General features: G+C 34.7%; 2 protein-coding genes, 1 non-coding gene and 1 pseudogene across 5 annotated transcripts; 1 reads left to right on the plus strand and 3 right to left on the minus strand.

Annotated features, from left to right (window-relative positions):
• Positions 1 to 490: 490 nt before the first annotated feature.
• LOC114165066 (TMV resistance protein N-like) lies at positions 491 to 7,318 on the minus strand. 2 transcript variants are annotated; one of them, XM_028049721.1, is made up of 6 exons: positions 6,742 to 7,318; positions 5,564 to 6,647; positions 5,201 to 5,383; positions 4,344 to 5,072; positions 3,819 to 4,157; positions 491 to 678 (listed from the first exon to the last, which is right to left on the minus strand). In XM_028049721.1, exons 1-6 carry the CDS (start codon positions 6,951 to 6,953, stop codon positions 568 to 570), a joined length of 2,658 nt encoding a protein of 885 aa, XP_027905522.1. In that variant the 5' UTR covers positions 6,954 to 7,318; the 3' UTR covers positions 491 to 567. The 2 variants fall into 2 exon arrangements, with proteins under 2 accessions (XP_027905522.1, XP_027905521.1); XM_028049720.1 differs by lacking the exon at positions 491 to 678 and having other exon boundaries at positions 3,526 to 4,157; positions 6,742 to 7,316.
• A 7,849-nt stretch (positions 7,319 to 15,167) lies between these two features.
• LOC114167440 (TMV resistance protein N-like) lies at positions 15,168 to 20,723 on the minus strand. Of its 2 annotated transcripts, none has more exons than XM_028052529.1 (7): positions 20,147 to 20,723; positions 18,975 to 20,055; positions 18,642 to 18,890; positions 17,793 to 18,518; positions 16,877 to 17,305; positions 15,915 to 16,180; positions 15,168 to 15,805 (listed from the first exon to the last, which is right to left on the minus strand). In XM_028052529.1, the coding sequence occupies exons 1-5, from the start codon at positions 20,629 to 20,631 to the stop codon at positions 16,883 to 16,885; spliced, it is 2,964 nt and encodes a 987-aa protein (XP_027908330.1). In that variant the 5' UTR covers positions 20,632 to 20,723; the 3' UTR covers positions 15,168 to 15,805; positions 15,915 to 16,180; positions 16,877 to 16,882. The 2 variants fall into 2 exon arrangements, with proteins under 2 accessions (XP_027908330.1, XP_027908331.1); XM_028052530.1 differs by having other exon boundaries at positions 15,185 to 15,822.
• Positions 20,724 to 27,537: 6,814 nt separating this feature from the next.
• LOC114166731 lies at positions 27,538 to 32,459 on the minus strand (annotated as a pseudogene).
• A 15,617-nt stretch (positions 32,460 to 48,076) lies between these two features.
• Positions 48,077 to 48,149, plus strand: TRNAK-UUU. Its single transcript has one exon. It is a non-coding gene; the product is annotated as a tRNA-Lys (tRNA).
• The last annotated feature ends 11,954 nt before the right edge of the window (positions 48,150 to 60,103 follow it).

Raw genomic sequence — 60,103 nt, forward strand, 5'->3', positions numbered from 1 at the left:
TAAGATAATGATATTATGGGTCTTTATTTTTATATAGTGTTTACCTTTGTTTTTTCTAGTGAAATTTTAACTCACACTTCGACCATTATTACCAACATATCTGAAAACTGTAATAAAACTTATAAATATAAATGAAAAAAATGGTATATTTAAAATATACGTAAAACAAATAGCATCAGCGCAAATAACGAGAAATAAAATTAAAGTGTGTTTCGTTTAGGCTATGGTGCTTATTATGTTGAAACAAAAACAGAGACTTCCTGGCAGATAATAAACCAAAATAGGTAACAGAACATCGAACTGCAGCGATCTGAATTTCATAATGCACTATTTTTGTCGAGGATTTCGTAATGAATAAAAGAACTGACAGAAGCAACAATGAGAAACCAAATAAAGCCAAAGAAGCACAAGCGAGGAGTAAAATAAACATGAATTTCTTAACTCTGAGCTATACTCAAAGAAACACAAGGAAAGTATGAGCAAAAATTAATTGCACTCAAGGACTAATTCCATAATTCAAGGGATCTACTGTTCTCAAAGAAGATAAATGACTCACCAGAAGTCACATTATACAATATTCTTTAGAAATCTAATGAGGGAGTTTTTCTTTGGCAAAGACTTCGTTTCTAAGTCATTTGATTCACCACATATCAGATACACAACTGTGTTCTTGACTACCAATTCTTGGGAAAAAGTCACTATAGTGACCAATTTAGATACTGATGTTTATATATATTGTGTTGAGTAGTAGTTTATAGTTAAAAATTCAATGTTTATTTTATATTGTTTCTCACTCTTTGCATTATATCTTGTTGGTTGTCCTTGATTTATATATAGGGATAACAACATGTTGGAAGCACCTGCACTAAAAAAGTACACTCATTATCAACCTCATTACTAATTAGGTACCTGTTTAAAAAATACTCTCGAGTTTTAAAAAATTCGCGGGTACTCATAGATACCCGCAAATATTTATAATTTTTTTTATAATTTTTAAAATAAAATATAAATTAAATTAAATAAAAATTAAATTTTAATTTTAATTAAACTTAAACTAATAAAATATAATTTTAATTAAATTTAACTTAATAAAATATAAATTAAATTTTAATTTTAATTTTTTTTCATAATATCGTACCTGACTCATTTATGAACGGATATTAAAACACCCGTCATCCTCTATTCTTGAATAAAAATATTTACAGGTACCGACTATCAATTGCAAATTTTATCTGTTGATATCTATAGACATGAATATTTTTGTCATCCCTAATTGTATACTGTATTTCCTTTCTTTCTTGTTTTTTATGAGAATGTTATCCCTTTACTGTATCAAGAAATAAACGCAGTTAATTTTCGGTTCTTAAACTGTGTTATGATTTGTTTCCTATTAGTTTCTGATTTTAGTTTAACATGATATGTTATATTATTAGGATAGCAGCGTAGCCTCGTCCTTTTACTGAATTGAACAACACACGTAAAAATCATCTTACATTACCCTACACTTTTTGCGTAGTGATAATAAAATTATTATTATTGTAAAATCCATGTACAGGAACAACTTTTAGATATATACTAAACAAAATCATTTACTAAAGTCCACCTAAAAGTTAGACTTTGTAATTTAAATTTTAAAGTAAAACTATGCCTAATTTTGTCACTTTTATAATTATTGTCATGATTGTAATGACTATATTCTGGAATTCAATTTGAGTGTTGGTTAGCCTCTTTATATACATTTGAAGCTTTTAATGCTTTCTCAGTGTTTGTTTTACGCTGCTAGATTTTTGTGGGGTTACGCTGGTATAAAAGTTCAGGGAAGCGTTTAATATTTATGTAAGGATACTGCATGAACTCACTTCTTTCCTAAACAATAAACGGTGAATATCAGTGTAGACAAAACATTAGAATTGTTAAAATAATCTTAGTAATAGTGCTACATTTGCTGTAATCAGAAATGATCGAAAATAGATCCTGTAGTCTCTACCTTTGCTACACTATCTGCATATCTTTCCGTGAATGATAACATTAGCGGATATTGGAAAAAAATTCTTTTAAGGGAATTGTACGTTGTTATGTAGATAGAGAAATTACTAAAACAAATTAAATATTCCAAATAGAAATTAGTTTCTACATTGATTAAGGTCATAACTAATATTTAAACTAGGCCAATATTATATAATGAAATTATTTTACACCTTTTTTATGATGGTTCTGCTCTGACCAACTTAGGAAAAGAATTTTCTATGTTGATTATCTAACAAACATCTTTATTAAGTCATAATAATCTATATCAAATTCTATAAAAAGTTAAATATGTTTTTGGTCCCTTAACTTTTCGTGAATTTTGAAGTTAGTCAATTTCGAAATTTTAGACTAATTTAGTTTTTCATTTTTCGAAATACGTAGATTTAGTCTTTTTAATCAAATTTTGTTAGGTTTATTTGATATTTCGTACACATTTCAGGATTGTATTTGAGTTGTTTATACTGTTTGACACATTTTTGCTCTAATTAAGTCAAATACTATCATGAAACATGCTTGAAGTGTCAAATGAATTTAACAAAATTTGATTAAAATGACTAAATTCACGTATTTTGAAAGATGAAAGACTAAATTGGTCCAAAATTTCGAAATAGACTAATTTCAAAATTTACTAAAAGTTAAGGGACCAAAAACATATTTAACCCTTCTATAAAAGATACTTAAAGTCTAAACTAATCCTTAGCTAAAAATATTGTGCACATTTGTAATTTCAATATCTGTTAGTTGTACTTGTCTGAATGTCTTTTTTTTTTTTTTGGATTTTCTTAAAAGATTATATCTGGACGTACATATCAAATGAATATTAATTTTTAAACAAATTAATAAAATTAAAATAATTTGTAAGATCATGACTATATTTGACAAAATTTAGTTGAAAACAGAAAAAATTGAGTGCCTACTACATAACTTGATGGTTTGTTGTTATAGTTACGTGATCAATTACTCCAAACCATCAACATTGAGTTATATATTTTTCATATATGGGATATGGTTATAGTTATTGAGAGATTGTGGTTATGTATACATATAAGGCATTTGATATCACTTTTAACCCAAATCTTAAAGTAATGGTGTTATGAATCTTTATTCTTATATAGTGTTTAACTTTATCTTTTTTTATACCATGTGAGACTTTAACTCACACTTGAACTATTATTCCCAACATAACTGAAAACTGTAATAAAACTTATAAATATAAATGAAAAAAATGGTATATTTAAAATATACGTAAAACAAATAGCATCAGCGCAAATAACGAGAAATAAAATTAAAGTGTGTTTCGTTTAGTCTTAAATAAAGGGACGAGGCTATGGTGCTTATTATGTTGAAACAAAAACAGAGACTTCCTGGCAGACAATAAACCAAAACAGGTAACAGAACATCGAACTGCAGCAATCTGTATTTCATAATGCACTATTTTGGTCGAGGATTTCGTAATGAATAAAAGAACTGACAGAAGCAACAATGAGAAACCAAATAAAGCCAAAGAAGCACAAGCGAGGAGTAAAATAAACATGAATTTCTTAACTCTGAGCTATACTCACAGAAACACAAGGAAAGTATGAGCAAAAATTAATTGCACTCAAGGACACAAGGATTAATTCCATAATTCAAGGGATCTACTGTTCTCAAAGAAGATAAATGACTCACCAGAAGTCACATTATACAATATTCTTTATAAATCTAATGAGGGAGTTTTTCTTTGGCACAGGCTTCGTTTCTAAGTCATTTGATTCACCACATATCAGATACACAACTGTGTTCTTGACTACCAATTCTTGGGAAAAAGTCAAAAAAATTTCCACCTTGTCTCCTGATTCTAAATTTGATATTATACCTTGCCAATCTATATCATTAAAGGAAATTACCGTTCCATGGTTGTGTATCTGCAATGTGCATTTTGTGTGATTAACAATTAAGACACTTCTAAGGCATTCAGTTGCCACAATTTCAAAGGTTGATAAGTAAACGAAACACAAGGCCATTCCATTTATGACACGATCTTGAGGCACAGTGAAAGAAACAGAATGTCCCTCACCCATATGAGCCAACCAATAAGGACCATTGCCCACCGGGAGAGAAACATCACATGACTCACTGCGTGCTAATACCTGTATCGTGAGATAAATAAGGGTATGTTTAGTTAAACAAAAAACTAATACATGATTAACACAAATGTGGTATAATAGTTTTGTCTGTGATCTATTAGATACTTCATTAGGATTATTTCGTGCTCTCTTAATTAATAGCTAAAATGATGCTGAAGGTAACGAACAAAGGAAAAGCTAGAGGAGAACCTGAGAAATGCTATCACTGAAAGCATCGAAGAACTCTTTGCATCTTCCTACACCAATCAAAGAAGACCTAAAGTGCGGCTTTGAAGTGTCTGATTCTGTAATATTTACACGATATTCGACCACAATAATTTCTACTTGCTTAGATAGTTGAAACTCGGTGTCACATTGTACCAAAACGCTTCGAAGATTTGCAAGGCTACTAAGCAATGGTGCAATATCATCCCAACTATTAACCTCCATATCCATGCAAAACGAACGAATATAAGATAGGGGATGCATTGATGGCGATATCCAAGACCGAATGATAAAAAGAAAAAGATTATGTGATAATCCCTCACATCCTCGTAGGGATATATATGCAGTAGTTTTTGAGCTTACAAGTGAAAAAGGCACTTGTTTCACAACTGTATTTTCAGCAATTAGAGTTATCAAGCATTGCATTTGCACTATATCTTTCTCCAATAGGTCAATCTTCGAACAACCAGAAACAATGAGAGTTTTTAAAGATTTCAACATATATATCTCTCTGGGGAGATTTCTTAGACCTGTACAGTCCTTCAAATTTAGCAGTGTAAGATTGTAGAGACATCCAATAGATCGGTGCACTTCGCGCAAACTTGGGCAATCTTTGAGAATGAGTTGTTCCAGACTTGGTAGTCTTGAAAAGTCAGGGGTTTTTGTCAAGTACTTGGAATGACTAAGATTAAGGACTTTTAGCGATACCAAAACCTTCAAGAAGATAATTTTATGATCATATATTAGAAAAGAAAATAATGAAATAAAATAGTTATAAGTGGAAACAAATACTATATATATTTCGAGTTAAGTTTTTAAAGAAAATGTCGCGTAATATAAACCTGGGATTCTTTCCAAACGAGTCGAAGAAGACTGTATTTTAAATCAACCACTATTGCATCATGCAGATAAAAGTCGTTTGGTAGGTATTCTGAAGAAAACCCTTGCAAACTGATACATCTCAGTTTCTTAAAGAGGTACTCAGAGTGTCCAGCGAGTTTCAGCATTCTTGATGTGTCTCTTACCTGTAAAGGATAAGGTTTGAAGAAATCTCTTAACGTCTGGAAAACAAAAATATATATATATATATATATATATATATATATATATATATATATAAGAATGTTCTTACAGTATTCTTGTATTGCACATGAGAAAGCAAAACCAAAAGAAGTTTCAAAACCATAGATTAAGAATGTTCTTACAGTATTCTTTGACGGCGCATGTTTCATATCCTCATCAAGCCACAGCCGACTATTTTCAGGTTCGTTTCTTGAAATTTCACGAATAATTTCTCTTCCCATATCTCGTAGCAAAGGATGCATTCCAAATTTATTATTCTTTTTTACTTTTATGAGACTACGTTCTATGAGAACTCTTATTGCAGTATCAGCGTCTATTCCACAACCATTTAGGATTTTCGTAAAATAAGCTCTGCCTTTACCAACAAAGAAACAACAAATATCAAGGAATAAATCTTTTTCCATTTGATTAGGTAAACCGTCAAAGCATATTTTCAATATCTGTAGAACTTCATGCTGGGGAATTTTCACTAATTTGAACAATACTCTTTGCCATTCTTCTTTCGTCCTTTCACATAAATAAGTACCAATGACTTCAAGAGCTAGAGGTAGTCCTCCACAACGAGTAACTATTGTTTTAGCAAGGTCATGGAATTCTTCTTTCGGTTTTGCTTCTCTAAATGCGTGCCAACTTAGAAGCTCGAGGGACTCGTTTTCGTTCATTGGATTTATCCGAAAAACAGCATCAACTTGACGTGCCCTTAGTAGGTGTTCATGTCTTGTTGTAACGATTATTACAGTTCCTTTGCCTGACCATGCACGAGATTCCCATAGGTCTAATAATGGACCATGCTCATTCAGATCGTCAAGTACAATGAGCACCCTTTTCTGAAAAAGCCTCTCCCGAATCATACTTCTTCCCATCTCATCGCTATGTATCTCTACCTTTGTTTTTAGGACATCTGAAAGAAGTTTTTCTTGTAAGTGAACATACCCTCTTGTTCGACTAACTTGTGCATTATCTTCAATAAAACTTTTCTCCGTGAATGTATCATGAATTTCATTGTAGATGGCTTTCGCCACGGTGGTTTTACCAGATCCATCCATTCCATATATACCTATCATACAAACTTCCGTGGATTTATTTTCGATAGTGCGAATCACATCTTCCACGTAGGATTGTAATCCAACTGGAAATTTAGTAGCAGACAGGGCTGGTAAATAAAGAATCCTCTTAACAATTGTGTCCACGAGTTCAGCATCACTCCTTCAAGTTCAATAGCAATTATAGAAAAAAGTCATGTATCTCACCTAAATTAGATCACAAACTTAAAATATGGTTGAGTGAGTGGGTGATTTACCTGTAATTCCTCTCATCCCATCCAAAGAAATTTGCAGCTTTGGTGAGTGCGTGGCTCCAACTGGACATGCCATGCTCCAGTTGTTGTCCTGAAAATGTTTGTTGTGCAGTTGCTTTGAAGGCTTTCCAAATCACCCTTCTGAAGGACGTACATTCAGATGGCTCAATCTCGTAATATACGGCAGAACATGTCGACAATAAGTTTCGTGCCATTTAATGATTTGTTGAAGTTGGTGAAGACACCAAGCAGACTGAGAATAGGTTTCGTGAAAACAATTATTGCTACCCGACACAAATTGAGAATATGTTCTTCGATGTTCATCCCCTTTACTGCATTTTCCTCGTGAAGGAAAGTGGTGAAACCAAAAGTGAGAGGGTATAATCGAGATGTGAAACAAATTTATTACGGATTTCTTCTCCATTAAAGTTGATGAGAACATCATACATCCGTGGGAGTTTGGAAGTCGAAGAGATGACTTCCGTGGAAGGAATTAGGGACGCCATGAAGTGATGGGAAGAGAAAGCAATAATGCAACACTGGGATAAAGATATCTCTGTACAGACACAACACCATTCCAAGTATCTAAAATAATTGACTCGAAATGTTTTACTCGTTTTTTCTTTCTGTAATTTGCTGTGCATTCAAAATACATTAGGTTAATTTCTTAAAAATATTTAAAATATTAAAATAAATGTTCATTCGTGTATTTTCAAACAACACAGCAAAAGACCGGTATAAGAAAACACAACAGACGATCCATATCCAAATAATTATAGAACATTGATACATTAACACCACACAACAAAATTACTACGTCCATTTGACACTGTCAAATAATAATATTTTATTTATAATTACAGAAACTATATCGCGACATGTGTATATAATTTTTTAAATATACGTGATATTATATTAGTAAGTGATAATATTATAATGTTATTAAGTTAATATATAACTAAATATATAAACTAAAATTATATTTATTAAAAATAAAATGAAATATATCCGAACAGATGAAAGAATAACCCATTAATAAATAAAGAATAAGAGAAAAAGCAGAGATAACGATTTTATAAAAAAACTTACAAAAATAACGGTCAATTTTTAAAAATTTAATAAATTATTATATTTAAATGATAAAATTGGTACTTTGAAATATGGACACAAAAAGGAGAATTCATTTTATATATTGTTATAGATATTATTTTTTAATTTAAAATTATAATATATATATATATATATATATATATATATATATACATTATTATATTATTAAGAAAGAGTGTGAAATAATTTTTTTTAACAGCGGTGTTAAATTAACTTTTTCCATAATATTATATGAGCATTATTAATACATTAAAACCACAAAAGGACAAATTACCTCCATTTGTCAAAGTCTATATTATATAAAGGTTTAATTATATCTTTGGTCTCCAGGAGTCAAAATCTCAAAATAGTACCCAAAATTTTAAAAGTCTCAAATTGATCTCTTTTTTGTTAAAACCCCTTTTCAAGTCAATGTTGATGCGAGGAGTGTCACGTGTCAGTTTCTCGATTTTTTGAATTTTTTATTATTATTTTTTTTAAAAATAAAAAAATTGCCATGTGTCAAGCTGTCATCGTGCCACGTGGCAGTGACAGAGTGACGTGACAATGACGGTGACACGTGTCAGTATTATGCTAGATGTCATTTCCTTAGTCTCAATTTAGTCTCTTTATTTTAATTTGTCTCAATTTAGTCCCAATTTTTATAAAAATTATCAATTTTGTCCCTCTCCAAATTGAAATCAAATTTAATTTCTATATAAATGGACACAAATATTTCCATCAAAATTGATATTTCAAGTAAATATTTTTAACCAAATTAAGTTGATTTAATTAATATTTTACATTAAACTTTATTTAAAATGGTTTAAAAGTTGTTAATAGAAAATAATGTTAATAGAAAAAATATTCATAAATTAACTAGTTCATGTAACAATAAAACACGTAAATTTAAAATTTGAAAACAATTTTAATTAAAGTTGAACGTGACACATAATTTTAAATAAACTTAGCTATGTTAAAAATATATAATAAAAATATCAATTTGAATAAAAATATCAAATTTAATAAAAATATTTGTATAACATTTATATAAAATTAATTTTTGTTTCAATTTGAAGAGGGACAAAATTGCAATTTTTTACAAAAATTAAGACTAAATTGAGACAAATTAAAATAAAGGGACCAAATTGAGACTAAGGAAATGACACCTAGCATAATATTGACACGTGTCACTGTCACTGTCACTCTGTCACTGCCACGTGCCATGATGACAGCTTCACAAGTGGTAATTTTTTGATTTTTTTAAAAAAATTCAAAAATAAATTAAAAATAAAAAAAAATTCAAAAAATTAAAAATTAAAAATTAAAAAAATTGAGGAACTGACACGTGACACTCCCTCTAACGGCGTCAACCTTGACTTAACGGAAAGGGCAAACGTGAGATGTTTTAACAAAAAAGGGATCAATTTGAGACTTTAAAAAATTTGGGTACCATTTTGAGATTTTGACTCCAAAATAGAGACCAAAGGCATAATTAAACCATATATAAATTTACGGAAAAACATTTGGCACCAGAAGCGTATTATTTTTCCATAATTATATAATATTGTGATATTTTATTATTGGAAGCGCATAATCAACATCACAACCTTTTTTACTTTAGCCATTTAAGAACTTAGACCAACACCCACTTTGAAACCACAGAAAAAAAAAACTAAAATATGTAGGAAAAGTTTTATAATTATAATTTGTTTTTTAAATTTACATAGGATAACGATAGAATGAAGTAACATATGCTATGATTTTACCCTAACCAAGTACATACATAATCATTAAATCAATTTGTGTTTCTTGGTAATTTATACTTGTTTATGATTTTATCATATTGCTCTAGTCTCAAGTATACATGTAAAACAATAAAACAATTTAAATTAATAAAAGAAAGTATTATGCTTCATTTCCTTTTAGTTTACACTTGTTCCTACATTTCTCTTTTGGCATAGATTCTCAGAAGTTAGAAAATTTGTCAACCAAAAAACAGTAGTCACCTTGGAGAAAAACATCACAAGACTCATTGGTAGTAAATCCCTTTACCATGCTATTCAAATGGACATATCATTGATAGTAAATCCCTCTACCATGCTATTCAAATGGACATATCAGTATGTTATTCCAAGTTCAAGAAACGAAAACTTTATGTATTACATAGAGAACAAATTCATAAATAGGCACTTTTACATATCTGGTGCAATATTGAATGTGGAGGATGATATAAAACTTAGTTGAAATATAGAATCAGATAGTATGCATTGTTAGGAAGTTAAGTCAAATACGTATCAGTCTTGTTAGTTAATAAAAAGACAACTGTCAGTTTTTCTGTTGTATTTTGTTTCTCTGTGTAGTGTGCTGCTATATAAAGCATTGTAGTCCATGTGTATGAGATACAATTCATCCTTGAATATACATTCATCTTTTGAAACCTACTGTATATTCTCTCTGTTGCGTAAGAGTTAACAGTGGTATCAGGAGCAAGGTTCCGATAGAACCTGTAAAGAGTTACAAAGGGGCTAGTACGTGTTGTAAAGCTGTCTTGGGTAGTATTCCAGATAGAGGAGTGATTCTTTGGTGAAGAGAGTGGTTTCTTGCTCGATCAAGAAAACCCATAGAAGAACCTCATGTAAAGGGGTATTATCAGGTGGATCTACTGAAGAATGGCTGGAATGGGGAGTCTTATACAGGGAGGGTTACCAGTGTTTGACGGCAACATGTTTAATCAATGGAAGATCAAAATGCTTGCAATTTTTGGGTTTCAAGATGTTGCAGAAATCATCCAAGAAGGTGTAGGTGAGCTAAGTAGCAAGGCATCTAAGGAAGAAAAGAAGCACTTCAAGCAACAACAAAAGCTTGATAGCAAGGCACAGTTCTTGCTGTATCAATGTGTAAGCTCTAATATCTTTAACAAGATCTACAAGGCAACTACTGCCAAAGAAGTGTGGGAGATCTTGGAAAAGACTTATGGGGATGGAGACAAACACAAGAAAGTTAAGTTGCAGGCCCTACGAAGGAGGTTTGAATTTATGATGATGGAAGATAATGAAATAGTTGCACACTATCTTGATAAAATTCAAGGGTTGGTAAATGCTATGAAGAGATGTAATGTGAAGGTCTCTTATCAGCATGTGGTGCATAAGGTCTTACGGTCTCTACCATCGAGGTTCGATCACCTAGTGATAACAACCGAGGAGACCAAAGATCTTGAAACTTTGGAGATGGAAGAACTTCAACACTCACTAGAGGCGCATGAGTATAGGTTGAGTAAAAGAAAATGTATTCAAGAACAAGCTCTGCAAGTGAGGTCCACACCGAAAGGTAAGCCCAAAGGAGTGAAGAAAGGAGGTAAGAATTGGAAGGAGCAGAATCAAGAATCTGATTATGCAGAACCCGTAAAAAGGAAGAAACAGAATGCAGATGGAGACAAACCCTGGAAATTTTACAAGAAAAAGGTACGATGTTACAATTGTCAGAAAATGGGGCATTTTTCTCGTGAACGCAAGAATGGAGAAGGGTCGAAAACCAAGTCCACCAACCACGCGAATCTTGCCCAAGAAGATTCAGATTCAGAAGCAGTTGTGTTGATGGCAAAGATTGATAATGAGGTAGCAGAAGACACATTATGGTATCTTGACTCAGGGTGTTCAACACACATGACGGGAAAAAAGGACTAGTTTGTTAAGATGAGTGAATCAACCCATGGTCAGATCCGATTTGCAGACAACAACACCCTGTTAGCAGAAGGCATGGGAAGAGTGGTGTTAAGTGCTGATAATGGAAGAAGAGTCATGGTAGAAGATGTGTTGTATGTACCAGGCTTGAAGACTAATCTGTTAAGCCTAGGCCAGCTACTGCAGAAGGGGTATCATATTACCATGCAAAATAATCGGTTAAGCATGTTTGATAAAAAAGAACACCTTGTTCTACAGGAAGAACTATCCCAGAACAGAACTTTTCATGTTGGGATGAATGCACTAAAGCATCATTGCTTCGCTGCTTCAACAAGTAATATAGAATGGACTTGGCATTACAGGTATGGGCATTTGAACTTCAAAGATTTGTGTCTGTTGAAGAATAAGAACATGGTGGAAGGACTACCAGAGTTTGAGACTCCTGGAGATGTGTGTAAGGAGTGTGTTGAGTGTAAGCAAACCAAAAGAAGTTTCTGCAAGTTTGTCCCTCAAAGAGTTGTAGAAAAATTGAATCTGGTTCATTCAGACATATACGGTCCTATCCAAGTGGAAACGTATGGAGGTAACAGATATATCATTACGTTCATTGATGATCTATCTCGCAAGATGTGGGTGTACTTGCTAAAAAGAATGAATGAGGCACTCCTGATGTTTAAAAAATTCAAAAATCTGGTGGAAAGGCAGAGTGGAAGGGCTCTCAAGGTCTTAAGAACAGACGGAGGAGGAGAGTATACCTCAAAAGAATTTCAGGATTTTTGTGATGAAGCTGGGATTGAGCATGAGATCACACCTCCATACACACCCCAACATAATGGTGTTGCCGAGAGAAGGAATAGGACTATCATGAACATGGTTAGGTGCATGTTAAAGAGTAAGAACCTGCCAAAGGAATTGTGGGGAGAGGCAGCTTTAACAACATCTTATGTGTTGAATCGTTCTCCTACAAAGAGGCTGAGAGGAATTACACCAGAGGAAGCTTGGAGTGGGACAAGACCGAATGTTTCCCACTTGAGGATTTTTGGGTCTCTTTGCTTCAAGCACATACCTGACCAACACAGGAGTAAGTTGGATGATAAGGGGAGGCTACAAGCTATGGGATCCTGAAAATAACCAAGTTCATATCAGTAGGGATGTGATAGTTGATGAAACCTCTACTTGGATTTGGAAGCAAAATCACAATAGTAAAATTTCTCAGCCCACAATCGTGATAGAGGAAGAGAATACTAACGTGGTTCACGCTGATCAAGATGCATGTGTAAGGAGGTCATCAAGAATCATCCAAAAACCTGCACATTTGGATGATTACGAGGTGTTGCACGATGTTGATATAACAACAGATGTCAATTTAGTGCATTTTGCTCTAATTGCAGCTTTTGAACCTATGAACTTTGATGAGGCTGCAACAGATAACAATTGATGGAAAGCTATGAAGGAAGAGATAACATCAATTGAAAGGAATCAGACTTGGGATCTGGTTGAACTTCCATCTGGGAAGAAACCTATTGATCTAAAATGGGTCTACAAGGTGAAAATGAATCCAAAAGGGGAGATAATGAGATACAAAGCCTGATTGGTTGTGAAAGGTTTCTTGTAGAAACCAAGAATGGATTATGGAGAAGTCTTCTCCCCAGTAGCAAGAATAGAGACTGTCAAAATCATAGTAGCGTTGGCTGTTTTCTTCTCATGGCCAATGCACCAATTGGATGTTAAGGCACCGTTTTTGAACGGCTTTCTGGAAGAAGATGTATATGTAAGACAACCAATAGGTTTTGTTGTGAAAGGACAGGAGGAGAAAGTCTATAAGCTGAACAAAGCCTTATATGGTTTGAAACAAGCTTCTAGAGCTTGGAATCAGAGAATAGACCAGTTCCTCAGGCTCATTGGGTTCAGCAGGTGTAGTTCAGAACATGGAGTGTACATGACAAGTCGGCCTGGTGATTCTCTCTCCAACAAATTGATCGTGTTGTTATATGTTGACGACTTGTTGGTAACGGGAGGCAATGAGGAGGATATTACTCACTTCAAACAGCAAATGTTAGATGAATTTGAAATGAGTGATATAGGTGAGCTCAACTATTTTCTTGGTATTGAGTTCACTAAGATAAAGCATGGTATTATAATGCACCAAACAAAGTACACACAAGACCTGCTGAAACGATTTCGGATGGAGAATAGCAATCCTGCAATCACCCCTGCAGAAGCTGGACTGAAGCTAGAATCCGCACCAGATGAAGAATCTGTTAATGCTACAGATTACAGGAGAATGGTTGGGAGTTTGAGATATTTGTGCAATTCCATACCAGATTTGAGCTTTAGTGTTGGGTTAATAAGTAGACACATGCAAGATCCAAAGGAGTCACACATGTGTGCTGCCAAGAGGATTCTTAGGTACCTACAAGGGACGATGGGCAGTGGGATTTTGTTCCCACATGGAAAAGCTGATTCAGAATTACAGTTAGTGAGATATTCTGATTCAGATTGGTGTGGTGATAGGAGTGATAGGAAGAGCACTGCAGGGTACATCTTCTTTCTTGGGGGAGCTCCAATCTCATGGAACTCAACTAAGGAACCCGTAGTGGCTTTGTCTTCCTGTGAGGCTGAGTATGTTGCAGCTTCTGAAGCTTGCTGTCAAGCAGTGTGGCTGGAAACGTTGTTGAAAGAATTTAAGGTGTAACTCTCAAGCAATAACAAATCTGCGATTGATCTAGCAAAGCACCTTGCATCGCACGGGAGGAGCAAGCATATCGAAACATGATTCCATTTCATACGTGATCAAGTATGCAATGGAAAACTCAAGGTTGAACATTGTACATCTGAGTTGCAGCTAACAGACCTATTCACAAAAGCCTTTAGAACAGAGAGGCTTCGTTGGCTAAAGGACGCAATTGGCATTGTGAATATTAAAGCCAGTTTGACTTAAGGAGGAGTGTTAGGAAGTTAAGTCAAATATGTATCAGCCTTGTTAGTTAATAAAAAGACAACTGTCAGTTTTTCTGTTGTATTTTGTTTCTCTGTGTAGTGTGCTGCTATATAAAGCATTGTAGTCCATGTGTATGAGATACAATTCATCCTTGAATATACATTTATCTTTTGAAACCTACTGTATATTCTCTCTGCTGCATAAGAGTTAACATGCATCATATAAAGCAGAAGGAAAAAACAAACACGAAGTAATCTCCAATACTAATTGTATTTTTCCTTTCACTCAATCCATTTTATTGAGACATCGCTTAAGGAATAGTCAACTAATTATCCAACATTTATAGGTAAGGATAGAAACCTCTTCATTGGGTAGTGTTACAAAAACAAAGCCAGTGAAAGAAAGTACGAAAAACAGAAAAAGATAAGAGAGCTTTAGTTTTTTAGGTGCACGAGTAAGAAGGGAAGAAGACTCATCTGTTTATTGAGGTTGTGGGTAATATATATATATATATATATATATATATATATATATATATATATATATATATATATATATTACAAATGGATGTAAATCAGCACAAAATAAGGACCAATAGTCCATTCTACCAAAACACTGACCCTACAACCAACTCTTTTGTAAAATAAGGATTATCACTATTTTCAACCTAACAAAACAGAACAAACAGACAATATAAAAGTATCTAGCAAAAAAACTTAATTACTAATAATACCCCTATTTTAATTTTTTTTCTTAGATATTCCAATATTTCATCTTAACATTTCAAACTTGTTTTTGGAAAGTGCATTGGTCTCTATGTTTACAATCTGATTCTCCAAACTGTAATGCTCCAAGTTGATTTCCTTAGATTTATCTGCTTCTATAATGGCATGGTACTTTTCACCTTGATGTGCTTGGTTCTATCATGTTGATAGATAGAAAAACATTCCGTGATAATCCTTTATGTCCACACAGAAATACATATCCAATACTCCTTTATCTTACTATTGAAAATGGAACTTGTTTCACAGCAATATTTTCTGAATTTAAAGTTTTCAAGGATAACATCTGCACTATGTCTTCATCCAACTTGTCTATCTTCAAATAACCAGAAAGGGTTAGAGTTTTCACAGACTTCAACTTACAGGTTCTCCTTGGCAGATTGATAACACTTGTATAGTCCTTCAAATTTGTCTGCAGAAGTTGCAGAGATCTCCAACGGACTAGTGTAGCTTGAACAAACGTGCACAATCTTTAGAATGAGCTTTTCAAGATTCGGTACTTTAGAAAAGTCTGGGGTGGTGGTCAAGTTTTTGGAATGACTAAGATTGGGGATTTTTAGTCACTTCAGAACCTACAGAAGACAAATATCTTTTCATACAGAAGTTAGAGAAGAAAATGAAAAATGAACTGTGGTGTCAAATGGCAACACATAATAATTATTGGCAATGTAATATATATACCTGAGTTTCCTTCCAGACTACTTTATGGTTACTGTGTTTTAAGTTTAACGCAACTACACTTCCTTGATAAAGTTTACAGGTACATATTTCAAAGGAAATCCTTGCCATCAGATCCATCCCAGTTGCTTAGAAAGATGCCCAAAAGATCCAGCGAATTAAGTTTCAAGAGTTTCAATCTCTTCATTTCCTTAAAATCATTTGCTTCAAAGCAATCTCTACCAAGTTCCATGCAATTTCAATGTCAATCCCTCAATGGCTTTTGTCCCCTGCGATGAAAAAAGCAGAAAAATATAAACCACTTTTATTTGTTCACATGGAAATGATACTTAAAGTACAATGTTCTTAACTTGTAAGATCATGACTATATTTGGAAAGAACAAGTTGAAAACTGAAAATCGAAAAATTAGGTGTAACAAAAAGCCCAAACTGAAAACTATAATGAAACTTATTAATGTAAACTGAAATAAAAAATGACATTTAAATTATACATAAAACAAATAGAATCAGTGTACAACCAGAAGTGAGATTAAAATTTGTTTCATTTAGACTTAAATAGAGGGATGAGGCTACAGTGCTTATTATGTTGAAACAAAAACAGAGACTACCTAGCAGATAGCAAAGCAAAACCAATAACAAAATATCGAATAACAGTTGTCTTTATTTCATAATGAATGTCTTTGTTTACGAGGATTTCTTAAAGAAATATTATTTGCTAAAAGGGAAAAGAATTGACAAAAAGTAGCTACCAGAAAAGAAATACAATAAACAGATCAAGTAAAGCCAATGAAGCACCACTGAGGAATGAGAAACAGGGTAAAATAAACATGAATCTTTAACTATAAGCTATACTCTATAGAAAAAACAAGAAAAAGATCGAAAAAAAAAAATAGCAATAAAGAATACAAAGATTAATTCCATAATTAAAATGATTCAGCTGTTCACAAAGAAGTTAAATGACTTACCACAAGTCACATTACAATTTTCTTTATGAATCCAATGAGGGAATTTTTATTTGGCTCACCATACATCAGATACACAACAGTGTTCTTAACCAGCAATCCGTGACCAAAACTCACAAAAATCTCCACCTTGTCTCCTGATCCAAAATTTGACATTATGTCATGCCAATCTTCATCACTAAAGGAAATTACTGTGCCATGGTTGTGTATCACTAATGTACACTTGGTGTAATTAACAATTAAGACAGTAGTAAGTTCAGGTTCAATGATTTTGGAGGTTGATAAATAAAAAACACACAAAACCATTTCCTTCACGACACGATCCCGAGGCACTGTGAAAGAAACAGATTGTCCATCACCCATTTGGGCCAACCAATTAGGATCATTGACACTTGGGAGAGAAACATCACATGACTCACTCTTTGCCAATGCCTGTACCGTGAGAAAAAAAAAGCTTAGACATTATTTTATCATTAAAATTACAAAACGAACAATTACAATCAAACAACAATGTAACACATAATTAAGACATACCAATGGTAATTAATTTAAACAAATATGCTAAATAGTTTTGTTGAGTATATGTGACCATCATGTCCTTAGGGATTTAGAATGCATTTTTGCTTGTCTCTTTCAGTTTGTATTTCTACGATCATTGGGAATAAAACAATCATGAAGCCTATAAAGCAAGAAAGTAGAAATCAATTTCCTAGTACTTAATACAAGAATAATCACCTGGTTAGTTGATTATTAAAATCGGATACTTTTAGATGAAGTTGGGGGTTATAGAAGCGAAGGCTGCTAAAAGTTTAGTATTATAGTTTCTACTAGATATTTCATCAGGATTATTTTGTGTTCTCTCAAATAATAGCAAAAATGACAGTGAAAGTAATAAACAAAGGGAAAGCTAGAGAAGAACCTTAGATATGCTATCGCTGACAGTATTGAAGAATTCTTGATATCTTCCAACACCAATCAAAGAAGACCTGATATTATGCTTTGGAATTCTTGATTCTGTAATATTCATACCATATTCAACCAGTATAGGTTTTAGTTGCTTAGATATTTCAAACTCGGGGTCACACTGCACAAAAACACTTCGAAGATTTGCAAGGCTGCTAAGAAATGGTGCAACATAATCCCAACTATTATCCTCCATATCCATGAACGAATGAATATAAGATTGGGGATTCATTGTTGTTGACAATCGAGACCGAATGATAGAAGGAAAAAGATTACGTGACCGTCCCTCTAATTGAGGTAAGGATATATATCCAATGCTTTTTGAGCTTGTAATTGAAAAAGGCACTTGTTTCACCGCTGTATTTTCAGCAATTAGAGTTATCAAGGATTTCATTTGCACTATATCTTTTTCCAATAGGAAAATTTTAGAACAACCAGAGAGAATGAGAGAGTTTAAAGATTTCGACTTATATATCTCTCTCGGGAGATTGCTTAGACTTGTACAACCCTTCAAATTTAGCAGTCTAAGACTGCAAAGAAAACCAATAGATCGGTGTACATGACACAAATTTGGGCAATCTTTGAGAATGAGCTGTTCAAGACCTGGTAACCCCCAAAAGGCAGGGGTTTTTGATAAGTACATGGAGTAACTAAGATTAAGGACTTTTAGCGACGCCAAAACCTTCACAAAGATAGTTTTTTAAAAAAATATTAGAAAAGAAAATGATAAAATAGTTATAACTGGAAACATATACTATTTTTATTTTAAGCTGACTTTTAAAAGAAAATGGCACGTAATAAAAACCTGGGGTTCTTTCCAGACGAATCGAAGAAGACTGTGTTTTAACTCAATCACAATTGTATCATGCAAATAAAAGTCATTAGGTAGGTATTCTGAAGAAAATCCTTGCAAACTGATCCATTTCAGGTTCCCAGAATTTCCAGCGAGTTGCAGCAGGTCTCTTACCTTTAAAGGATAAGAAGGATGACGTTCAAACAAATCTCTTCCGGTAGGCAATCTCTGGATGACTTTTGCCCCCTGTGATGAGAAGAGCTAAGAAAAACAAAATATATTGCACATGAGAAAGCAACCACTTCCAAAAGAAGTTTCAAAACCATAGACTAGGAATGTTCTTACTGTATTCTCTGACAGTGCATAATTCATATCCTCATCAAACCACAGCCGTTTGTTCGTCACAAATTGCTTTCTTGAAATTTCACGAATTCCCATATCTCGTACCAAAGGATGCATTCCAAATTTGTTGTTCTTTCTAACTTTTACGAGGTTGCGCTTTATGAGAACTCTTATCCCACGATCAGGGTCTACTCCACAGGCATTTAGGATCTTGGAGACATAGGCTCTGCTAGTACCAACAAAGAAACAACAAATATCAAGGAATAAATCCTTTTCCCTTTGATTATGTAAACCATCGAAGCTTATTTTCAATATATCTAGAAATTCATTCTGGGGAATATTGTCTAATCTTAACAATACTCTGTTCCATTCTTCTTTCGTCCTTTCATATAAATAACTTCCGATGACTTCAAGAGCTAGAGGTAGTCCTCCACAATAATCAACTACTCGTTTTGCAAGGAAATGGTATTCCATTTTTGGTTTTGCTTCTCTAAATGCATGCCAACTAAGAAGCTCAAGGGACTCATTTGGGTTCATTACATTTATCCGAACAATAGAATAAACTTGTTGCATTTTCAGTAGGTCTTCATCTCTTAAAGTAATGATTATTACAGTTCCTTCAGCTAACCAAGAACTACTTCCCCGTCCCCATAGCTCTAATGGACCATAATCATTCACATCGTCAAGTACAATGAGCAGCCTTTTCCGGTAAAGTCTTTCCCGAATCATACTTCTTCCCATCTCATCGCTATGTATCTCCACCTTTGTTTTTAGGACATCCGAAAGAAGTTGTTCTTGTAAATGAAGAAGCCCTCTTGTTTGTCTAACTTGTGCAATATCTTCAATGAAACTTTTTTCCATGAATGTACCCTGAATTTGATTATAGATGGCTTTGGCAAGGGTTGTTTTACCCGATCCTCCCATTCCACATATCCCTATCCTACAAACTTCCGAGGATTTATTTTTTATAATTTGAATCGCATCTTCCACGTGGGATTGTAATCCAACTGGAAATTTAGTGGCAGACAAGACTGGTAACGTAAGAATGCTCTTAACAATTGTATCCACTAGGTCAGCATCACTCCTTCGAAGTCAATAGCAATTATAGAAGAAGTCATGTATTAACAGAATTAAATCACAAGCGTAAAATATGGTTGATTGAGCGAGTGATTTACCTGTAATTGCTCTCATCCCATCCAAATAAATTTGCAGCTTTGGTGAGTGCGTGGCTCCACCTGGACATGCCATGCTCCAGTTGTTGTGCTGAAAATGTTTGTTGTGCAGTTTCTTTGAAGGCTTTTCCAAAGTCACCCTTCTGAAGGCGTACATCAGATGGCTGGATTTCGTAATATACGGGGAGAACATATCGTGAATAAGTTTCGTGCCATTTGATGATATGTTGAAGTTGATCCAGACACCAATCAGACTTAGAATAGGTTTTGGTGAACACAACAATTGCTACACGACAGAGATTGAGAATAGGCTGTTGGATGTCCATGTCGTTGACTGCATTCTGGTGGTGAAGGAAAGTGGTGAGTCCAGCAGCAGAGAGGACAGAATTGAGATGAGAAACAAATTTCCTGTGGATGTCTTCTCCATTGAAGTTAATCAGCACGTCATACATCTGTGGAAGTTTGGAAGTTGAAGAGGCGAATTCCATGGAAGAAACTGGTGACGTTATGAAGTGTTTGAAGAGAAAGCAATAATGCAACACAGTGAGAGATGATATCTTTACAGACACAAAACCATTCAAAGTAGCCAAAGATTAATATTTGTTTATAGCCGTGGAAGCGCGTTAAGACCATTACAGAACACTTTTTACTTTGGCCATTTAAGAAATTAGACCTACACCCACTTCGTCCACCCAAAGAAAACATTTCACTGATTAACTATGAAAACTTTTCTAGTGATGATCAGTTTTTTGAAAATTACATATTAACTTTACTTTTTATTTTAAAATCAATATATGAGGCCTTTTAAATTTTAAAGAATAACAAATACATATTCTTTTCACATTAACGCATATCTAATGAGGCATTTCTGTAAAGACACAAAAACCAGTCAAAGTACCTAAAGATTAATATTTTTTTTATAGCCGTGGAAGCGCGTTAAGACCATCGCTGAACCCTTTTTACTTCAGCGACCTACACACTTTGAACCACCGGAAAAAATAAAATAAAAACTACTCTGATATTTCACGTTTCTAATTATATTCTGCTTTTTGTTTTAAATTTAGTGTTAACTTTATTTTCTAATAACGTAAACATAAGCGCTCATACTGCGTGTATGAATTTTTAAAAAAGAATTATATTATACTATTTTAATAATGGATGATACTGAAATATTATTAAATTAATATATAAAATAAATTTATATTTATTAAAATAAAATAAAAAAACAGAGAAAAAAAAATATAACTTTTGCAGAATAAAAAAAAAGAAAATAATTATTTAGATAATTTTATAGAAAATATATAAAAATAAGTATTATTTTTAGAAAATAATAAATAATTATATTATAAAAGATAAAATAAAAATAATTAATTATAGAGACAGAAAAAAATCATTCTTTATATGTAATTATAGATTTTCAAAACATTATATTATCTCTCTTTTTATGTTAGGCACGTATCTCTTCAATTTTTAAAAGACTAACAACTACATCTCTTTTTCACATTACTGTATATAATATAAAGACATGTCAGCATCATATAAATTTGTTTGAACTAAGCATGTCAATCAGCACGCTTAACCCCGTCGGTGTATGTGCAGTAGTCGAAAATTATCCAAACCAATCATCGATTCATGTTCTCCTAAACTCAGAGAGAATATAATGTTTAAAGCGAGTAAGAGATTAATTAGTGATCGGGCTTTTACTAATCTTATTATATTTGGATGAAATAATTTAATAGAGTAATTTATTTATTTAAAGAATTTGAGATTTTTTTTAATAAAATTATTTGTTTTGATGAAAAAATTAGAAGAAAAATTAAAATTGAAGAGTTTTAAAAAGGTATTTCCAGTAACTAAAAGATAGTAGAATTTAAAATTCATTCAAAAAAGAAAAAGATTTGAAATTCATTCAAAAAAAGAAAATTGAAATTTTTTCCTTCTTTTGACTCTATTGTCACTTCATTCATAAAGGTTGAATCGAGACAACTCGAAACAAATGTTGAATTGAGTTGGTTTGAAACGAATCTCGAATTGAGTTAACATAGATTGAATTACATTGTTGAGACATATCATACTAACTAGATAACCTAAATAAACTATCCATGAAAGGTCATAAAGCATCAATCTTAACATATGATTGTGAAAATATAATCTCGAAACTAATTATTGAAACTAAACAAACATTAAAACTAGTTCATTTGCAAATCATTTATAGATTTTAAGCTTGGAAGACATATATACTTATCCTTCTCCTAAATATGTAGAAATATATTTAACAAAATATATATATATATATATATATATATATATATATATATATATATATATATATATATATAAAAGGACGAATCTTGGTAATGACCAGGTAGCCATGGCTCTCCCAATTTTATTTTTTTTTAATTTTATATATTTATATATTTTTAAAATTATATTCATATATTATTATACTATTTAAATTAAATTTATATTATGAAAAATTATAATAAAAGATAAAAAAAATAACTTGATAATAACTTTGTTAATGAAAGAAATTAAGGTTATGTGTAAACCATCAAGAAAGTGTAAGAGAAAAAAAAAGACAAAAATAAATTGAGAAAAAGCTATTAAAAAATGCATTTTGACATTACTTTTAGAGAGAGATCGAATAAAACATTCTCACGTTATCTTTTCCAAATTAAAATTTTTTTTAAATTAGTATGAATTTCGATTACCATTTTAAGAATTCTTTTATGAAATCGATATAAATCCTAATCATATTTTTCTTCAAAGTAATATAATCCTAAATTTTGAAATTTAGGAATTTTTGTGTTTATTTTATTGTTATAATAATAAATGATAGTCATTTTCTTATTCTAATATCACGTGTGATTGTTTTGAAGAGAGAGAATGAGGAGTTCTTTTTTTAATTAAAAAAGAATAATTTATATATAAAAAATCTAATATTATATATATATATATATATATATATATATATAATAGATCAAATAAAAAATATTAAGTGATCAATCATGTTTTTATTTATTTTAAATATTTTTTAGTTATTTCGGTCTAGGTCCAAAAGTTTATAAATACGTATTTGATCTTATAGAATATACTCACTCATATCTTTTATTCATTTTTATACTCGTATATTTCAACATATAATTCACTAGGTCTTACTTATTTGATTATCAAATTAAGATAGCTTTAAACTTAGACAAGTTTAGTGGTATTATTCATTTATTTTCTAGTTTTGGTTTTTAATTATTATCTTTTATTGTAAGATACATATCAATATAAATATATTAAGGTTAAAATTTTTTTTGTCTAAATTTTCGTTCAGTTTTGTTATTTCAATCTTAATATTGTTATTTTATTCAAATAGGTTTAAATTTTCGTTCAATTTGGTAATTTTTTGCTAATGTCATCTAAATAATTAACAATAATAAATAATGACGGCAACATGTCACTTCGTAGTTTTTTAATTCTTTTTAATTATTTTTAATTTTATGTTTTTAAAATTAAAAAAAATGTCCAAGTGTCAATCTAGCCATGTGTAACATGTTGGAGTCAATTTTTTATATTCAATTTGTTCTTTATATTTGTTATTTTTGTCCAATTTAGTTTCAATTTTATTTAAAATTGAACAATTTTATTTCTCCTGAAATTGGTACCAAATTTAAATTTAATATAAAACTAATACTTATATTTTTATTAAATTTCATATATTTATAAATTATTTTTGATTGAAATTACTATCATTTTAAAAATAGAACGAAGATTTGAACATGACAACTAATATCATATATTAAAATTTTAAAATTAGTCCTATCTTTACGAATTGATAGAGAAGGGGAACGTTTGAAACGAGCCAGTAATGACTTTATATTATAAAAATGATATATTCTAAGCATACAAATAAATTTTCTCTTGATCTTCGTCAAGAACTCAATGGTCAATCATCGAAGGTATAAAGTCGACGTTACAGCAATACCACTTTTTTCGTACTTTTTCCACCACGAAAGAACCGCAATCCCTTTTTCTTAAGACCACTTACCGAAGATTATCGAGATGAACTTTAATATGATTGAAGTACATAATACAAATAAATACTATTATCACTTTATTTTTGTCTACCATGTTGATAAAAATAAATGAATAAAAGATAAGGATTTCAGTTATTATGGTCATGGAGTTTTAATAGTAATTTTGTCTTTACAAATATCTATATTTTGTTTTCTGTCGCTATATAATGTGATATTTTTTATTTAATCCTTATATATATAATTTTGAAGTTTAGTTTCTAATAACGTTTTCATGTCGTCATCATCAGTAATACTTGTACAATGGAGTTTTCCTATTCATTTGTCATCATCACTTTATATAGACTTAAATAAAATTTTAAATATACAGACAAATAAAAAACACAAAATAAAAATGGTTAATATTATTGAAACAAAACATATATAACCTTAACCTAAGGCTATATCCACGATTATATCCAAAACTGGAGGGGTCTTTCTTCCTACACCTCCAAGCATTTCTTCTGCACCTCCAAAAAATCTTTAAATTCCCAAAATATCTTTGACCATTTAAAGAAACTCACGGACATCACACTCCCAAAAATACTTCCGGATGACGACTTCCGGAAGTCAAAATATATGACTTTCGGAAGTCAAAATCATCACCGGAAGTTGACTTCCGGAAGTCAAAAATCAACACCGAAAGTCGACTTCCGAAAATAAAAATCATCACCGGAAGTCGACTTCCGAAAATCAAAAATCATCACCGGAAGTCGACTTCCAAAAGTCAAAAATCATCACCGGAAGTCGACTTCCGGAAGTCAAAACACATTACGGAAGTCGACTTCCGTATATAAAAAAAATTATATATTTTAATTATTTTATTTCTTAAAACACGTATTAAAATTTATAAAACATATAAATTTAAAAAAAATTATTTTAAAAAATAAAAAAAATAAGTAATAAAATACTAAATAAAAAAATGAAAAGTAAAATTAAAAAACAATTTAAATTCAAATAATAAAACTTTAAATTTAAAAAAATAAAATAAAATAAATATATATATATATATATATATATATATATATATATATATATATATATATATATATATATATATATAAACCGGAAGTCGGACTTCTGTACATATATCTATACGGAAGTCAAATAAGTTTTATTATTTTAATTTAAACTATTTTTTAATTTTATTTATTTTATTGATATTATTATATTTATTTTATTTATATATTTAATGTATATTATTTTATATCTTATTTGAATTTTTAATTTTGCTTAAAATTTAAATATTTAATTTTAATCAAATTTTTAAAATTTTTTCAATTCTATATTTTTTAATATTTTTAAATTTAAATTTATTTTTATATAATTTATTAAAAATTTAATAAAAATATAAAGAATTAAAAAATTATATTTGAAATAACATATATAAATAACATATAAATAATCAAATTAAAAATAAATTACATATCACTAGAATTTGATTTTAAGAATATTCATATTTTTTTATTTTAAATTTGATTATTTATATATGTTATTTTAAATATCATTTTTTAATTTTTTTGTATTTTTTTACATTTTTAATAAATTATACAAAAATAAATTTAAATTTAAAAATATAAAAAAATATATAATTAAAAAATAAAATTTGAAATATTTATATTTTAAACAAATTAAAAAATTTAAATAAAATATAAAATAATATACATGAAAAATAAAATAAATAATTATAATAATATCAATAAATAAGTAAAAGTAAAAGTAAAAATAAAATTAAAAATAATTTAAATTAAAATAATAAAACTTTTTTAATATATATATATATTATATATATATATATATATATTTAAATTATTTAAAGTTTTATTATTTGAATTTAAATTATTTTTTATTTTTTTTCAATTTTTTTTTTAGTATTTTTTTATTATTATTTTTAATTTTTTAAGTAATTTTTTTAAAATTTAAATGTTTATAATTTTGTATACGTATTTTACAAAATAAAATAAAATAAAATATATAATTTTTTTTATATACTGAAGTGACTTCCGTAATGTTTTTTTGATTTTCGAAAGTCGACTTCCGGTGATGATTTTTGACTTCTGGAAATCGACTTCCGGTGATGATTTTTGATTTTCGGAAGTCGACTTCCGGTGATGATTTTTGATTTCCGGAAGTCGACTTCCGGTGATGATTTTTGACTTTCGGAAGTCAACTTTCGGTGATATATTTTGACTTCTGGAAGTCATATATTTTGACTTCCGGAAGTTTACATAATTTTTGGGATGTGATGTTTGCGAAGTTTGTTAAATGGTCAAAGGGTTTTATAGGAATTTTAAGAAAGTTTGGAGGTGTAGAAGAAATTTTGGAGGTACAGGAAGAAAGACCCAAACTGGAGTTCAAATAAAGAAAAGTCCCATTCTTGGCCCAAACCAACAACCAAACAAGAACACCGTAACATATAGGATTCCCAGCAGGACACTTCATTAAATTTAAATTCCTTGATTTTCTAGTTTTTTCTTTCTTTTCTTTTTGGTGAACTTGTATCATTAAAACAAAGATAATCTCATAACTAATGTAAAAATGGAACAAATATGTCCTTCGGAAAAATTTTATCCTTTTATGATACATTTTTCATCACAGATCCATGTGTTAATTTTTATAAATTGAATATGAAAGTTGTTGTACGTTGTGCGTGTTCCACATTGTCTTTAAGCTCTTTTAAAGAGTCTAAATATCGATACATTCTTTTCATTTTCAAACCGGATACCAATAGTTGTAGGTCACACACGTGTATTAAAGAGTCCATTTTGTTAGAATTTTTAGAGTTCTTGAAATATGAAAGATATGAAATATACGAGAGATATATGTAATATGTTATACAAAAGAATATATTTTTGTATTTTATTGATATATTTTATATATTGAGCAAAATATCAAGTATAAATATTAGAATATTTCAATCTTAACCTAAAATAATAACTAATTTTTAAAATAAACATATATCTAAAACTAAAATATTTTCTAAAAACTAATTTAAATAAAAAATATTAAATAATATTCTCTACACATTTGTGTGACTATTCCTGTGATTTAGGATTTGTATGGGTGCATACATAGTTATATACATAATCCTAATCAAGACCCTATAGATTAAGTTATTTTTTGTTAGTAGATTCAGTTTGACAATTTATAAAATGAAGGTAACATTTACTTCAACCCCATTCTTTCTACAAAAAGTGTAGAAGGAGAAAAGTGGACATCAATTCATGAAGTCGTGTGGGTGAGCATGACCACCGGCTTGTTGAGTGTTAAAATCAATTTACAGGAAAACAATTTTCATAAATAACTACTACAAAGAAATACAACAAAAAGATCAAGGACAACCAAAGAGGCATAACGGTTACAGTGAGAAACAGAGGAAAATAAACATGAATTTTCCAACCATAAGGTACTCAAAATAAAAACAAGAAAAGATAGAAGGAAATTGAATGCAATCAAGGACACCACGATTTAATTCCACAACACAAGGATTCTGAATTGTTCACATAAAAGGGATATGAATATAACTTACCATTCACACATTGCAAATTTCTTGAAGAATCTAATGCAGCCATTTCCGTTTGGCTTAGGATCAGACTTCATTGGCAAGACACTTGATTCAGAATTCATGGGCTCAATTTTGATGTCATTTACTTCAGAATGGATCGGCTTAATTTCGATACCATTTGATTCACCATGCAACGGCTCAATTTCGATATCATTTGATTCAAATGCTTCGGCTCAATTTCTACATCATTCGGTTCAGAATTCGTGGGCTTAATTTGTATGTCATGTGATTCGCCATACATCAGATAGACAGCTGTTTTCTTGACCACCAAGTCATCACCAAAAGTCACAAAAATCTCCACCTTGTCTCCACCTCCCAATGTGATATTATCTCCTTCCAATCTTCATCATTAAAGGAAATCACAGTGTCTTGCTTGTGTATCTGCAGGGTGCGCTTTGTGTAATTAGCAATTAAGACACTAGTGAAACATTCGGTCGGCTTCATTTCGGGGTTTGAGAAATAAACAATACACAAAGCCATTCCCTTCATGCCACGGTCTTCAGGCACAGTGAAATACACCGAATGTCCATCACCTGTATGGCCGACCAATAAGGATAATAGTCACCTGGAAGTACAACTTCACATGCCTCATTGGTTGCCAATCCCTATAACATGAGAAAACAAACTTAGTCATTTATGCAATGGACTCCTCACCTTATCATTCCAAAATTACAAAATGAGCATTTTTAATAAAATAAAAGTGAATTGTATAACTTTTGGGGTAGGCAAACTGATATGATTTAATTTCTCATTTTTCTTTGTAATTTATATTTTTTTTTTAATTAAGAACCTAATAGTCACATGCCAAGATTAAAAACTACAAGAAGGTGAATCATTCATGTTTTCATAAGTAAAATAATGATGTATACCGTAAGATTTATTGCTACATAGTGGACTTAATTAGTATTCGACATATTAAAGATTACTCAGTGGACATTAAAGACTTATTTAGTGGGAATTAGTATGAAATTTAGAAGTTCTTATTATGATGGTCCAGAGTGACACATAATTTAACCTATAGAATGTTTCTTTTGTAGGAAATTTATGGAGTTGAGTTATAAGAATCTAATTTGATCTCATTTCCCAACTTCCGTTTTCTCATCACAAACTCAGGTCTAAGTTTTTGAAATATTGAAAGGTATTCATCTATGACACTAGCATCTTTTAACAAATATTTTTCTATACATAGAAACCTGGAGATTTAATCCCCGACCACTTATTGGATAAATTGAAACACAACAACGATAACTAATTCAAACAAATTTGGTTAATAGTTTGTTCTGTATTTATATTAACAGCACATCAGTATGAATTTATAATGCATTCTGTTTATCTCTGAGAGATCTTTCAACTTTCTTTCATGTTCTATTCTAACAAACACGAAACAAGTTAGGTAGAAGAAAGTGGCAATTAAATTGCTGGCTTAACATGATCTTTTAAACGAAAACGTGGTTTTTGAATTTTCTTTTAGACGCATCATAAGGATTATTTCATGTTCTCTTTACTAGTAACTGAAATGAACAGTGAAGGTATAGTAGAGAAAGGTAAAAACTAGAGAAGGAACTAACCTCAGATATCTGATCACTGAGATTATCAAAGAATGCTTTGTAACTTCCAACTCCAATCAAAGAAGACCTCAACTGATGCCTTGAAATTCCTAATTCCTGTAAAATTTACAACATCTTCGACCAAAATTGTTTTTACATGTTTAGATAGTTGAAACTCTGTCTCACATTGAACCAAAACACTTCGAAGATCTGAAAGGCCTCTAAGCATTGGTGCAAGTTCACCCAAAGTATTATTCTGTGTATTCATGGAAACCAGAGAACATGATGTGCCAGAAAACGGACGAATAAAAAGAGGGATTCATTGTTGGTGACATCCAAGACTGGATGATAGAAGGAAAAACATTTCGTGCCAGTCCTACAAATCCGCATAAGGATATATATCCAATGCTTTTTGAGCTTACTATTGAAAAGGGGACTTTTTTCACAGCAGTATTATCAGCCATTAGAGTTGTCAAGGATTCCATCTGTGCTATATCTTCTTCTAATTGTCAATCTTTGAACAACCAGATAGGATGAATGTTTTCACAGATTTCAACGTATATATCTCTTTGGGGAGATTGCTTAGGCTTGTACAATCCTTCAAATTTATCAATATAATATTACATAGACCTCCAATGGAGTTGTGTATCTCTAATAAACTTGGACAATCTTTGAGAATGAGCTGCTCAAGACTCGGTAGTCTCGAAAAGTCAGGGGTTTCCGCCAAGTACATGGAGTGACTGAGATTAAGGACTTTTAGCCACTTCAAATCCTACAACAAGATTGGTTTTTCTTATGAACAAATATTAGAGAATAAAATAAAAAATGAATAGTAGTAAATAGAAACAATTACTATTCTATTTTAATCAATCTATAAATTTACAAGAAAAGGGCATGTTATAAATACCGGGGTTTGTTTCCAGAGGAATCGAAGATGACTGTGTTTTAAATCAATCGCAATTACATCATCCATACAAAAGTTGTTTGGCAGAAAATATGAAGGAAAGCCTTGCCAAGATATCCATCTCAGTTGCTTAGAAAGGTACCCATAATTTCCTGCAACTTGTACATGATGGAGTTGCAACAGTCTCAAACTCTCCATTTTCTGGAAAGAATCGGCTTCGAAGCAATCTCTGCTGGTTAAATGCATTTTCAGAACCAATCCCTCAATAGTTTCTGTCCCCTGTGATGAAAAGAGCAGAGGGAAATAAATCGAGAAGTGTTTTTTGTTGGCTCAGCTGAGGTTAACTGCACTTATATTAAACATGGAAAAGAAAAATCTTTTGAAAGAAAATGAAAACCGTGCATAGGAAATGTACTTACAGTATTCTTTGTCAATACTTCAACTACATCCTTTTGAAACCACAGTCGACTGCGCTTCCCAGGTTCCTTTCGTGAGTTCTCACGAATTATTTCCCTTCCCATTTCTTGTAGCAAAGGATGCATTCCAAGTTTGTTGTTCTTTTCTACTTTTATGAGGCTACGTTCTATGAGAACCGGTATTCCAACATCAGCACATAGTCACAACCATTTAGTATCTCTGTGACATAACCTCTGTCTTTACCTATAAAGAAACAACATACATCAAGAAATATATCCTTCTCCATCTCATTGCTTAAACTATCAAAGCTTATTCTTAATTTCCGCTGAACCTCATCATTGGGAATTTTTTCTAGTATCGACAATACACCTAACCACACTCTCTTTGACGACTTGTCAAATAAGTGAGAACCAAGCACTTCAAGAGCCAGGGGTAGTCCTCCACAATAAGCAACAACGTTTCTTGAAAGTTCACTGAAGTCTTCTTTTGGTTTTGAATCTCCAAAACAATGAAAACTGAAAAGCTGAAGGGACTCATCTTCGTCCATTTTATCCATCCATAAACATAATCAACCTCAAGTCGAGTAAGGAGGCCAACATCTCTAGTTGTAACGATTATTACACTTCCTTGACCAATCCACTTACGATTTCCACACACAGCTTTTAATTGGTTGTACTCATTCACATCATCAAGTACAATGAGTGCGGTTTTTCCAGCAAGTCTGCTCTCTATCATAGTCGTCCCCATCCCAACGCTATGTATCTCCACCTTCGTTTTCAGGACATTTGAAAGAAGCTGTTCTTGCAAAGGAACATACCCTCTACCATGATTTCACAGGTTTCTCTGATATTCTCAATGAAACTTTTATCCATGAATCTACGATGAATCTGATTGTAGACAGCTTTTGCAACGGTAGTTTTCCCCGATCCCCCCATACCCCAAATCCCTATCATACACACTTGGGTGGAACGAGTTTCAATGAGTCCAATCACTTCTTGCGCACGGGATTCTAGTCCAACAGGATATTCTGTAATAGACAACACTTCGTAGTCCAGTAACTTCTGAACACGGTCAACGATTTGTCTCACTAGTTCAGCTTCATTCCTTCAAGTTCAACAATAATTATAAAACAGTCACTAACATATCTTTCATTCAGTCTCAAACCAAAGAAATTACGAAGGAGTCATTGGTTTACCTGAAATTTCTGACATCCCAACCAGAGATACCAGCAGCTTGTTGAGTGCACGCTTCCACCGTGATAAGGCACGCTCCAGTTGTTCTCCTGAATAGGTTCTCCGAGCAGCTTCTTCCAACGATTTTCCAAAATCACCCTTATGATGACGTACATCGGATGGATCAATCTCGTAAAACACAGGGAGAACACTCTGACCCTGAGTTTGGTTGCATTTGATGATTTGTTCAAGCTCGTCAAGGCACCAAGTTGACTCAGTGTAGGTTTGGGAGAAAACAACAATCGCTATCTGAGATCCTTCTACAGCTCGCATGAGTTCTTGAAGCTGCATTCCTTTGACAAGATTCTCCTCGTCAAAGAAGGTGTTGACTCCAGCGTTTGAGAGCGCATAGTGGAGATGAGAAACGAACTTCCTGCGGGTGTCTTCTCCCCTGAAGTTGATGAACACGTCGTGAATCCGTTGGTGTTTCGATTTCGAGAACGACGGCGAAGATTTAAAGTCCATCAGAACAATTCAGGTCAACCGTTGGGGAAGGGAAACCAATAATGCAGAAATGCAGAGAGAAGACCCAGCACACCACTTTCTGCTTTTTAGTCTTCTGAATGAATTCTAAAATAGAATTTGGACAATTCGCATATGATATGTTTAGAATAGTAGAAAGAACTCCGACATGAAAATACGAACGAATACATCAGAAATAAAATTAAATATTTGATTACTTGGTAGAACAGAAATACAAAAATATAAAAGAAGTTGCGTGATTTAATAGAAAATAAATAATTTAAATTGCATTTTATCTCTTACATCATTTTATTTAATATAAAATAAAGGGTAAAATTGTCATCTTCATCCTTTCTATTAAACTAAGAGGTTTAATTTCCTTTATGTATACTCACGCGTAATCTCTAACCAACTCAAGTGAAGTTTAAAAAATTGTTGACGTTTTTCTTTATTAAAAAAAGTTGATACTTCCAATGATTTATTGTACTGGTTTTGTTTTTTCTTTTGGACTGGTAATATCAATGCAATGACTTCACGTGTAATAAGGTATAAACGACTTATTCAATCTTATACCAATCAATATCAAAACAATTTAAATTTAAGATATAAATTACATCTTAAAAAGTAAATAAGTGATAAAAATATTTTTAATAAACTAAAAGCACGATGAAACCAGTGTAGGGACTAACTGATCAAGAAATGTTTAAAATGATAACCATTTTTTTTATTGAATGTAAAATATATTAAAATAAAAAAGGTTATTTATGATGGAAAAAGGATTGTAGGACCAAGACCTCTCATGTTTAAAGCTCTGCCACTGACAGTAGGTATGGCTGATTCATATATTTTTAAGTCGTCAAAATTTGTGATAAATATTTTTATTTTGAAGAGGATTGGATTTAACAATTGTTTAGTGTATGTGTGTGTTAATCGTAAAAATACGCTAATATAAGAACAATAAAAAGTAGAAATGAAGAGGATATACACTTGAAGATCAAGATATTAATATTTACTTTTATATATATATATATATATATATATATATATATATATATAATTATTTGATTATTGATTTAAGAATATATGAACTTCATTTTATTAAATAATTTTGAAGAATTGAGTTATATTTAAAATTTATTATCTTAAAATAATATTAAAATTATTCAGAATTCATCTTAATTAAGTCTGTTAAATCTTTTTATTATGATATATATTATAAATATTACTTTACAAATTTGAATATTATTATTAATATTTTATTATTTATTAATATTTATTCATCTAACTGTTAAAAGTCTTTTGGAAGTGAATTTTCTGTCCGTATTTGACGTAACAACTAAAGCTTATCAAGGAATATATTAGTTGTGTGAGGAAACTGTATTCTTTGGTAATTAGTTCCAGTAAATTTCTTCCTGCATTTCCAAAACTAATTTTATGGATTATTTAATTTAAAGCTAATTCTTTTGCCTTCTTTGCGCGTCCCTTTTCCTTCCAACCACCGTGCCGCACGTTCACATTCTTCCTTTTATCGATCGTGTTGCACGTTATCGTTGTTCAGTTTTTTAACAAGTCAGATTTGTTAGTGCAAGCACCGGTTCAAGGATAAATGAAGTGTGTCACTCGCTTTAAGTCTTTAAAAAATAGGGTCTTAACAAAAGAATTTGTTACTGATTAATATTTAAGAAAAAAATCTCAACTTTTTAATAATAATATACTTCTATTAAATTAATTATAAAATTTTGTTTAAGAAAAAAAAAAGCCTCGAAAATAATATTTATTATTAATATAGTTGTATTAAATTAATTATAAATTTATGTGTGAAAATAAATTTTAATTAAATTATTATTAATGTTTGTTAATTTTTATTGGTATTAAAAATGATATTTAATGAGTTAAAATATTTTTTAATAAATTATGATTTTGTTTAGGAGAAAAATTATGATCAATTATCTTTATTTCTTATAATCAATCTTGATTCTATTTTATTCTTTGATCTCTTTGTGACTTCTGATGTCTCTCTTTGCTTTCTTATATTCTAGAGTTCCTTTTTAGGATTAGAGTTTTGGCAGATTATATTTCTTGAATCTCGTGTTGTCAGTACGTACCAATCTTTTCATCCTCATTTATGGTAGTATGTTTTTCTTTCTAGTTGTGATACTATTGTTTTTATTCTATTTGTTGGATTTGTATTAGAATTAGAAATACGTTTCTTTTGTCCAATCTTGTTTTTCGGTACTTTTAGATTTACATGTTTCTCGAGAGTTTTTTTTTTTTTTTTGCATATATCTTAACGAGTAACTGAAATTTTCTACAAAACTATTAATTAGATTAATGTTTAGTCTTTTTTTGGTGGATAATAAATTAATTTGAGCATAATTCAAAGTTGAGTTTTGTGTAGAAAGATAATTTAAGTTTAGGGATAAAAAATTACTATCGAGTTGAAAAGAATAATAATTTTTTTAATTATTTTTATTAATGATTAATTTTAAAATAAACTCTGCAGGTTTATGAAAAAGTTAAGACTTGAAAAGGAGAAAGAGACTTGAGACTTCAAGACACTATAAGTCAATGTTGAGTTTACTTTCCTGACAATCTGAAACATGTATTATTGTTTTAGCTCATTTGTTTCATATACTTATATTTAGTAATATTTTATATATTATAATTTTTATTTTATATACAAATATGTAGATATGTCAACTAGAAAGTTTGAATCAGAAGTTTTAATTGCATGATAAAAAGGAGCTATGAATAAATTTATAACAATAGAAAAGAAAAATGAATTAGAAAATGTCAAATGAGATGCCATAGAACAAAACATATGTAAAAGAGAAACTACTGCTTGTTTATTCATGAAAAATAACAACCCTTTTATAAGTAGGGATGGCAACGGGGCGGGGCGGGGACGGGTTTCGCTATCCCATACCCATCCCCGCATAAAAATTTATCCACATCCCCATACCCAAACCCAACGGGTATCAAACTTTTGTCTCATCCCCATCCCCACCGGGTGACGGGTATAATCTCGTACCCATACCCGTACCCATGTTCTAACTACTTCAATATTAATTTTTATAAAAGAAAAAAAATTACGGTAAAGAAAACATAATATTATCAAATATTCAATATTAGGAGGATGATTGTTTCTTCCATATCAAATACTTTAAAATAAATTATAATTGTCTACATTTTATATTAGAATATCAAATAAAATTTTATGAGAAACAAAACATTTATTAAATTTGTAAACTATAACATTGATGAACTTAGTTGATAAAATTAAAAAATATTTAAAAAAATATAAAAGGAAAATAAATATTCAAATTAAAATATATTTTAAATGTTTGTTTACTTCAATTATTTAAATTCTAATGAATCTCTTTTTTACACACTAATAAAAGTTATAATACGTCACTTGATCAAAATGATACAAAGAACAAATAATAAATATAATAATAAAATTTTGACATAGATTTTGTATCTTTTGAACTTCAATAGATGTTGGATAGTGACAAAAAAATATTCATAGCAATTACATTAAATTTTTATATTGTAGTAAATAAAAGTTATTTATACAATTAAAATGAAAAAATTACAGTATAATTAATAATGAGTTATAAAATAATAAATAATTAGATAGAATATATCAAATATTATTCTACATGATGAAAATAAACAATAAATAAAAATATTAAAAAATTAACAACTGTGTGTTTTAGAAATAATTTGAGAGACTATTGAAAGAAATCGCACAAAGAAAATCAAATGTATAATTAAGGTATGATAAATTATGTTTGAAGTGGTTAAAATTAAATAGAAATATCATTAGTGACCAAAAAATTTGTCATCAAATTACAAATAAATTAGTAATTAAATTGGTCACTAAATCAAGTACCAATTCATTCACTGATTAGTAATTTAATCACTGATTTAGACAATAAATCAACTACTATCACCAATAACAAAAAATAGTAACTGATATGGGTTAATGACTAAATCAGTCACTATTTCATGTTTTTCTTGTAGTGAAATATCATATACTATTCTTATATATCATTATATATATATATATACATACATACATACATATACATACATATATATATATATATATATATTTATATATACATATTTCTATATATATACATATATATATCTATATATATATATGTATGTATATGTATATGTATATATGTATATATATATATATATATATATATATATACATATATACATATATATATATACATATATATGTGTATATATATATATATATGTATATATACATATATATATATATACACATATATATGTATATACACATATATATGTATATATATATATGTTTATATATAATCGGTCATTAATTTAATCACTGATTTAGACAATAAATCAACTATTACTACCAATGACGAAAAATAGTGACTGATATGGGTTAATGACTAAATCAGTCACTATTTCATGTTTTTCTTGTAGTGAAATATCATATACTATTCCTAAATATCATTATATATATATATATATATATATATATATGTATATATGTATATGTGTATATATATGTGTATGTATATGTATATATATATATATATATATATATATATATATATGTATATATGTATATGTGTATATATATGTGTATGTATATGTATGTATATATATATATATATATATATATATATATATATATATATATAATTTTAATCATTTCAAACATAATTTTAAGTGAAAAAATTACAGTATGATTAATAATGGATTATAAAATAATAAAAAATTAGATAGAATATATCGAAATATTATTCTACATGATGAAAATAATAAACAATAAATAAAAATATTAAAAACTAACAAATGTGTGTTTTAGAAATAATTTGAGGACTATTGAAAGAAATCGCACAAAGGAAATCAAATGTATAATTAAAGTATGATAAGATGAAAAATATCAACATATATACTCAATGGTTGAAAAATAACGAAAATTATTTTAATGAAACAAAAGAGTTATTCAAATTAAACAAATAATAATAATAATAATAATAATAAGTAAAGAATTTTTTTTATATTACCTTAAATTGTGAGTATAATGTGAAAAGAAAATATATAATAAATAAAAATATTAAAAAATAATAGAAATATTCAAATGTGAGCAGAATTTTTTTTAATTAACATACATCATTCTAACATAATTACATAAAAGTTATGATAAGAAAAAAAATATATTGGAGATGCGAATAAGTTTCATGACAAACCAAATAATTAAAAGAAATAAAATATATATATATATATATATATATATATATATATATATATATATAGGGTTACTTAATTAATTGTGAATATTTTTATAATTTAAACGAGAATGGAGATATGGCGGGGATGGGTATTATGGCGGGGATATGTCCATCCCCATACCCATCCCCATACCCAACTGAAAAAGTCGGGGATTCCCCATACCCATACCCATACCCAGTCAATGCGGGGATTCCCCGTCAAAACGGGGACGGGTTCGGGCAATACCCACGGGACGGGTTTATTTGCCATCTCTATTTATAAGTTTTATACATAACAAATATTCTCCTAAACTATAGGCCACTAAATCATAACATACCCATGTTCTACATATGATAACTAACTCCTAAAATTAAGGATAAATGAATTTAAATAATTTAAAAGAAACTAACGTGCAGAAATGTGCATAACCATAAAACAAAATATCCTAACAGAAAATACATGTGGGTTCTATTTGAAGGAAATATAATAACAAAATAGATATAGGTGAAACCAACAATAGAAAAAAGAAGTAGTTATTGATAATGATAATTCTGATTCTTAAACCCATGATAATAATGAGGAGATTGAGAGATTAGATGATGATCCTACTATTGATAAAAATATATATGATCCAAGCCAATGGAAGAATATTGATACAAATTTGAGAAATTTATGTGTAAAAAAGGTTCTATTAAAATCAATGATATAGATTTTCCTAAGGATATACATTCTAGGCACTTTTCTTCATCAAATGATATTCAAAGGCCTAATTTTTTGCATTAAAAAAACTCAAAATAAATTTTAAATAAAATGTCTCATTTTTTAAGTTTGCTTTTGATCCTCCTAAACTCTAAAGTCGCTTCTGGTTACTAAGATGGAGCTAAATCTAGCTCATGATCTAGTTATCCATGTTTACTATGTAAAAGTAGTGGGTTGAGATTTTGTTTTTTTTACTGGGCTATAAGATTGTATTATCTTCTTGTATTCAGTAACAAATCTTAAGTACTGAATTTCAAAAAAATATCTTACTTGTTGTGTTTAGGGTTCTCAATTTGCTAAAAGCTCCTTCACAGGGACCAAAAATTGAGTGAGACTAACATCTAGTGAGAGTGAGAGACAATCTGTGCGGGGTCTGAAATGGGGTGAGAGTGAGAGAAAACATGTGTGAACTACAAATGTGAGTGTTTGAAAACCGTGAAACAATAGTAGAATTCAAGTATAGTATGTGCAGCCAACAATTCCTATATTTTATGGACACTATGATCACTAGACAAAGTTGATGGAGAAATTTCTTCTATCAAAGGAGTATTGAAATTTGGTAGAGAATGGAATTGAAGATGTCTCTCATAAAGTCAATGCAACAAAAGCAGAAATCAAGTTAATGGAGGAACAAAAGTTAAGCATCTATGAATATTATGAACTATTGCTATCAAGCAATTGATATAGAAATTTTAGTTACTATTCTTAATGATGAAACATCCAAAAACATATGGAACTCAAAGAAGAAAAAATTTCAGGGCTCAATAGGTGTTAAATGGACACAACTACAAGCTTTGCGCAAGGACTTTGAATCGCTGCAAATGAAGGAGGGAGAATTAGTGAACTCACATTTTGCTTGGACTTTGAAGATTGCTAAAAGCATGAAAGCATGCACTGAAAACGTGTGGGAGAACGTCATAATTGCAAAAATTATGCTATCTATGACAACAAAGTTTAATTACATTGTGTACTTCATTGAAGAATCTAACAACATGGAAGTGATGACAATAGATTAACTTCACAAACAACGAATGCTGCTTGTTGTAGAAGAAGAGCAGGCTATGCACATTGTGACAAATGAAAAAAATGGGAAAGGTAGTGGAAGAGGAAGAGGTAAAGGATCTTTATGAAATAGAGGAAAGGGAAGATAACCATTTAACAAAGCGGAGGTTGAATGCTTTAAGTGTTACAAACTTGGGCACTTTCAATACAAGTGTCCTATGTGGGAGAATAAGGCAAACTATGCTAAAGTAGAAGATGAAGTGGAACAAAAGGGTGAACTCTTGTTAATGGCCCTCGTAGATGTTAAGGAAGGGAAGAAGGATAAGTGGTTTCTAGAGTTTGGATGTAATAACCACATGAGTGGTAATAAAGAATGGTTCTCACAACTAGTTGAGAATTTTTGCCACAAAGTAAAGCTCAAGAATGATGTACGTATTGTTATGATGGAGAAAGGCAACATTTAGATGGTTGTGAATGGTATCAAACATATAATCTCTCAGGTGTATTACGTTCCTGAACTCAAGAATGACCTATTGAGTATAGGACAACTTCAATAAAAGGGCTTGACTATAACAATTTAGAACAACAAATGCAATGTTGTTCATCCTGAAAGACGGTTGATTATGGAAGTGAATATGAACCGCAACAAGATGTTTGTATTGACAGCCACTATGGCAGCAACAAAACACATTTTTCAAGTGGAAAAGAAACGTGATTCTCAACTATGACATAATCGACTATGACATTTAAGTTATGACGGCTTGAAAACACTAGTTTCTAAACAAATGGTGAATAGGTTGCCCTCTATCACAACTCCCCAAGATCTATGCACACACTGCCTAACTAAAAATAACACAGAAATGCAATGTCAAAGGAAAACCTATTGGTCGGGCCGTGTCAACCATACCCGAAGGGCTAGAAAAGACTAGCACATAAGTAGAGGTGTCAATTTGGCCCCTGACTCACTCTTCATTAAGTCCCATTTTAAGGTCCCCTAAATGAGGGGGCAAAAAAAAACCCTAGCCCCCAAAGCCACCTCTCAGGTGGATTAGGGGTAGGGCTAAGGTGGGTTAGCCCCCCTAAAAGTACTACTTTGAGTCAAAGTACAAGATCAAGTCGACCCATTTCAGGTCGGCCCAGGCAAATAACCCAGGCGTGCCTACTTGGCCCGACTACCTAGATAGGGTTGCTTGGCCCGACAACGCAAATTCGGGCCGATGACCTAGATGGGCCATCCTGGACAAACTAGCTAGATGGGTTCGCTTGGCCCGACAACCTATACGGGTCGATCCAGACCGATGATCCAAATCGGTCAGCCTGGCATGAAGAGCCAGACAGGCCGGCCTGAGCCAACGACAAAGACAAGCTGAAGACCCAAAAACACCGGTCCAGCCTGACGTCCAAGAAGGACCAACTCGGCCCGACGAACCAAACGGGTTGGTCTTAGCAACCTAGACAGGTTGGTCTCGACAACCTAGACGGGTCATTTCGGCCCAACGAATCAGACGAGCCTGACTGACCTGACGAACCAGGCAAGCTTGGCCGACCCAACAACCTAGAGGGCCTGGTCGGCCTAATGACCTAGACGTCCTAGACGTGTTGGTCATGAGCCGAAGACAAAAAGTTTAATATGTTTTAAAAACTAATATATTTTTCATGTTTAAGAAGAAAGTCCATGGACTGGCTCTGGCCTACAAAGGTTTTGTGGAGTTTTTGGTCTTGTGGGCTTCCTTAATGTGAGCGTTTTGGCCCAGTGGAATTTATTGGCCTTAACCCATGTGGGCCAAGAGCAAACCCTGTGGCTTAGGCCAAATTGATAGCTCTACCCACAAGAAAAAGAAAAATGGTGGTGTGAATTAGTAAAGCATAGAGGTGGAAACAACATAGCCAAAAACAAAATAAAAAACAAACAAATAAAAGGTCGTCGACAATGGTGTATAAATAAAATGGCACAACAAAAAGCAAATAAAAACGAAAAAAAGCACAAGTATGAGAAAAATAAAAAGGGGTGCACCATGTAGAATGTACAACCCAACCCAATTTCTTCAAAACAAAAGTCATAAGGCTCAACTCCTCCTTCATCCCCGCATGACACTGCAACACTAACACTAGGTGCCTCTGTTTGCACCCCTCATAAGTAACTCTTCTAAGATAAGTGAAGATACTTTTCGTGTTGTTCAACATTGTTCAGTGAGATTGAAAAACCATACTAATGGAAATACTCACTTTCATTTCCCTTTATTCTAATATCACTATTATTTTACATTCTTTCTGAATGTTAGAAAATATTTTACATGTAAGCCTTAATAACTTGCTTGTACTTAAGCTTAGTCACATAGAGTTCACTGGTTTTATGAAGAAATAAAAATTATTCCTTGAACATACGATTAGAGATGTCAAAATAAGTTTCAACATGTGAGCTAACATGGCTCACCACGGGTTCAAGTCAGGTTAGGTTGAGAAAAATCAATTTTTTGAAAGTGGGTTGAACTCAACCCGGCTCACTCAACCCACGGGTTAAACGGGTTCGAGCCGGGTTGAAGGTGGGTTGATCCATTTAACCCACCAACATTTTCAAATTTTTTTTAATAACTATTTACTACTTCTAATTATATAGGTTCATAATTTCATATATTTAAATGCTATAATGTTTCTCCATAATATTTGAATAATTTAAATGTTTAATTAATTTGATTATCAAGTTAAATAAATTGATACTTTAATCTTTAACTATAATCTTTACAGTAAATTACTCAAGCAACCGTCTAATAAACATTTTTTTTCTAAATTAGCATAACAAAAATATATAGTTTTTATTTATATTTTGTTGAGTAGCATGAATGAAAATGTATAATATTAGCCATGTTTTCTTGGACCATATAGACACTTTCTTGGAAACAATTCATCATATATTAGTGATGAGCATGATGAAGACATTGGATCTTGATTTTACTGTGATTGTCATCTCATGGGTTGCTTAAAAAATTATTTAAATATTTGAATACTTAAAAATAGATAATAATTTTTTTATGTGGGTTGGTGAGTCAACCCACTTAATCCACCAACCCGTGGTGGGTTGAACCAAGTTGCAAAATTTCTAGCTCACCATAAAGTGAGCCAGGTTGGGTTCACTCATTTTCAACCCGGCTCGTGGTGAGACAACCCATGTGAGTTGGGTTGGCTCACTTTGACATGTCTATCTATGATCCTCCACCCTCTAATAAGAAATGAAAATAAAAATAGATTGAACTTTTACTAGGGATTTCACTTTTACATACTTAGTAAAAAAATATAATCGTAATTGTTTAATCAATGCTTTTAAGTACGTGCATATTTATTTTTTAAAATATGGCAATTAAGTTATTATGGTAAAAAGTATTTTATGACTTTAAATATTTAAGAAGGAGATGTGTCAAATGATATAAAGCATAACACAAACATCGTGTTTTTCAGCTAACATTGAAGCGGAAATATGTCAAATGATATAAATAACTCATGCTATCCTGAAACATGTTTAAAACTAGTATTTATACTTGTGCAACGCATAGGGCACATGATTTTAAAAGTTTAAAATTATAATATATTTATTAAATTAATTTAAAATTATAAAAAGATAATTAAATTTAATATAAATATTTGATTTTATAAAATTAAATTTTTATAAAATAAAGCTAATAATTGAGAGAAGAATAGAAGGATTAATAGAGAATGAGAAAATAGGGAGCAACTTTTCTGTATGTTATTACTGATAGGAAGAGTCATATTTATATATACAACATGTACTCCATAAAGGAAACAAATCAACTAGTTAATACAAATATTTACATAAAGAGTAATGAGTCATATAAGTAGGGATGTCAACGGGGCGGGTAGGGTACGGGGGAACTACTACCCGTACCCTACCCGCTGGATAAATATCCGTCCCGTACCTGTAAGACCCGAGAAAAATTAAATAATTATTTAATTAATGCGGGTAAAAAGGAATCTTTAAGGTAATAAATGCGGAATGTTGTGATGTGGAAAAGTGCTAGCTCATGTGGTTGAGAGTACTTTGATTGTGTGAGAGGACTTGGGTTCAAGTCCTTTGTATGCTATTTTTGTGTGTTATTAAATTTGTATTATTTTTATGTGTATTAAAGAAGTTGTGGAGTTTTATAATAATTGAATTGTATTGATTAGTATGAGATATGAATTGGTTGCATGGTTTGACATTGAGTGGCAATTGCATGGGTGTGGGTTCAAACCTTAGAGGGACTCAAATGAAATGCATTAGCAGCCAAGGATGGCTGAAAAGGCAGAAGGTATCATGCAATTTTTCACGCACCGCGGCACTGAGACTACTGCCTAGCAGCTCATCAACAACAGGACAGCAGTAGCCACTGTTCGCAGGAGGCGCCTGGCGGTAGAGTGTTGGCCGCCAGGCGATTTTCTGTCAAACAAGTGCGCTCCGACACAGAGCTCTTTGTTGAGACCATCGGTCGGTAGAGGAAGACAAACCTTATGTCAAAGCTTCATGCTTACTTTTTTACCCTACTTCCTACATGCCTGATCTTAATGCTTGCTTGGAGAGCGCAAATCCTGTAGCGGTAAACCAATAGCAGCGGAAAGGCCGACAACACCTGCTTTTCCGTCTTGCCTTTGCTACTTGAGAGAATGCCTTGGACCGAGACCGAAAGCAGCTCTTCCCCTCATCTCATTAGCAAGAAAACCGCTTTAATCCATTATTTCTATAAAGCACTACTTCTTTTTTGAATTATTAAACCCCGAAAAAAGTCTCTTTCATGCTTCAATCGAGAATGCTTGCTGTCAGGCTTTCGTACCGAAACAGCTGACTTGCTTGCATCCCTTTGATTGCTTAGTCTCTCCTCCTTGCTGCACTATTATGGTACATCGGTCTAATCCTCTGATCCCGTGACTTGCCTTTCATTTACTTGTCTTTCTCTTTCATCTTTCTATCCTATGCAATCAAAATAAAATAGGAAGATTTTATGAATATCCCCATCCATAGTAAAGACTCTTCTCAAATACGCAGTTGCCAGATTACACTAAACGAAGCCATTTGAAGTGTGCTAATGAAACCTTCTTTCTAAAGAGGATATGCCATAGGGTGCCCCGAGGATTAGAGCCAATAAATATACATCACATCGATCTAGCCTAATAAACAAGGCTCCATTCATACCGGCTTAATTCATTATTGCCTCCTACCGTATGGCATCTCCTCTACTTCAATTCAAACTAACGCTTCGCCCCTTTCCTCTTTCTTTGCTGCAATAGATGAGATTGGCATTGGCCTAGTTCCAATCCTTTGTCAAGTCACTTAAAAGCAGCCTCCCTCCTCATTTGCTGCAGGTGAGAAAGGGCCTAGCTTTCCGCTGGCCTGATTAGTAGTCAGACTGATGATCTACCCGTCTCCGAGGGGGTAGACCTGCCGGCAACTCCTACGGCAAAAGAAAAGCGAACTCTTCCTTAACTTAAGCAGCGCTATGCTTCATCCTCAAGGTCAACGGTTCTAGCCTCCTGAACCGTCATAATGGACTTATAAAAAGCCTCTTATGCCATTTTTACCGATTTGGCTATTTGGGCCGTTTTACTCATTTCTTTGATTACCAGGGCATAAGACTGCCCGCTCCACCACGTGCATAAACTAATTATCTCATTATAGGCCAAAGCGTGACCTTTTTTCTGGCCAAACTCTGTGACAGGGATATAATATAAAAAAGGGTGTAATCTCGATTTCTCTAAAGCGCTACGTCTTTTCCCGGCCATCATGCATCGCTCCAACCTCCTATTGCCACAACCTTACAAGCCAAGCAAGAAGTGACAAATCTCAAGAGGGACCTTACTGCCGTTCCCAGCTTAAGCGTCTACACCTCCCAACAAAGTGAATGTACCTTATGGAACCTCCGATAGGGACTTAGATGAAGCCCGCCGACCTTCTCCACCTGCTCTGTAGATGGAACCTTCGCAGAGCTACCACTTTCGAGAATCATTTTTGTCTTTTTGCCCCGGCCAAGGGCACACCACATTCTAAAGAGATCCCTAAGACTCCAGTCCTACCCCGTCTTCTTAGGATTAAGGTTGCAGCACAGTTTGATGTAGAAGTGGCTATGATAGCAAAGAGCAGAAGAGAAGAAAGATATGTATTATATATAATAAGATAATAGTTGAGAGCATTGCTAGAAAGATAAAGATGGCGATAAGAGATTCGTTCTGTCTTTCTTCACTTCTTATCTTTATCTATGATATTAACTTGAACTTGAAGACGAGTCTTATTCATAACTAGAAAGCAGATCGAAAGAAGCATAGGTACACTGAACACTAACCCAATCCAGATGAAACTACTATTATCGGAACCCAGCTTCTCTTTTTTAGCGAATAAAGATTGAAGTCGCTCTTACACTTACTCTATTTAAAATCTTTCTAATTTATCATATGAAAGAAGGAGAAAGGGGGCTGCTACTGCAACCAAGCAATTGGTGCAGACGCTCTACGATGCAATCAGACAATGAGAGAGCGGACTCTCTTTCTCTAAGGGACACTTCCTCATTTTCTTTATTCCACCCCCTTTCGTCGGTTCTAGTAATGGGAGGGGGAGTACCATGTAGTTAGGAAGATGATCGATGCCTAAAGCATGTCTACTTAAGATCTCTATCCTTTCTGGTGATCAAGATATCCCAAGAAGAGAGACCTGACGGCGCTTACTAGAAGAGAAGGAAAGAAGACACTTACTATAAATCTATTCCACCGGAAGACTACCGCTTTATTTCTCTCTGTCCACAGCCATGACTCACCCACCTTTCCATCCCCCCTCAGCATATAGATCCACCCGATCGATGAAGACTCGAACCGAACAGTGATCAAATCGACTGACTTTGGAGAGTCAATCCTCAGGGCAAGCCAAAGGAAGGACGGGATAGAGCTCAAAGACAGGCTGAAGGCAGAGAAGGATAGACGAGACAAGGAAGCAAAGGAGAAAAGAAAGATCGGAATAGAATAGAGGTAACGGTGGAACGAACGGTAGACCCAACTCTGTATACTTAGCCGGAAGCAGGGCGTTCCACCGATTCCACTGAGGGAGAAAGCCTTTCCTGTATCTATACCTGATCTGCTAATTTCTATCCAGTAGACTTGGTAAGGTAAAAGGGCCCCGACTTATTTGATTTCCAGAATTCGAGTTCGACCGCAGCTGCCCCTTTTGTGTTTTGGGGGGATCAAGTTCCTTGCCAACTATCGACCCCGATCTCTTTTCATTTTTGGTATTACTAGCCTAGCCTTCGTAAATCACACTAAAGCAGAGCACCCAACTATGGCAAGGCCCCCTTAAGTAAGGGTTAGGTTAGTCAATCCGGCCCGAGACGCGTTCGTTGACAAAACCGCCGTAGGAATGGAGACCTTTCAATAGAGCAGAGGCGAACTGATCAACGAGAAAGAGGCCCTACTCACTACAAACGAATACACCACAAGATCGAACTGCACTCATGCCTCTCCCGCATCAAGTTGACCGACCCCCTACGTAGTTCTTCTATCAATCATGTACGTAGGTAGGGTCCTCCATTCTGATTGGTATATCATGAAAAAAGCCATTTGCACCAGGCGCACTGCGCTTTCCCTTGCCTAGATGTTCGCCTTTCTAAGTCAAGTAATGGTGACCCGCCGAAGACTGGAGCCTCAAAACATGTTGACGAAGACCCCCGAACTGAGGGTTCGATCAGTAGAGGGGACGACTTTCCCTCCCCGGAAGAAGAATAGCCCCGCTCTCTAGCCGACTGATCCCGTGGATCATATAACTGGGAGGGAACGTGTCACATTAGAGGTGAACGATAATTACCACGATGAGGCTGGTCCCTCTTTGATTTTAGTAGACTAAGCTATTCATATGAATGCCGGGCTCTTTCTTTCACTGCTAACCCCAATAAGTCAGTTTCTTAATGCTGATATTTTATGTTTCGTCGAGCCCCGAGCTTGTGGTCCTCCTTTGAGTGTGGGTTCCATTGGATGAATCTCTCAAGTCAAGGTTCACGTACATAGCAGCAAGAATGGTGCAGCGCCTCTTTCTCGTTCTCGCTCGGGAGCCAAAACGAACACGCCTGCTACCTACTGTACTGGACCTTCGACCAGGCATTCTACCCTTGTCGAATCGGAACCAACCACCACTGTATTGCGCTCGAACAGTTGAGCGGCCGCCGGCCAGCAACTTCCGTACTGTACACAGATATAGATTCATTCTTCGTACCTGGTCCAACTTCACAACCCTTCGCGGGTTGGTAAGAAGTCAGTCTTGTTTGGTAAGACTCTATTGAACAAAGCAAAGAAAAGAGAGTGCTCGACCGGAACAACGGCCAACAAAGACCGTAATTACATAGATAACTGCTCCTCCCTTTCTCCGGCTTTAAGGCGAACCGTATGGCGGCCGGAAAGAAAAGAAAGACGACCTCCTCACCTTCTCGTAGATGGTGTCAGTGAGAGCAACTTTAGTATCCCCCGTTGACCTTCTTTTGTAGATAGAATCTTCAATGAGTGGAAACAACTTACTAATAAAGGTGCGCTTGTTGAGTAAGGCCGTTTTCTTGCAGGAGTGCTAACGCGCGCCCTTATTCTTCGCTTGCTCCGCAGTACGAGCCTCATACAGAGCTGCGCCCCTTTAATATGATGAGAAGAGGGGCCGCCCTCTTTTCTGCACCAATCTTTATTTACTACTATCTATCTTTTTTGGGGGTGTATAGCTCAGTTGGTAGAGCATTGGGCTTTTAACCTAATGGTCGCAGGTTCAAGTCCTGCTATACCCAAACAAACCTACCTTACACTATACCTATTCATTAATAAGGATGCGTAGTAACGTTCAAAGATCACTCTTTGGCCTTTAGACTCGCTTCAGCGACTTCGCCCTTTAAGTGAGAAGGGGGTGAGGTAAGGAGTAGTATAAGAGTGGCTCGGTCATCCATAGGCCTCTCCTTATTGGATTCATTCTATTCTATAGGGCGGGGCTGCAGACCAACAATCCAGCAAAAGGGCTTAAAAGCTCCTTTATCAAACCTTCCCCTTTTCAAAAAAAGAAGGTCAGCATCAAAGCCCAGCAAACCCAACCTATACAAAGAGCTCTTTTCAGCCCCTACTCCTAACAAGTGAAAGTAGCTGGCACCCACCATACCTTGCTTCGTGCCCTCGGTTTACTTCACTGGGGCTCTCTTCCCTTGGAACCAGGTATGACAGTTTACTTCTTTTTCTTCACTGACAGCATCCCAATGAAGATGTTCTTTTGTAACTACCAGGGAGCTGGATCTAATGAATTGATCATAAAATGGAGAGATTTGGTTAACGGGAATGATCGTGGTACTCATTGAAACCCGAACTCAGAGTCGACGAGCATGAAGCAGAACCATCTGAGCACACCGAGCGGCGCATCAAGCAAATAAAGAAGGAGGGAAAGCATCGAATGGGATGTGGGAAGCGAGCTTACCGGTCTTTGCTATGGATCTTTCCCCTCGCTATAGCTACCATGTTCAGTGCCCAAACATAGATATGCCTACCTACATCTTATCTTACTACACCCACTCACCGCTCTTGGAGGTATATGAGACAGACTACGCGCTAACAGCTTTAGCAACAAGGCTATAGGCTAAACAACTAAAAAAGCAAGCATTGAAAGACGCTCACCTAGTGCATTCACCCTAAGGGAAAGTTCCTGAGTCAGTCAACTCAATTACAATCAATCAAAGAAGAGCACTATAAGCTTTCTACGCGCACCCTACGTACATAACTCCGCGATAGGACAGCAAAGGAGACACTAAATACACGCACTACAGAAGAAGCTATGTGATCAACGCGAGAAGCCTAATTGCATTTAGGAAGGAACGCATGCGCATTGGCTAGAGCAGTCACTTCCGGAGTTAGCTCTGCAGATGAAGCAAGCAAAGGCAGAAGGTTGAAAATCCACTCTTGCACAGAGCCTCTTACTCGCCAAGTGGATAGGCAGCAAGCACAACTGGATCTCCTCATCTACGATGCCTCCTTCTTCCATATGTCCGGAAGCCTTATCTTCGTCTCAGAACTCAAGCCCCTTCCCTTTACTCCATAGGGCATTCGACTATTCCCATTCACTCTATCTACTTTGGCTAATAATCTTAAATATCTGGTCATTGGCCCAAGGTCAGCTCTTGTCTATGAAAGTAAGTTCCTTCTCGGTTTCGCATGCCAATTGGCAACTGCTCTATTTCGTATCATCCCACCCAGAGGGAAAGATATGAGGTAATTTATTCATTAATAAAATTTCATTGCCTTAGTTACCAGGAAAGATCTGATGTGAACAAAAGAAGATCATGGTTGAATGCTCACAAGACATGTGACATTGGTTTAAGTTGAATCGACTGTGAATGAATGGGTTAAGCGAAAAAGGGCGTTGATCCAGGATTCGATTCGAGGCTTGACCAATCCGGAAGTTGCTGAAAGAGAAGCGGAAAGGGACATCTTGAACTCAGGGGGAAGGGACGCTAACAAGTACTAAAAAAAGACTTTCCACAAGCTCGATCTTCTATTCAAGGATTCTTCTGCCTCACAAGTACCGGGCGATCCCGACCGCACCGATGCGGCTTAACCATCGTTTATCCACAGATCTTACTTTGAAACAACTTGGTGGGGAAGGCATCCCTTAGAAGCTGCATGAGCACTTTTACCAAAGAATGTAGGGAATAGCTAAATAAAAGGAGCATTACTTCGAACCAACCAGAAAGAAATCCAATTTGGAGTACTAACCAAAGGAGCATAAGCGGAAACGTAGAAAGACCAAAAACCCAGCCTCTTGCTGAACGAGATTATCATTCTCTTTTCCAAGCCCGGTTATTGAACCTATGCTCTACTCAATCCCAAGTACCCGTATACGCTACCTTCCTTGATCGACCCAGAATGTACTATCTCTAGCCGTGAATTCACTACACGAACATTTAACATATGAAAGATAAACGAGATCCATTGCACAAGTATGCTATTTCAATCAGTCCATGCTATCCGCTACACAGGGTTATTCAATTCCGTTTGATTCAAGACAAGCAGGAACGCTTCAAATAGACTACAGTGGACATATTCTATTATTCAGAGAGCCGCATAGACCCTCGATTTAGTTTAGAAACAAGAAGATTACAGCCTAGTAGTAGGTGGAGGCACTAAGTAGCCAAAGGGTATGACGAAAGGCTACAGCTATGCATAGGAAGTCTCAGTTAATGGGATGCCGGGTTCCCTTTGAGTGTAGAAAAGCTGCTGCTCGATTTGAATTGAGGCTTCGCTTCCAATCGCCATAGTGAAACTTCTGATTAGCCCTACTCTACTAGATTAGCCATAGCTAATTCGATAAAGGAGGGGTGAAAGACTAAAATTTCGATATATGTAGAAAGGGCACGACCTTTTTAGAAACAAAGACTACGAGACTTTTATCCATCCACTGTTACAAGAATGGTATGTGCCTCCATTAGGAAGAGAGGGAGAATGTGACTCAGTTTCGGTTGAAGTTGGCTTGCTAGATCTTGGAGTTGAACGTGAATAATTGTGAGAAATTACCCCCTTGTGTATACTTCTGTTCCTAAGGGAAGGGGCTTACTCATATATATAATATAAAAAAGAAAGTTTGCACTTAATCTATTAAGGCCAATCTTCTGATCCTCAACTATTCTCAACCCTCGGAGTCTAAAAAAAAAGATGTGTATCTTGCTATTGGTATCAATCGGTCCTCTCTTTCCTTTTGGTGGCGCATGCTTAGATTACCCTTATTCTTCATCTTCTCTACCCTTCGGTTGCTTAGGGCGCCCTGAGGGATTCGCCTCTAGGAGAATAGTTATTGATCACATAGCTTGGGTACTAGAAGTTGCTGATCGTATCATTCGGGCAGAGCTTGGGTCCCTTTGTATTATGTATAGCGCAGCTCCCTCTTTCTTTTGCTAGTTTTGTTCCGATCGATGAAGGAAACTCGGTAGCGCGCGAATTCGTTTTCCTATTTCACTGGGATCGGTCCTAAGGCGCGTGCTTCAATTCAATATTGTCTTGATTGGCAGTCGCTCTTCTGTATTTTGAATCTTCAGAGATACCCTTAGAGTTCTGTCCTGAATTGGAGGGTTGTTGAGTCAAGTCAAGAAGAATAAAAAGAAAGTCCCACAAAGGAATCTTGGACAATGGGCACAAGTCTTTATTAAAGAATTAGTATCTCCATTATAATTAGCATTTCTATCAGCTCTGCTCTTTTGTCTCCTGAATATCATCTCGAGACCCAAACAACGAGATCCGGATTGGAACCAACGCATATTCAAAGCTTATGGCCCTTCAATACAACCCCCCTCTGTATAAAACCGTAAGTGAGCGGTGCGAGTCTACAAAGAAGACTTTCCATCTTCCTTCTTTGGCGCTGCTGGAGATGCCCCACAAGGCCTTCTTTCTCAAGATTTCATTTTTCGCCGCGGTGAACAAAAGGAAGCAACGCTGCTACAAGCAATAGAAAGCCACGTTTATTAATCCATTTCAGTAGGTGGCGGTGTACACTAGGTATCAACAAAGGACGCTTTCTCTCACCCAGCCCTTTGGAGGTGTTCACTCTTCGCCTTCGGCTTTCTATTGAATGATCCATTTGGTGTGCTATTTATACTCCGTCAGTGAGGGCTTCTCCCTTTTCAATCTACATGGCATACGTACACGAATGAATATTCAAACTCATCAACTCGGCTCAAAGCATATGATCAAAGCTCTAGTGGCGCACATAGCAATATCAGAATAGAATTCTCGTCGGCCTGACCGGCAGTAATAGCGAACTAACACTGTTCTAATAGAAAGGGGGAGTCCCTCTTTGCGGTAGATAACGCAACCGAACACAAAATGATTCGGTCTCGCAAAGCATCTGGGCGAGCCCCTCCCTACTAAGCATACGTTTATTACCAGATCCGATAACAGCGATTCTCCGTCTCTGACCAAGAGGTATCACATCTACAGACATTAGCCCCAAATGCTAGCTCGCATTATGAATTAATAGTAAGTCGCTACATCATGCTTTTGAGGAAGCTATTCGGGCTTACCCGCCTCCTATTTATCAATTCTTTCCGTTTGATGGGCGTGCTCTTGTTTCTAGGTTTGGATGTTCTTTAAAGGTCTACTAGATTACGTCAATACATGAATCTCATCTTTCCAATCTCTTTCTTCTTTACCCGCTCATTCCTCTGACTTTATGCCTTCTATTCGGCTCCTACCCTACCAAGTCCGACCGGGGGTTAACTTTTCGTTATCAACTGCTTTCTTACTTTAAAATGTTGTATCATGGGCTTGAGGTATCACCGCCTACGAGTATAGATTTCCCGTTCGGTACACATACCCGAAGGATAGAACCTCTCGCCTCTTCTGTGGAAGCATCCTTAGGGAGGTCAAGTCCATATAATAGGACTAGCCACAAGTACTGAGACAATATCTAAAATATTTGCAATTTTTCACTTTTTTTATTTTAACCCAGTTCCGGGAATCAGGCAAGTAAGATCTTTAACACAAGCTTGGCACCTAGGAATAGGCGTTTTATGGATGATTCAAGCCCTGCACACTCAAAGGCGAGAACGAAGTAGCGATTGCTCGTCCAAATGGGTTACCACCAAATCAAGAAAAATAAAAATTATATGTATTGAATTTATACCTCAATCAGCCCTTTAACACCTTTGAAAGAAAAAAGAAGGAAAGCACCCATCTCAAGTGCCTTGCTTCCTCTCCTTATCAGTCGAGCTATTTCATTCCTTCTTTTTTCCAAAGCAGGGTTAGCGTGAAAGGGTGAGTTGACTCGGGAAAGAGTTATGAGTTAGCTTCGGGATATGGCCTTTGCCTCGGATTATCCCATAAATTGGAACTGTTGATGCATGGGAGGGAATAAGAAGAAGAGGAACGTAGTAACTCGACTGTAAGGAGAGGAATGAAGAGAGAAGAAAGATCCTGATTTTATCAATGAATAACTTGCGTCAGATAAAAAGAAAGCAAAGAAACCTGCATTAACCCAGGATTTTTCAAAGCAATACCGGTAGCTAAAGGCTTTGAAGTTGTTGCTTAACACATCCTATTCGAACAATCAAGATAAAGGGGCTTTTAAGTAAGGATTACCGGGGGTTTCTCAGAGAAATTCCGATAGACTATTAAGGAGAAAATAACTGTAAGGAAGATTGCCGGATTGATTTATAATTTAGTAAGGAAAGCCAGGGGATTTCTATCAAGGGCAGCTATGTCAGGGATGCTCGTCCGAAGAAAGTGAAGATATCCAGGGAGATTCATAGGGGCGTATCAGGAATTGGCCTCTTATTAGGACTCTACCACTCCTATGGAAAGGTATTCCAAGGAAGCATCAATCAATATGCGGGAACCCGAATTCAAAAGAAGAAAGCCTTCATGCATCCAGGGGAGCTACACCCATCTCACTAACAGGATAAACCGGATAGACAAGTCCTTATTTTAGAGATTCAGTCCCAGGTTTTCTGAGAGCAGCGGAGCAAGAAGAAGATACGGCTACTTCCCAAGCATCCTAGTAATCTAGTCTGCAAAAAAGCAGCTAAAAGCGACGTCCCAGTCTTGAGACCTGATCAATCCCATGAATTCTCAATCCTTATGCTTATCAGTCTTCGTTACTCGGATTACAGTCGAGCTATTTTGTGTGTGATTGTCTATTTTAAGATCATATTGGAAACCTGGGATATGCCCATAGGGAAACCTATATTATTAACATGTTTGGCAGGAACGTACCTATCGTCATATCTGAGGGGACCCTATCTCCGGTCTCAGCAAGCTATGGGATATAACAAGGAATGCACCTTCCTCTTTGGAGGCAGGGTCAGTCATTCTGCTTTGGTTCTGCTGTTAACCACAACTAACATGACTTAACCAAGTCAGATGGCCTCTATTCTTTTTCTTTTTTAACTCCTTTCCTAATGTTTTGTTTGGGAAATCTCACTCACTACACACAATCTATATGATATGTGTGATGCCGACACCTAAGATAGAGAGAGTTACGACGACTATAATCAGAAGAAGAGGTTATGAAGTAACTCGACTGATAAGGAGAGGAAAGACCTCGGGCATTGAATCTCTGGCCTTAGCCTGCCTACCAGTCTTGATCTCTTGCAAGAACAAAGGGAAGCACTAAGAAACTATTTCAGCATGCAATTGGCAGAAATTATTCACTCAGATGCTCTCACAGCGATGCTGAAAAGGTCATCTCTACTCTGGCTCAACACTTCCCTTACTTACGCGAAAGAATCATCCTCAGAAAACAAGCATCCCGGATGGTTGAGCTCAAGCGAAGCACCCTGAGAGCAAGAAGTTCGATCAATTCTGCCAAAGCCTCTCAGTCTACTGCTTCTGAAAAGACTTCTTACTACTCTAGTTAGGAAGTATAGTTTCAATATGGGCTTCTATCTTATTTGTTCTCCTCTGCTTACAAACTGGGTAAGAAGAAGTAGAAATCTGCAGTTAAGATGAATGCAAGAATCGGATCTGAGCTCCCCCGGCTCTACGACCCCGCAAGGCACTACTGTAGAGCTCTTTGGGCGAGACTTTCTCGATCACAGCTTCTCACTGACAGACTAGCAATTCAAGAACAGCTTCTTTCTCTTACGCAATTTAGACTCTCCACAACAATCTGTATTTCGAAACAAGGAAAAGGATTCTCGACATGCTATGCAAGGCGGCAGGTGCTACTTCCTGTTAGACGAAGCTTAATGTGTTTTCTATTGGACTTGGTTGAGTTGAAGAAGAAAAGAGAGTGAGTTTGATTCCTTTCTCACTGAGGAAACTTGGCAAAGGTTTCCAAGCCGTAGTCCAAGAGGCAAAGGTTGTTTGCCTTGCTTTCAAACTGACTTGCCTTATCCTATTGGGTGAAAGTACTATTACTGCTATACCCGTCTACCCGGTCTTACTGTGAGCCCTCCCACTCTTGGAAGAAGTCACACCTTAGACACGGTAGGTCAGATTAGAACTGAAAGGCCCTTAGACCATTACACAATGGAGCACTTGCTTACACCACTAGTTAGAGAACTGGGGAAGGGGGAAGAAAGGAGCAACTTAGATCTCCACCGTCCTCCTTATGTGATGCTTACTAATCCAGCGGATCCCTCACCAGATGCTTAGTCAGAGCCATTCTCCTTGTGCTTTGATAGACTACTATAATAGACTCTTTAGGAGAAACATTCTCCGCTTCGGCTTGCCTCTGGAAGCTCTATTGTTAGACAGACCTTAGCGGACTACTTATTTGAAGCTTGACTTGTTCTCAGGATCTAAACTGACTGGAAAGAAGAAGCATTAACGGATGAAAGTAAGGATGGAAAAAAAGAGGCTGTTAGCTCTTGCTTTGCCTCGGATGCGGCACCCTCTATTCCTAAACTAGAGAGCGTCAGGGATGCTTTGGAATAAGCTAAGCTCTTCCAGTGAGAGTGGCCTATCCACTGCGCCGATCCCTTTTTTATTCTTATCAGCGGGATAGGGAACTAGTCCTCTGCGATTGCACGACCTTTCCTCACCAGCAGAAAATAAAAACAATCCAACGCCTAGAGTTTCTTTTTAGGCAGCCTAATTCTTTCTCCCTAAACATATATAGAAAGAGGAGTAACGACGGGACAGGTCACGACTACGTGTTTGACTCCGGCCAGAGAGTTCTTTTGTCCAACTACTACTCCAACTCTATAGAAAAGACAGTCAGGCCTCTCCCTTGAGCCCCGGGAGGACAGGTTATATTCAGAATAAGAAAAAGATTCCAGCAAGAAAACGGATGGCAATCAACGGCTTTATAAAGCTCAAGGAGTTGCTTGTTGGCTGGGAAGCGAAGAAAGAACGTAAGCACGCCAGTGGGTGTCTTTCGCATGTTGCCATTCCAGAGGTGAAAGTACACTTTCTTTATTCTTTATTAAATTTCTGGCATAAGAGGGCTTTTATCTTTGCTCTTTTAGCGGAATAAGAGCAGTTTGGTAAGATTATAATATAGGTCAGAAAGAATCAAATGTCCCTAGTATCAGGAAAGAGGGTGCACATTCATAGGCCAATCTGTTTTCTTGCCCGTTCCCAGGAAAGGTATGAAAGACGCCTATTCTTCAGGCAAGGAGCGCTTCCTATATAGAATATGTCCGAACTTCTTTCCCCGTACCGGACCGCAGCAGCTAAAGGACGTGCCACTGGACGAGGATTTCTTTCATTTTTGTTAATATTCTATGAGCGCGTTCTCCTCTTTTGAAAGAAAGATGTAAAGTGTGGTCTTCTCGTCACTCTTCGGGATGCTAAAGAAATAGTCGGTATTGATTCGATTCTTCCATGGGATATGGGTTTACATGGCGGGGACTCCCAACTTATTGAATAGGTGACGATGGTCGAGGAATAGGCCTTGGCAACAGCAAGCCTTTCTCCTTTCTTTTCGTTTGTTTATTCCACATGACTACTCGAGGGTTCCAAAAAGGGTAGTGTGAGGCTAGCAAATGTCGTCTTACGATCATGATACTCGGAGCCTTAAGTGAGCTCCCGCTAGGCTAGGTTAGGTGTAGCAACCTGACGACACGAAAGGTTTCGAATCTTCAATGCTACTCCTAAACAGTAAAGAGGAAGGCTTGGACCAGCTCCTTAATTTGTAGGCGAGAAGCTCTTTGTTCGAGTTGACTGTGTGATTGTGGTTTTATTTATGGCAACCGGAAACCTTTTCCTGAATTGAGAATGAGTAGAAGCTTGACAGGGGTTTATGGGATGGATGCGGGAAAGAACTCCCCTTTTGCAAAGCAAGGTTTCACCCTCTGATTACACTTTTTTTTTTTTAGGGATGGGATCTTCTGCCTAGATTAGATCTCTCACGGGATTCATCTGGCATTTCTGGATGGACTGGCATTGAGCATGTCATTCCGGACTTCGCTATTCTCACAGTCAGATCGGACATTGAAATCTGAAGTAAACTATCAAGACAGGACTGTCTTATCTATTTTATTTGCTGACAGTTGTATTCTCTCTCCTATTAGCTGTCAGTTGCAATATTGACTTTTTTGTCTTATCTTCTTTCTGAACATCTTACCTTCCTTGTCTTAGCGGTGCAGATCTTCTTTATGCTTTAAGTGGATCTTCCATGTGCCAATCAAAGAGAACGAAGTGCACTACACTTAGCTCTCTAGGTTAACGTCCAATCCTGTCCACCTAGCATCCCACCTTCCCCAAGTTTTAGTATTGGGCACCAGGTCTTTCGATGAGCTTACTAGAGGGAGAGAGATCGATTAGCCGTGAAGGGGCCCCTTGCCCACTCCCCTTCCCCCCATTTCCGGGGGCCTCGTCCTCTTCAGGTAGGAGAGACTACACCTTTCAAAAGGAGAAACTTAGAAAACAAAGAGAATCAAAAAGGCCATCATTAATGCGAACAAGGCAATAGCCTCGGTTAGAGCAAAGCCCAGGATTGCATATCCGAATAACTGTTTTGCCAATGATGGATTTCTTGCCACGGAATGAATTAATGAACTGAATACGTTTCCAATACCTACAGCAGCTCCCGCTGAAGCAATTGTAGCAGCTCCGGCACCCATTGATTTTGCACCTTCTAACATCTCGAATTGAGAAAGTCTCGTCACGCTCTTTCATTCACGATTTTATGTTCTCGTCGCTTCTTCCCCTCGTTCCTTTTCTCTTGGACATCTCACTTTAGGAAGCAAAGGCAAGCAGACTAGGCGGCAGAGGTTGTCTTCGCGGAAGGGGAAGAGTAGGAGGCTTTGAGTCGGGCATCAAAACTCGGCGTAGATAGAAAGTCCGCTACCCATTCAAGCAGCTTGTAAGGCTACAGTACTGCTTCATATAAGATGTACCAAGGACAAGTCAGATAGTGCACATTACTAGTGGGATAACTTTAGACTTATGTCTCACTCTTCTGGATAGCACAGGAAAGAGAAAGAAGACTAAGCAGACGATTCGGTGGGGCCTCACTTCAGGGGGAACATAGGCAAGGAAAATCCTGTCTCACTAGATCTATTGCTGGGGGCTAAAGCACAGGTTTACCCGCTAGTGGGTTTTTCTCTTTCATCGGTTCTGGAACGGGTCTGACTGGAACATCGCTGTCACGAACAGCGTAAACTGAGTATGGGTAGTCTAACTACTCATGCTAGTAGTTTATCTACTAGATGCTCTATAACTCACTAGAAAATAAGATTCTAAACTGGATTGACTCGGCCGATGAACCAACCTCACCAGGGACGCAAAAGGTAGACCCAGTGGACTGACTACTATAGCTGGTACTCCAAAAAGGGAAGGTAACATGCCGGGACGGCGAAAACGAGAAGAAGGATCAAAACATCGAAAGCCTTTCTGAGCCAGAGAATTGGACGTGTGATCCATAATAGAAGAGCCTTTTAGCGTAGCGGCGAAACGTGCCTGCTCTACGATCAAAGAATTTTTTGAATTGATAAGTATTCATGAGTGCATATACGTGGGCCTCCGGTCCTCGGACCTCAGTGTCCCTTTTGTCTTCCTCGTAGGGCGGCTCCTCGCCGTAGCCTGCTATCTCCTCCAACTCGTCATAGAATGAGGCCATGTTCACACCGCTTCGCCCCTTTATTGATTGACTGGATTGGCTGGCTTAAGAATGGAAGGCTCTTCAAGGCAATGAAATTTTTGGTTCCAGTTGTGCGGTTGAAAATACATACGAAAAGGAAGAAAGAATAAGGCAAAGATCAGAGAATAGCTAACTCGTGTTGACGAAAGAATGCTTCGGTGGCTGTAGCTAATACAAGGAAAGCGAGTAGGAATTACGACACCAAGAGCTCGTTCACCTTCAGACCAAGAACTCAAAGAGCGAGAGCGAGCCACGTAATCCACATACTAATCAATCTTACTGATACTGAATGATAGCAAAACAAATAGATCAATAGAAAGACGAATAGATAGAAAAATGATTCAAACACTAGAGCATAATCCAAAAAAAGAAAAAAGAAATGCCTTGAGCATTGAAGCCGGAAGGAAAGCCATTAAGCAAGCCCCTAACTCCATACTCTATTTCCTGCCTTTGCCCTCTCAAGCAAGATAAATTGAACCAAATGCAATCAATCGTCAGACCGCCGGAAGTCACTCTTTCTCTTTTCCAGGCATACAATCAACACTTCTTTCATTCAAAGGTAGGTGTATAAGCCCTTATATTGATCGATTCGCCTAAACGAGTTTCACAAATTCGTTAAGGACACAACCCTAACTAATATGAAAGGCTATGGATATAGTCTACATCGGCTAGTCATAGGAAGAATAAAAAGACCAGCGTTAGGCCTCTTCAGCTAATAGATGTGTCAAAGACCGTTGCCAGGTTCAAGCTACTGAGGGTTCACTTGAACCTGGCAATTAGACCCAAGTGAGAAATGGAGAAAAGAAAGCAATAAGATAAAAGAGGGGAAAGACCTGAACACCCTCGGCGTTCTGCGCACAAAGGGGGAGCACACTTATAGCGACAGAAGTGAGAGAGCGGGATTGAGAGGACCCCGTGGGGCTCGAGGAAAGAGCTGAGACTCTGCAAAATAAAAAAATGGAAATGAGATCAAAGGTAACGATATACCTCTCATGTCAAGGGTAATGAATGGCAGAAGAGTAGTCCAGAGAAACCCAGCGCTTCCATTCGGAAGGTTTGGCTTGAGAAGAACATACTGTAACTCCCACTTTTTCAGCCCCTGGCATCTCCAAGCTTTGGGACGAAGCTGGACTAAGACTCTTTTCGTTGGGTTGCCTTTCCGGTAAGAGAGTAAGCGTATGAAGAAGA

This window comes from Vigna unguiculata, chromosome 10 (assembly GCF_004118075.2).
Source record: "Vigna unguiculata cultivar IT97K-499-35 chromosome 10, ASM411807v1, whole genome shotgun sequence".
Classification (NCBI taxonomy): domain Eukaryota; kingdom Viridiplantae; phylum Streptophyta; class Magnoliopsida; order Fabales; family Fabaceae; genus Vigna; species Vigna unguiculata.

Excerpts from the sequence above, each read along its gene's own strand:
- LOC114165066 (XM_028049721.1), bottom strand. The coding sequence starts at position 6,953 with ATGGCACGAAACTTATTGTCGACATGTTCTGCCGTATATTACGAGATT. Across the intron at positions 6,648-6,741 it reads TGGGATGAGAGGAATTACAG|GAGTGATGCTGAACTCGTGG; the intron begins GTAAATCACCCA and ends TTGAACTTGAAG. Across the intron at positions 5,384-5,563 it reads ATGCGCCGTCAAAGAATACT|GTAAGAGACACATCAAGAAT; the intron begins GTAAGAACATTC and ends TATCCTTTACAG.
- LOC114167440 (XM_028052529.1), bottom strand. The coding sequence starts at position 20,631 with ATGGAATTCGCCTCTTCAACTTCCAAACTTCCACAGATGTATGACGTG. Across the intron at positions 20,056-20,146 it reads TGGGATGAGAGCAATTACAG|GAGTGATGCTGACCTAGTGG; the intron begins GTAAATCACTCG and ends TTGACTTCGAAG. Across the intron at positions 18,519-18,641 it reads TCGTCTGGAAAGAACCCCAG|GTTTTGGCGTCGCTAAAAGT; the intron begins GTTTTTATTACG and ends ATCTTTGTGAAG.